General features: G+C 37.8%; 1 protein-coding gene across 1 annotated transcript; it reads right to left on the reverse strand.

Moving 5' to 3' along the window:
- Positions 1-2,935: 2,935 nt before the first annotated feature.
- Positions 2,936-38,101, reverse strand: LOC139309494 (protein SSUH2 homolog). The gene is made up of 9 exons (XM_070933580.1): positions 37,972-38,101; positions 37,573-37,633; positions 28,884-29,008; positions 27,725-27,787; positions 26,506-26,603; positions 20,819-20,911; positions 17,151-17,256; positions 15,741-15,848; positions 2,936-3,082 (listed from the first exon to the last, which is right to left on the reverse strand). Exons 1-9 carry the CDS (start codon positions 38,089-38,091, stop codon positions 2,936-2,938), a joined length of 921 nt encoding a protein of 306 aa, XP_070789681.1. The 5' UTR covers positions 38,092-38,101.
- Between the last annotated feature and the right edge of the window lie 16,360 nt (positions 38,102-54,461).

The raw sequence follows: 54,461 nt of genomic DNA on the forward strand, positions 1-54,461 counted from the left end.
CAGTTTTTATCCTATATTAGCTGCCCAGGGACATATATAAATGGGTGACTGAAGGTTTAAATGATAAATAAATTATAAATGATAAACAACCAACTAGGCCCGTGATGGCGAACCTGTGGCACGCATGCCAGAAGTGGCACACAGAGCTACTCTTCTGGTTTCTAGCACATGCATGTGCACCGGCCACCTGGTTTTTGGGTTGCAAGTGCACCAGCGTACATGAAGACCAGCTGGCCGGTGCATATGTGCAGGCTGGAAACCCGAAAACCACCTGTGCATGTGTGCAGTGCATGTGTGTGCCGGCCAGCTGGTCTTCGGGTTTCCGGCACTCCGGTGTGCGTGTGAACACAACCGTTCCAGTTTGGGCGCTTGGTGCCAAAAAGGTTTGCCATCACTGAACTAGGTTAAAATGAAGTTGGGTAATTAATAGTTTACATGCTATGAATGCCAGCCATTGTTTATTATATTGTATGAGCCAAAGCTTCAGTATAATTATTTGTTTAGACACACAATCATACAGTGTCCCAGTATAAGAATTATATTTTGTTATCCTAGGTTAGCATTTGTATGAAGCTATCTCAACAGACACAGCAAAAAAAAAATACCAAAATCAAATGTACAGTAGTTAAACCAAAAAATAATTATGATTACAGTTCTGTCTGCTAACTTTAGGGCAAAGTTTATTCAGTGGAATTTACTTTTGAGTAAACTATGCAAAACATTGCACTATTTATATTTGCAAGCCAGTATTCAGTACTTATATCTGCAATGTGCTTTCTGCTGTTGTCTGAATTTTGGATTGGTTTTCCTGCCTGCTGTGGATTACATCATAGCATCCAGTATATATTCATATAAAAGTGTGAGAAAGAATGATATGAACGCTTATATGCACAGTCGCTTGACATGTAAATGCAAGTTGAATATGCAGGCACAGACACAAAAAGACATTCATCCCAAATGGGATTTGCAAAATGTCTTACAAATATGTACTTGTCCATGAATAATAAAGACTGATTTTTATGTCATTGCTTCCCTCTAGTGGAAAATCATTAAAGTGGTTCATAGACTTTTCCTGAAATGATTGTTAATACCATGAATCCTGCAATAACAGGGACTACAGTATATGGAAAATCATCAATGGCTCACTTAGAAGCTGTAAAGGAAGCTAGTGGGACTTATAACAAAGCATCAGTCTGCCTTTTTATCCATTCCAGTCCTCTTCCTGTTTTTTGAAGCTCCACTGAGGCCTCCAGTCTCTTAATTATTTTAGTTTAATGAGATCCCTCAAGCCTGTGGATATTCCCTCTTGGTCTCATGCACTGGATCAGCATTCTCAAATTGAGTTTCTTATTAGTTTACATAAAAAGCAGTGAACTCCAAGCATTCATTTATTCATCTCCTTTCTGTCATTGGCCTGAAATCATGAGTAAGCAAGGCAGGGTATTGCAGATTCATTCTAAATATGACCTTGCAATTCTGCAATATTTTTTTTGTCTTTTAATGACTCCGTAATCCCTTGAATCGGGGTGGAGTTGGGGCAACTAATGGACCTGAGTGTTTACTGGCCGGATGCCCTTCCTGTCACCAATGCAGAGTTCGCAGCTGATATTTACTTAGTGTGCCCAGAGAGAGAAATATCTGCCGCTACCTAGGATTGAACTCAGAGCCTCCTGATTGTGAGGTGAGAGCTCCACTCTAGGCCACTTCTGCACCACTCCACCTAGCAATTCTGCAATGATATGTGAAAATAATTACGCTGTGAATATGGGATGCTGATGTAGTTGGGATTGGGACTCACACCAGAATTTTTCTTTTTCTATTTTTCTTTTCTTTTTTTCTTTTTCTTTTTTTGAGGGAGGAGATATTATGTTTCATAATTAGTCATGTTTTTCCAAAAAAACATCATAGACAAACATATTTATGAATGAGTTTAGGACTTAAATATAAAAGTCTGATTGATCTCTGGAAATTACAGTCGCTGTAAAATATACTATGAAGTCCTCATCCACCTGTCTACTCTGCCTGTCAGTCTGAAATTTATATACAGATAAATCTTAGGATGCTTGCTTTCTGCCTAATCCTGATGAAACAGTTCACAGCAAAAGAAAACATGGTTTTATTATACTGTTGTGTTTTCCCTACAAAAATATATTATATACTCAGTACAACATATTCTACTAACACAAGTGTTTTATCTTAAGCTTGTAATTTAGTACATTACTATGCCTTAGAATAGGGGTGTCAAACTCGCGGCCCATGGGCTGGATGCATCACACGCTGACCATTCCCACCCTCAGTTTAGTGAAGGGGGAAAGAGTTGTGATACATCACGTGACGACAACATGTCAGTGCAAATTTGACACTCCTGACCTAGAACAACTAGTTTCACGCTACATATTTTTTCTCTATATACAATACCCATGCAACTGTTTCTTAATAACTAAAGGGAAGGAACTGAATTTCATTGTCTCTCACTTAACAAAATCACATGCAAAACAATCCAAATTTTAAAGAAAATGGCCTAAGCCATATATAATAACTTGCTTGTCTAGAGGTTTCTAGAATTATTCCTGTTTCCATCATCTCATACATCTGCTTAAGTCTGTACTCCTATAGATGTAACAGTGATTATTCTACAACACTGTAGATTTAGAGAATAGATACATAGTACATGCTTCAAGGTGTTATTTTTCCAGAAAATATATATTAGACACATATATTTAAAGATGCATATTTAGATATATGTTGTTTAGACAAAAGTAGAAATAGGATTTAGGACATTTTATTACCATGCCTTCAGCTTTCTTATCTGGAGGAGTAGGATAACAAAGCTTATCACAGTAGTAAGCAGAAAATCCATGTCATCCCACTCTAGATAATTTAGACATAAAAACAGCTTGTTTTATATAAAGAATACTTGCACAGAATTTCACTGTCAGATTATAGTGCAGCCACAACAGTATCTTTCTGGATAGTCCAGGGCATAGACTTTGTTCTCTGTTCCGTAGATATAATAAATATATGACTTTGCAGCATATCGATAATGGACTTCAGTCACAGGAACTAGCTCTATGGTCTGTCGCTGAGAAAATAAAATAAAATATCATTGTCATCAGATATAATAATGTTCTCACGCTGAGGTCTGCACTCTATCTACTGGAAATTTTATCTCTTGTTTTATTAAAATATATGCATTCTTTGGGCATGCACAATTAGCATCTCATGAATATTATTTTAGTTGAGCTTTCTGACAGACTAATGTGGACTCTAGAGTTGTGTGCATGCTTTAAACAATGAAATCTACTGTGTGTCACAATAGAACCCAGAAATAAAATAGATAATGCTAATGTGTTTTGTGTTTTCTCCCTCTTTCTCTGTATTATTTTCCATATATATGTGTGTGTGTGTGTGTGTGTGTGTGTGTGTGTGTGTGTGTGTGTGTGTGTGTGTGTGTATAGTAAGAAATAAGTGGATTGTGTACTGTGAAATTATTACCATTACATTTAATATACTGGGTATAATTTGGGGGGCACTGTATCTTGTATGCATACAATAAATGTATCAAGGTCTTTCTATTAAGGGATTTGGCAAAGTATACCCATGTCTAGTAAATGTGCCATTTGCAAGATAAAAAGAAAACCAAAAGTGGATCATTATAAAAGACTCAACAAAATTTATAAAATGCATATCATATGTTTTAGTTTCCTGGGCTATTGAAGCACAAGTCAAAACTAGAAATATTTAATAACTGTCCCTTTAAACTGATAATATTATTGAATGTGTTCCATACATGAATTTGACACTCCTTCCACACAGTTTAAAATATCACATAAAAATATTGATTGTGTGACTGACATAGAAAATTGGTCGAGTCCCTCAGCAAATAAACAACTATTACAATCAAGATGTCTATCCCCCTCCCCCCCAAAAAAAACATTGCTTTATTGGGCTGGATGCTATATGCAATGGGCAATATTATTTACATTACATACTTAATCTGTACTAATACAAAATATATTTTTATAAATTCAGCATGAGGATTTCCATTTTTCTACCATACGATGTGATCCTTGTTCATGAAACAAACATGCCTTACAAAAGGCAGATACTTTGCAATGTACTTGTGTCTTTACTACATAATTGTCTTATTCACAGGGATAAAATAAGCAAGAAGGATAGATGTAAATAAATAGTTGAACAATTTACTACCATTGTTTAAGTGCCTAACCATTATGACTGCCTGATTCTTCTAGTGCCACCCTTAAATGCCAGAAGTTCTGGAAGAGGGAAAAATGTAGCTCTCTCCCAAGCTACTGACATCTTTATCATTCCATAATTCAGACAAATTCAACCATAGCTTTCACACAGCTTCAACCCTAACCCCCACCCCCCCACCGCCCCTACCCTAATGGCCTTCTGCAAAGTGGTGAAGACCTGGCTCTTCCAGCAGGCCTGGGGCCGTTGATCTCGTTATAATGATCTTGCGAGACCCAGCCACGAATTGGAGTGCATGTGTTTTAACGTTTTTAAAGTTTTTAATGTTTTAATGTTTTTCTTTTTAAGATTTTTTATGGGATTGTTTACATTGTTTTATTCTTTGTTGTAAGCCGCCCAGAGTCCCTTGGGAGTTGGGCGGCATAGAAATGCGACTAAATAAATAAATAAATAAATAAATAAATAAATAAATAAATAAATAAATAAATAAACCTACCACATAGGTATTCACATCCCAGTCTCAGAACCTATGAGAGATTTATTTATTTTATTTATGCATTGATTAAATTTTTATACTGCCCATCTACCCTACAAGGTGACCCAGGTTGAATTACAAGCTATAAAATAAGTAATATATATACATACATACATACATACATACATACATACATACTTAAAACATTAAAACTGCACAGATTAATGTATGATTAAAACCAGTACTAAAATTGAAACTAAGAGAACCAAGAGATGGACGAGACTGGATGAGGTCTTCTTACCCACAAGCCAGCTTTTAACACCCTTCCGAAAGGCCAAAAGGGAGGGGACAATTCTCACATCTGGCAGTAGGATGTTTCACAGGGATGGGCCCACAGCAGAAAAAGATCTTCTCCTTGGCCTCCATCTGCTTCAATTCCTTAGCAGATGAGATCCACAGCAGGCCTCTTTCACTTGTGTGAGTGGGGTGAATGTGTCCCATTAGGAAAAGACAGCTCCTCAGATACCCTGGATCCATGCCATGTAGGGCTTTATAGTTAACAATGAACACCTTGAATTGTACCCAGAAGCAAACTGTAACCCATGCAACTCGCACAGTAACAGTGATGTGTGCAGTCTTACGTCCTCCCAGAACTATGCATTCTAGTTGCAGCTTCCGAATACTCTTCAGGTATCACACTCCCCAAGAGTGTGATCAATTCCACCCCTTTCTCTGGTCAGAGGTTGGTGCAAGATAGATTTCAGACAGGATGACATCACTGTCCTTACCCAACTGAGTCTCAGTTATATATGGGACATGGATGGATGAACTCTTATTATTCATAGATCTAGAGTTGACCTGCAACATTTTGAAGCAAGGAATTCTGACAATCGGATGACCTACATTCCAGAAAGGAGTTACCTTCTCAGAAGTAGAGATAAGTCGATTTCTGTTCACATGAAACAATTTACCTATTAGTCCCCAGTTCACTTTCCTTGCTGAGTACTACTAGGATAGAGTTGCTATGCTACCTTGGTTGCATGTTAATGTATCTCCCCTCCAATGACCATAATGCTACTGACTTAGAATGCAAGTGTGTTCAGGTTCATCTCTTCAACCAGGACAGCCTCTCTTATAGGAGCAGGAGCAACAAGCCAGGAAAAAACAAGTCTTGGCTCTCCCAAGTAGTTTAATATTGTGTCCTGCTCATTTTCTGCTATTCCTCCAGTTCCAATATCTCTGTCCATCTTCCATGGTCTTCTAGTCGATCTCTGATTTGGAGAGGGCAGTAATATGCCCTTAGTTCCATGACCTATCCACTTTTCCATCTGTCTACAAGCAGCACTAATATCCCTCCAATACTCATTCTAAACTGTCCTATATTAGAAGCAGAACTATTTGCACCCTGACTTCACATTCAGAAAAAAAAAAGGCAAGTGATGTTTACAAGAGAGAATGTCAAGGGTTGAGCGAGATGGGGAAATAAAGAGTACATATTCCCTTTGGTTCAATTTTCTGCTTAGAAAACACTTTTTTTGGGTTTTTTTTTTCACCTTTATATACATTCCCAAAGTCAGAAAAATACATTTCTTAAAAGGAAGAAATGTATTTCTTCTCACTTGAAAAGGCTGATGTCAGAGACACTTTTAAAGCTGCTTGCTTTTATTTATCCTTTCCTTGATGTGAGCAAACCCTTTCCATTAAGTGAAAAACAAGCTCAGCAAAAACAAAAGCAAAGTGAAGGAATAAAAATGATTCAGTATGCCATAATTCCAGAAATATTTTGCTAGTACCATCAGTGCTAGCTGGTGTCATCCATAGTAGACTCCTTCTGCCCCGAGTCCTAACAACTTTAAAGAAAACACAAAAAGCATTTCCAAGCTGTGGGACTCCTTTGAAGCAGGGGTCTTCAAACTTGGCAACTTTAGGACTTGTGGACTTCAATTCCCAGTTTTCCTCACACTGGCTGGGGAATTCTGGGAGTTGAAGTCTATAAGTTGTCAAGTTTGGAGACCTCTGCTTTAAGAATAAACCAGATCCTTTGGCTGTGTATCCTGAAGAAAGATTACAGAGTTTTACAGAGGTTTCTTCCCAAATAAGGGTGACAAGAGTGGAATTTTTGAAATTCAGATTTTCCCTCAAATACATCTTATTTGCATTGGCACCAACGGAAGTGTTCAAAAAAAGGCAAGATGGTAGTGGTGGAAGCCCTACTCTTTGATACATGGGTCAATTTCATTCACATGTACAAATGGCTTCAGTTGTGTTACCACAACCACCGTCTGGCTTTATTGGCACTTCAACCTGAAGATGCCAGAGTTATAGAAGCAGAACAGAGAACACGTATCCATATCCTAACTGCAGCTTCAAGATTGCCCTAAATCAGTGATGGCTAACCTTTTTGCCATCACATGCCAAAAGCAGGGGGGAGCATGGGAGGTCGCATGCCCACACCCATAATTCTATGCCCCCCACCCCTCGTGCATGCGACCCCTCTGCACTCCTCCTGCTTTTGGCACGCGATGGCATGGTGGACTTTCTAGGTGCCTGGGGAGGGCAAAAACAGCCTTCCTCAACACCCCCCCAAGGCCCTCCGGAGGCCGGAAACAGCCCGTTTGCTGACTTCCAGTGAGCCCAGAAGGCCCGTTTTTTGCTCTCTCCAGGCTCCAGAGCCTTTCTAGGAGCCTGGAGAGAGCAAAAAAATGGGCCTTCCCCACCCCCACCCCTCTGAGGCCCTCCAGAGGCAGGAAACAACCTGTTTCCCTACTTCTAGTGGGCCCAGAAGGCCCAAAAATCAGCTGGCCAGTGCATGCATGTTCTCCAAAGCTGAGCTCGCATGCCCACCAATATGGTTCTGTGTGCCACCTGTGGCACATGTGCCATAGGTTCGCCATCACGGCCCTAAATAGTGAAAGTGCAACTGTGGAATTTTGGCATAACCAATCCATGTCTTTGCCAGTAGTATGGGATTTCTATATCCTCCTTTTTCTGGTATATCACCAGAGCAGAAGTAACAATAGCAATAATATATTTTGCCTGCATTAAGAAAGAAAAGTTATTTTCCTTTTATATATATATTTCCATTTCCAGAATGAATTGCTTCATATCAGCTAAAATTTAAGATGCTTAGAATGAAAATATGGAGTCATAAGAAAGCAGTAGGAATTTCAGTACCACCAATATTTGTCACATTGTCATATGCTATGATCTTTCAGCCCACAAATCCTTAAAGGTAAAGTAGAACGTAACAGCATAAAAAAAAACCCTACAGGCTACTGGAATGAGAAATCTATATAATCTATGGTTTTGTAGTCTGGTTGTTGGATCAGAGCTTTCTAAGGAAAACTGAGTAATCTTGTGGTCTATAGAAAGGTCTTTCCATTGGACTGCCAATCATATTTTTTTCACATGGATTTTTTTTTTTTTAATTTGATTTATATGCCGCCCTTCTCCGAAGACTCAGGGCGGCTTACAGTGCGTTAAGCAATAGCCTTCATACTTTTGTATATTTATACAAAGTCAGCTTATTGCCCCCACAAACTGGGTCCTCATTTAACCTACCTTAGAAAGGATGGAAGGCTGAGTCAACCTTGAGCCTTGGAGAGATTCGAACCAGCAGTAAATTGCAGGCAGCTGTGTTAATAACAGGGTGCTTTAAACCACTGTAGTACCAAGGCTCTTGCAATTGGTACTTGGATTTGCAATTGGATCATAAAATGAGAAAGAAATTTGGCATATTTTACATGGAATAATGGAGAGGGAAAAGCCACTCAATATTTTTCTAATTTTTAGGATATTATTATTATTATTTACTTTATTCATTAAACATGAAACTCAGTCAACTGAACATTCAAAAATGCATTATTATTATTATTATTATTATTATTATTATTATTATTATTATTATTATTACATATAAAGAAAAATATACGCATACAGTAAAAATATACTTTTTGCTCTTTATATAGTTATCTTAGGAAACATTCCTAATGTTAAAGACACAATAAATATCAATGCCAAAAATGATCCATATGATAAGTAAAGGTAAAAGTAAAAGAGTCCCTATAGTGGAGTTTTTACTCCACTATAGTTACAGTATAGTCAACTCTAGAGGATGCTGCTCATTTCTATTTTTAGGCCATTGAACTAGTGCTGTCTGAAGGTGTTTTTTTTTTTTTTTTTTGCATTCATGTGGTCAGCATGACATCATATACCTCAGTGCAGAGCATGCGGCAAAACATGATACATTGTTACCAGGGCCGGATTTTCCTATAGGCTAACTAGGCTTCAGCCTAGGGCCTCAAGATCAAGAGGGGCCTACATTCAAATTGTTAGCAAAATTAAAATTACACTTTCACTATAGGTGAAAGGGCCTCATAAGTGGAATAGCCTAGGGCCGTGATGGCGAACCTATGGAGCCATATTAGTGGGCACGCCAGCTCAGCTCTAGGGCGCATGCGCGCGCCGGCCAGCTGATTTTCGGGCCTTCTGGGCCCACCAGAAGTAGGGAAACAGGCTGTTTCCTGCCTCTGGAGGGCCTGGGGAGGGGTGGGGAAGGCCCGTTTTTTTTTTCTTACCTGGCTCCAGATCCTCTCTGTGTATCTGGGAATGGCAAAAACAGCCTTTCCCACTTCCTTGGAGGCCCTATGGAGGCTCAAAGGGGCCATTTCCCCACTCCCGGTGGGACAGGAAGTGACGTTTTTTCCTGTCCCCAGCCTCCAGAGACTCCTAGAGAGGCTCCTACAGACTCCTAGAGACTCCTAGAGAGGTTCTGGAGGCTGGGGACAGCAAAAAATGTCACTTCCTGTCCCACGGGAGTTGGGAAATGGGCTTTTTCAGCCTCCGTAGGGCCTCCAAGGGAGTGGGAAAGGCTGTTTTCGCCGTTCCCAGATACACAGAGGGGATCTGGAACCAGGTAAGAAAGAAAAACGGGCCTACCAGGCCATCATGTGCCAGGAGCGGGGGGGGGCGGGGGGGGGTTGCGCGCGCACGTGCCCACGCGCATGTGTGTGCAACCACCTCCCCCCCCGCTCCTGGCACATGATGGCCTGGTTGGCCCGTTTTTCTTTCTTTCCCTCTCCTGGCACGCGATGGCAAAAAGGTTAGCCATCACTGGCCTAGGGCCTCTTTTCATCTAAATCTGGCCCTGATTGTTACCTTCCCACCAAAGTGGTACCTATTTATCTATTCACATTTGCATGCTTTCAAACTGGTAGATTGGCTGGAGCTGGAGAGAATAAGGGGAACTCACCCCATTGTGCAGTGCTCAAGTCTTGAACCTGGGCTGTTGGCTTTCCAGCTGGCAAGTCCAGTGTCTTAGCCACTGAGCCATCACACCGCCCCTCATATGCTAAGTATAGGTACCTATATGTAATTCATCCAATCATTGACTGTAATCTGGATCATACAGCATAATGTGTCAACTCCTCATTTTCAGAGCACAAAGATTTTTCAAAACTATATAATGAACTCACAGCCTAATCCATTTCTTAAAAGTAGGAGAGTGACTTTCTTTCCAGTCATATAGGATTATCCTCTTTGCTTTTCCTCAAAGTCTCTCTAATCTTTAGTACCTCCATCAATCCTCCTCTTGAAAAAGGGACAATAAATAGAAAAAGCTCCCTACTTATCACATCTTTTAACAACTATATTCACATGGAGGCTTTGGTAGTTTCTAAACATTTAGCAATAATTGATTATTGCAGCAAATATCTTGATGCTCACTCATGTCTCCTCCTGAGTAAGTATGAAGACTGGCCTGTGTGAAAGATAGAATCAAGAAAAGTGGAACTGCATAAATTGTGGCTAGGGATTACAGCAGTGTGGGTTGCCCCCGGTTTGGACTGGTTCGCAAGAACCAGTAGTAAAACCAGCGGGAGGCTCTGCCCACTGACCCGGACGTCATCATAAGTGATCTGCGCATGCACAGAAGCTTTTGCGCATGCGCAGAATAGCACACGGGTGCGATGCAAACCGGTAGTAAAGGTAAGTAGAGCCCACCCCTGGATTACAGGAGCAATGTGTAAATATACTAGGCCTTGTTTGAACTAGTAAATGACTTCTATTTGTGTTTTAATATATAAGGATCTTCTTTTCATGTCTAAACTGCTACAGCACAAATAAAAATAAAATCTTCAGGTCCAGATTTATTTCTGGTTATTGTTGTTGACACATCCATGCAATTTTTTTTTAGAAATTGTTCAGAAATGGTTTGCCTCTATAATACATTCTAAGCAAGTTCATGGTCAGCAAGGGAAAAGAAAGGTAAGTCAGAGAAATTGGTCCTGGTTGTGCAGTGTTTAAATTGCAGTATTGCAGGCAAACTCTGCCCACTGAGTTTGGGATGGGATTCAAAGTTGACTCCGCTTTCCATCCTTCCACAGTTGATAAAATGAGGACCCAGATTGTTGGGGTTAATATGCAAATAATGCTTACATTGTAAACTGCCCATAGAGCAGGGGTGAAATCCAGCAGGTTCTGTCAGGTTCTGGAGAACCGGTAGTGGAAATTTTGCGTAGTTCGGAGAACCAGCAAATACCACCTCTGGCTGGCCCCAGAGTGGGGTGGGAATGGAGATTTTGCAGTATCCTTCCCCTGCCACGCCCACAAGCCACATGCCACATGCACCAAGCCACACCACACCCATGGTAGTAAAAAAAAATTGGATTTCACCACTGCCATAGAGTGCTATAAAGCACTATGAGGTAGTATAAAACCCTAAATGTTATTGCTAATTGAAAAGCATGGGATTAGGAAAAGAATTCCGTTAGTTATATTTTTCCATAAAAATATATATCTATCCTTGCAACCCATCCTCACTTCTAGCATGTCATATGCTGTTCCCTTTTTATAGTATCTTTTTTTAGGATATCTTCCCAACTATAACTGCCCCAGTCTCCCTCTCCCTCTTACTATTCACTCTTCCTTCATATATTCGTTTTGCAATTTGATCTTCATTCATTTTGTCTCATGGCCAAATACTTCAACATCGTTCTTTCCTAGCAGTCACTCTCTTGGATATTCAGTGGTCATACATATATAATGCACATTTTTCAACCTCCCAGTTCTCTCTTCTAGGATTTTAAACCTGCTTAGCTACTGAGTCAGAATAAGATCAACCAAATGTCATCTTCTGCTGAGACTTGAAGAATATAATGAAGAAATTATAGGAAATTTGGTTTTAGTATAATGGGAAAATATGTGGACTAAAGGACTGAAATTCAAAGATATATAAAGGTGTTTTGAATGTTTGTTGCAATGCAAGTATAAGAAGGGTATTTTTTTATAACTTGTGGTGGACATATGATAAGGCAAAGAAATATTGGGAACAGATTCATGGTTTAAATCAGGAGATTTAAAAATGGATTTACAATGGAAACCAGAAAGTTTTCTTCTAGGACTATTAGATAAAAAATGGGGGGGGGAGTGGAACTTCATGCTATACATGTTGATAGCTGTAAGAATTCTACATCAGTGGTGGTTGCTCACGGTTCGCACCGGTTCGCAAGAACCGGTAGTAAAAATTTGTAGTAGTTCAGAGAACCGGTAATAACATTGGCTGGCCACACCCCAGAACCGGTCTCCGGCCCGGTCTCCGCTCACTTACCCCGCCCACCTCATCAGAGGGTTTTTTTTTTTTTTACTTTTAAAAGCATTTTTTCTACAACCTCTTCGGCCGAAAAAATGCTTTTAAAAGTTAAAAAAAAGCCTCTGATGATTGCGCGGCTCAGCTGGGATCATCAAAGGCTTCTAAAAGCATTTTTTTCTGCAACCTCTTAAGGTTGTAGAAAAAATGCTTTTAAAAGTTTTTTTTTTAAAAAAATTGGCCACGCCCACCCAGTCACATTACCCCCCACCAAGCCATGTCCATAAAATAAGCCATGCCCACAGAACCAGTAGTAAAAAAATTTAGAACCCACCCCTGTTCTACATGCCCAGACATGAAAAAAAGCGATAATTCCCATAATGAAGGAATGGATTGAAAAGATGGCAAAGCTGGCTGCATTAATTAGGGACAAGAATGTAAATAGTTTTGGGGTTACAGGTAGTCCTCAATTTACAATTACAATTAATCCCCAAATTTCCATTGCTAAGCATGACAGTTGTTAAGTGAGTTTTGCCCCATTTTACACCCAATCTTACCTTTGTTGTTAAGTGAACCACTGCAGTCGTTAAATTAGTAACTGTTAAATTAATCTGTCTTCTCCATTGAGTTTGCTTGTCAGAAGGTCACAAAAGATGATCACATGACCCTGGGACACTGCAGCCATGATAAACACATGCCAGTTCCTAAGCATCTGAATTTTGATTACATGACCATGGAGATGCTGCAAAGGTCGTATAAGTGTGAAAAACGATCAAAAGTCTTTTTTTTTTACTTCAGAAAGTCACTAAATGAATGGTTGCAAGTCAAGGACTACCTGTACTTGAAAGCTGCTTCTGGGCTTCTGCATAAAAGCGGGGGGGGGGGGACTTTGGCTTTGGGTTTTGCCAATTAAATGGATGTCTGCAATAGAAATGGCTAATAGTTACTATTCAGTATAACTAAAAAGTTGATACCGTAAGTTTATTACGTATCTTACTGCACCGGAAAATAGTTGGAAGTTACTGCTTTTTTGCTTCTTTTTTAAATGTTTTTTTCCGTTTCCCTTCCTTTTATCTCCTCTATCCTCTTTCCTTCCCCTTTTCCATTGTTTTTATTTCTATTTGTATTTTACGTTAAGAAAACAAACTTTTAATAAAATATATTTAAAAAAGAGATAATATGATAGAGAAATTAAAAACAGCAGGAAAGGTAATTAGGATAATGCAGAGTTCACAAGGGGACACAATACCACTCACACTCATTCAGTCCAACTGCCTCTGTTGTTGTGGGTATAAAATGAAGAGACCTGTGTGCGCACTACATTAGGCTCAGAGGAAGAGATATAAAGGCAATAGTAACATAATAATTACCAAAAAAGAAATCTGCAAATGCTACCACAAAATAAAATGCAACTATGTACCCTCTCTGTGCCAGAAAAATTAAATTTCTTGAACTGTAATATGTGACTAATTCTTTAACCAATTAGATTTCTAAAACAACTCCATCTAATTTAATATGTATTCACCACATTTCTGATTTTATTCCAAATTAATTCTGAATCTTCTGGTAGGTTGATGAGTCATCTCTTCATGTAGCAGAAGATATAATATTCATGTTCAGATTCCTGGATTCCTCTTCTCCACATTTCTGAGTTCTCAATGTACATCTTAGTGTAATGTACATCAACTATGATATAACGGATTATACACTAACATAATATGGATGATGACCACCTTCTATCCAGTTGTGTGAAAGAGAGACATTTTAAAACAAAGTGTATATTTTTAAACAACTGTTCAATTAAAATTTTGGCAAGAAGGGTTTTTTAAGAGCAACAATGAGGATGAATCCCTTATGAGGGAGAAAGAGCTCTCTGATCGTGTAGTCACTCTGCCATCTGGTGCATAAACGAAACACTGCAACATGTACAATTCTTTTGATCTGGTTTCTCCTGCTAAATTTCCAACTCCATCTGATTTTGCATCCATCTAATCTAATCTAATCTAATCTATGATGAAAACATGGCCTATTCCAAAGGATTTATGGAAGATTAATGCCCATCTTCCAACATTATCTTTATTTTAAGGATCGCTCTGGCCTTCAAAATGGCTATGCCTCCTTATCGTACCTTTTGCAAAGTCTGAGGATGCCTTTTCATGGGAAAAGGTTTGATGTGTTGCATAAACAACCCAATTGTGGCTTATTCAGTAAATCATTGTTAAAGTCATCAGTTTCAGTGAGATGTGTGTGCCAAAATGAGGACCCGGATTGTGGGGGCAATAAGCTGACTTTGTATAAATATACAAAAGTATGAAGGCTATTGCTTAACGCATTGTAAGCCACCCTGAGTCTCCGGAGCAGGACGGCATATAAATCAAATAAAAAAAAAAAATTCAGCAAGTTTCCAGCATCAATCATTGTGTGAAGGGTTTTAAGTGAGTAGATTTTAAGTACCTTCCATTTTAGCTATTACTGCATTTGATGATTGCAATAATGATTCCAAAGTATATTTCATTTGAGCCATTCTTGCAACTTATTTAGTTTATTGGTATTATTTTTACTATGCTTTTGACACAAATAAACCACCTAGATTTCTTCCAGATTAAAATGGGGGAAAAATATTTATAATCTTCCACAGAAACCAGACTGGGGAAATATTTCTCTTGGAAAAGTACGCAGATAGAAAAAGGTTATGTTCCCCATCTGCCAACACCACTTCTTAAATTAGCCACTTATAAGTAAAACAAACAAACATTAAGCTCTCCCAATTTGCATGGCCTTCAGCTCCTGCAATAGCCAGGAATTATGCATTTCTTCCTTACAAACACACAGCAGATACAATGAAATACCGTTTTTCCCCAAAAATACAACCTACCCCAAAAGTAAGTCCTAGCTTGATTTTTATATGTGCACCCAATATAAGCCCTACCCCCCCCAAAAAAAACATAATTAAGACCCCATCCATTCCAGGGTACACAGGTAAAAATTAAGCCAGGGTGGGGATGGGGGGGTGGAGCTGCCCTACTACTTACCTTTGGACAGTTGCATCCAGGCCTCACACCCCGATACCTGCCTTGCTGGCCCATTTCTTCTTCAGCCAGCAAGGCTTTCCTGAAGGTCTCTGCAGAGCTCTGTTATCAGCTGCAGAGGCCTTCAGGAAGATTTGTCGGCCACAGAAAAAGAAGTTCCTGAAGACCTCTGACAGCAAAAAGGAGGCCAGGAGTGATGCATGCAAGTGAGGTGAATCAGTGGATAACATCTCCCCAAAATAAGACCTGGTGCCTTTTTGGTGGCAAAAAAAAAATATAAGACAGCATCTTATTTTTGAGGAAACACGGTATCACAAACAGTTATTTTTGCTTGCTTGTTGTTTCTAACATAGTGTTGTGATTTCCAAATTTCTCATATGTAATAAGTTTGAAGTTTGGATAGAATTCACATTTTAAAAGGCCTACTTTGATATACCTGCCGTAGGATGCGAGATGTGCTGGTGAGCGGGCCATGATGTTCTGCAATAGCTCTTTGCGAAGCCAGTGAGATCTCCGCATTAGGGAAATCAACAAGAGGATATACCTGAAACATTAAAAAAACAACCTTCAACAACTGCTATATATGTTCTATTCCTCTGAGTTATTGCTGTTTTTTTTTTTAAGTTTTCCTTCTCTCCTTTCTGATCATGTCCACCCATCCATTATTTATTAGTACACCAGACCCATGAATCGAAGTAATGGCATTACTTCAGGCATTGTGCATAACACGTTGTCGAGCCTGATGAAATCAGAACAAACACACTATTATTACAATTTCTTTCTCCTATCTCTGTTACCAGGAAGATTGCTCAATCCCTAAAGCTATAAGAAGCAGAATATTAGGAGCTGCAGAGCTTAAGCGAGTCTCCCTACTCCAACTGCTTAAAATGAGAATTATCTCAAGATAAGTAATATGCATATAATGAATGTGAAACTGCAGCACATGACGTATTTACTTTGTAATTCTGGACCGTAATAAGAAAAATTCAGAGTCATCATCTGTTCTTCTTGAGGCACCAATGTAGAAATTGTAAATGCATCGTGTTTCTGGTGCTTATGCCTTAATATATAATATCATCGAAATGTGTTTGAATATTAGTAGCTTGGGTTGACAGCTAGGCTGTTGGTTTGAGCTCCGAGCTTGGCAATTTGGTTGCAAATGTTTCGTCACCATTCAAGAAGACATTGTCAGTGTGTTTGAATTCAAAACACATGATGTCTCCTCGAATGGTGATGAAACATTTACAATCAACTTGCCAAACTCAGAGCTCAAACCAACAGCCTAAATATAATATCATCATTACATTTTTTTAAGATTTAGCTTTATTGACAAAGAGAACAGGCATATCAATTTAACAAAATTAAAAAAAAATATATTGTGCAAATGTTTTTGAGATGCCAAGCTACAAGAGTGGCATGATTACCATCTGCAGACCAAGAACAAATATATTAAATACTAATCAAAGGTTTATAAAGATAGTTGAATCTTTTAACCAAAAGCAGGAGCAAGTAGCTCAAGTAGGCCATTTTCTCTGAAGTGTTCCCTTTCCAGTGGATTGGACTATAGATCCAGAAACTAGAGGTTTGGAAATATCATTCTAGTAATTAATTAGCCGATATATGAACCCAATTTAAGTATATAGTTGAAATCTCAATGAAAACCCAATATATCAATTCTAGATAAAGTTATGTGAGGTAATAAATGAATTATAACATTAAATCAAGTTGTTGTTTCTAGTTCCTTTTTCTTTTTTACTGATGATGATGATGACTAGAAAAACAATAAGGATCTGGGAGCATCACTTGAAGACACCAGGAACTTTGCCTTAATTATTATTGTACTTACCAGAGTATTTTCATCTTTAAGTACATTTTCCCCCGTAGCTTTACTGAGCAGATCTCTTGGAAAGCTTAGTTGATGTTCAGAAATGAATTCATATATATTGTTTTTCCTGGAAGATAAAAAAGGATTCGAGAAGGAGAAGGAGGGGGGGTAGAGGGAGAGGGATTTAATATGGGGTTTCCCAAACTGTAAGGTGTACCAGAGGAGGATGAAGAACTTTGTAGTCACATTGTCACAATAAATCCACCTTTCCCAAATGTTAATTGTATTGTTTTCATTGTTCATTTGAGTTTGTGTTGGATTTTTAGGGGAGGTGTACCTTAAAACAGGGGTGGGATTCTACCAGTTTGAACCGGTTCGGGAGAACTGGTAGCTCCGACGGTCAGCTGGGAGCGAACCGGTTTGCTCCGATGATCAGCTGGGCTCGCCCACCCACCCCTGCATTTTACTTACCTATATCTTCCTAGCTGATTAGCGCGGCAGAGCAGATTGCCGTGCCTCAGCTGTTTTAATTCCCTAGCACTAATGTGGAAGGTGATTTTTTTTGTTCAATTGCGCATGCGTGCAAAGCACACAATCACTGTACCTGTTCTTAAACCGGTAGGAACCCACCACTGCCTTAAGAAGACAGTAAAGGAAAGTGTGATGATGAAAATTTAGGAATCCTTGATGCAAAATCATACATACATAGAGGTAAATCACAACACTGAAGTTGGTTTAAAAAGATGAATGTATTAATACAGGGGTGTCAAACTCGCGGCCCGCAGGTCAAATGCGTCATGCGCTTGCCACACCTACCCCCATTTTAGTGAAGGGGAAAAAGTCACGATACATCATGGCAAAGTGACACCACGAGTTTGACACTCCTGTATTAATTGTTTGCGGTGCGTTAAATGGGTAACTGGACAGGGAGGAAAGTAATCAGTTTGTGAAAGACAAGTTAAGAGGAGAGTAGCACAGCAATGAAAAGAGAGATCAGCTAAGATAAAGCTAGTTCATAATGAAAGCCCACAGTCAAAACAAGATTCAGAGGAACTAGAAAAGATGAGCATGGATTTAAAAATGAAAGAAAGAGTCATTCAAAGGCCAAGTTCTTCGTTCTTTGACTTTTTGTGTAAATGTCCTCGGTGCAAGTAATCTTGTTTTCTGATCAATAAGGTTCTTTTTCCTATTAGAAATAAGATGGAAGGGGTGTTTGGAAAATATGCAGAATTTACAAATGAATATAGGGTGAGCACGGAAGGAGGGAGGGAGAGACTGAGATAGAGAGATAGTAAAAGGCTGACTTCAAATAGCAATAGCACATAGACTTATATACCGCTTCACAGTGCTTTACAACCCTCTCTAAAAGCAGTTTACAGACTCATCATATTGCCCCCAAAAGTCTGGATCCTCATTTCACCTTGAGATGGTGAGACTCGAGCTGCCGAACTGCTGATAGGCGGCAGTCACCAGAAGTGGCCTGCAGTACTGCATTCTAACCACTGTGCCACCACGGCTCTTAACATTATTCAAAACAAATAATCTCTTTTTGACATTCTCATTTAATTTTAAAAATACAAACCGATCCTACCCGGATGCTTCCGAATACAAAATATCTTGGTTATTATCCTGCTAAAGAACTGACAAGGAAGTATAACAAGTATGTCATTTTGAATAAAGGCAACCGTTGTCTTGTCAGAAATCATGTCATTTATTACAATTAAGTATTTGTCTCATGCCGTTTTAGTCAAGTGATAAAGAGTTTGTTTCTCAATAAGTCTCAAAGCAAAGGGTATCCTACAGCACAAGTATCAAACTTGATTGCCTCACATGATGTCATGTGATATATTATGATGCGTTTTGCCTTTGCGAAGCTGGGGTGGGCGTGGCCTGCACGTGATGCATCTGGCCGGTGGGCTGCCAGTTTAATACCCCTGCCCTACAACTAAACTTCACCTATGAGCCCTGGTGCAGTGGTTAAGTGCAGTATTGCAGACAAACTCTGCCCACAGTCAGATTTTTTTTTTGATTTTTGGCCAAGATCTTTGGGCTAACTTACAATGTGTCCATATTTTGGAAGAATATGTTCATTAGTAAAACTGATATATTCTCACTGTAACTTAATCCATGCTTAATGAGTGTGTCTGCAGAAGCATGCAAATGCTTACATAGCTTCAGCACAATTAAATCAGATAATAATATCGCATAAATTATGTAATAAAAAGAGCAGCATAGAGAACTGTGGCGTTTATATTAGAAAACTGGAATACTTGTTATGGGCTGCATATGGTATCTGTATTTGTGGGTTGCATTTATTTCTAGCAATTAGAGACCAGGATTTTATCTATGGTTTTATAATATTACCATCACCATCTGTATTTTGGTTTTCAGACAAGAGGATTTGAGTAAAGGAGGTTAGAAAAACAGTAAATTTAGGTATTACTGGGCAAGTCTGTGATCTGTTTGGTCATCCTGTGAGAAAAAAGTAGTGCAGTCTGATTTGACCAGAATGAATGGTAAATGTTAGTCTGACAATATTTTTTTACTCCAATGCTGGACAGACCTGTGATCAAGACCAATTCTAAGAACATTCTATATCATAAATAAAGAAATAATTAAGATCTGAGTTTGGAACTTTAAGATATCTATCATCATTCTCAAAATCTATCTACTACTAAAACTCTCATTATCTTTATTTGTTCATGTTTGTGTCATCAATTTAGCCCAAACGGTGGCATTTACCACAACAACCTTTGAATCAAGATATCTAAGATCCACTCACAGGCAAACAAATTGCAGCAATGTCAATATTTACTTCCTAAACAAAAAAGCAGAATGATCACAGGCAAACAAAAAAGAAGTGGGAATGGAAGAAACTTTTGATTTCCCGCAAGCTTCCTCTTTGATTTTGCTTGTGAAAAATTGGCAGGGAACATCAGAAATCACAATTACATGATTGTGTGGCTCTTGTAACAGTGACAACTTTGCAAATAAAACTGATGTGAACATTGTGGAAATTTCAGTTCCATGAGAGTGAGAAGTCCCAGAATTTTCATGCATTCTTTAAGTGAGAAGATCTTAGGTACCTTGATTCAAAGATTGTTGTGGCATAATCCCATCATTTGGGCTAAATTGACAATACAAACATGAACAAATAAACATAATGAGAGTTTTGATAGATTTTGAGGATGATGATAGTGATCTTAAGGTACCAAACTCAGATCTTAAATTAATATGCCATTGTAAGTGTGTGTGGCTTTTGTGATATATTATTTACTAAATAGAAATAATTATATATAAATCTCTCCCTCCAACCTCAGAGAGAGAGGGGTATCTGAATAGTCCTATGGCTACCAAAGTACAGACTGTATTCTAAGTTACATTTTTAAAAAAGCCTCTGAAATCAATATTTGCCTTATCCCATTCTTTTATGAGCTACCAGGACAGCCAATGAAATATCAGGCTGAGCACTGGGAAAGAGGGCTAATACCAAGTACAACTGAACAGTGAAAAAGAGGATTTAAAGTAATAAGGACAAAAATGAAGACAGATAGGAAAAGGATGAGAAATTAAAAGTTGTTGAACATTCATCACATAGGTTGGGCTCTTTGAAGAGGCTTTAGTAATGGCAGCAATCGATTTTTCATGCTAATATCAACCATAATAACAACAAGAAGAAGATCACATACCATGTTATTATCAACTGGATGAAATGTAGCAACTTTTTCACCCCTTGGCAGGTGGAACAGGTTTTGTTGCCTCTTCCAGAACAAGTGTCGCACCTTTTAGATGTAAAAATGAAACCTGTTTATTTTTTTGGTTTATTTTAAATGCTAAATATAAAACTAAACATAAAAATACCTATTTTTTTTTAAAAAAAATCTCTATATACATACATACATACTCATATGCTTAAAAATGTGACTTCTATTGTTAGCAAATTCAAGTGAAAGTAAAATTCCATTTGATTGAAATATTTAAGAGATATCTAGGAAAACCAGAGGGAAAAAAACCCTAAAGATGCAGGAGATTTGACATGAAATGGAGTACTGTATTTCAAATCAACCAGACTATGGCGAGAGAAGATCCTTAATTGGAACAATTAGTATCGATACTAATAAGGAAAATTTGTGTATTATTTATTTTGTAGCATCTTTCACGTTTAATTCCCAATGTTTGCTAATTGTGTTAGTAGAGTAAGCATTTAATTCAGCCCAGGAAGGCAAACGGGTGGGAAAAGTCATTTTCCCTTTTGATATTTAAAGAGACAACCTATAAGAGGAGAGGAGGAGGAGGAAGAGGAGGAGGAGGAGGAGGAGGAGGAGGAGGAGGAGAAGGAGAAGGAGAAGGAGAAGGAGAAGGAGAAGGAGAAGGAGAAGGAGAAGGAGAAGAAATATATGAACCATCCTTCTCTCAATTAGCTTCACCTCCAAATGTATCATCCTTTGCGGATCATTTGTTCTACATAACCTAATGTATCATGTTGCCCAAACTGTTCTGAGTATATTTGTAAAATCTGACACTATCATGGTTTCTAAAAATTTATTAACTCTGGAATTTTGAGAAATGGTGAAGGAGAGGAAAAATTAAATGTAGCGTGACTGATATGAGTCCACTGTGTGACATTACCATTCTGACTACTAAGATAAAAGTATAGAAACTAAAGAGATAAAATCTGGCTTGCTTCTTAATTAACTCTGGCTCAACAGCTAATTTACTAAACTCTGTGATTTATTCCACTAATACTGAGATCATTTGAAAACAAAGATGGCAGCACAGGAAATTAGAATGAACATCTGCACATCGTGGCTATTTCCAGATTCAACAGTGAAAGATTAGGTGATCCTTTCAAGAGATGTATTATCCTGTCTGTAACAGTTGCAGATGGCATATGTTTATGGTTGGTAAATTTATATAGCATTAGTGTGATATAGATCAGCAACGATTACCTACTGATTTATTAAACCATTTTAAGAAACTGTTAGTCCCCAAAGATCCCCATTTTCAAAATATTGCCTTGATTATTTGTTCTTTGTTATTTTAAGCTTAATGGAATCTTATAAAATTCTTTGGAAGAACAGAGAGGTATTTTGCATTCCCTAAAGATCATGGCAAATGTATTTTAGCAGCTGGAAAAGCTAAAATGTAACAATTTGTGAGCTGCATATAAGCTGCAGTAAATAGATATTAGCTGAAGACAAATATTGGTAGAAAAATGGGAAACCTAAAATCAGTAGATTTGCACTGGAAAAAATAATAATTCAAATCCTTGTATTTTATAGAGGCAGCAGAGCACTGTTATTAGGGATGGGAGTCAGCTGGTAAAAAAGAAGAAAAAAGTAATAGCATTTTGCAGAGAACTGATGTATCTATGTCTTTTCTTAGCTATTTTCTTCTCATTTGTTTCAATAAGAAGAATAATTGTCTTCTCTACCTGTATGTACATGGCAATTCAACTAGGCTCAACAGAGTAATTTACCCTCTTCCTCCTCTGTTTTATTTGCCAATATAAATGTAGGGAGTAGTGGTTAAAGACACTAGACTAGAAACCAGGAGATTATGAGTTCTAATCTCTCCTTAGACATGAAGGCTAGTGAATGACTTTGGGCTAGTCAGTCTCACTCAGCCCATGAAATTGGGCTTTGGTGACAAACTGGTTGGTTAATCCAGTCACAACCATTGGATCAAAACTGAGTTGACCTGAAAAAAAGCAGACCCTTCAGTTGCAAGAAACCACTAGGAAGAAAAAAAAATGTCAGGAAAATGGGTCTCCTGGATTTCCTATTTTGTTTGGATGTACTGTTGTACATTTCAGGGAAAATGACACTCAAGAAAGCTTCTAGCACTAATATGACTAATACTACCACTAATGCCACTAATATCTTCAACCTTGCACAAACACATGAATGGACTACAAACATTTGTAGCCCATTCAGTATTTCCAGATTTTCCTCAGAGGCTGAGATAATATACTTCCTTCATGGCTGACTTCACTTTTGGTGTCAGCTGAAGAGACAAGAGTTTACTTTTTCTGGCCTCTTTTCTCTGATCTCCTATGAAATATATGAGGTTGAACCTTTCTGGCTAAAGCCTAGATAGTATATGAGCAATAGTAATGCTCCTCTCAGTGCACTTTTAGAAGAAAACCTAATCTCATATTAACTACTTAATGACACTGTACAAGCGTTCAGCCATTTTGATTCAGCTTGTTGTTTTGGAGTATGTTTTCTAAAAATGTAGGTTAAGAACAACTTTCTTCCTACATAGGAAGTAGGAAGAAAGTTTTATGAACATTTCAAAACTTTCAGAATAATTTATTTCTAATCCCAGTGAAAAGCCATCTACTTTATCCATAGTCTACCTCCACAGTCTGGCCTGTAGGGAAACACCTCCATCATTGCTTTAGTGGATTTAAATCTGTCATATTACTCTTCCTCCCAGCTATTTTATGGCTATTGCACTGAGGTAATGAAAAACCCTTGAAAAGCAGTTACAAAGAAAAGGGGGTAGGGAACCATGATGTTTATGTTTATATCTTCTATTCCAGGAAAGGGACAATGGACAATGAAGCAATATTACCTTATGTTAAAGTATAACTTCAGATATAAAGATATGCATTTCTCTACTGCCAGAAATAATCTCTGATTTTTTTAAAATTCAGATAATAATTGTGTTCATTTCTTATATGGGAATGAAAGCTGCGTACATCACAAGGAACATAAAAGTATGTGGAATGCAGTAAAGCGAGTCTGGTAATATAAGAAGAGATGATTGGATCAAGAATGAATGGGTGATTGAACCCTGAGAGCAGTATGGAAGAAGTGTATTTTTGAGGTTATAAAGCAGTCCTGAACTGCAGCCAATCGTTTCAGAAAGATCCAGTGTTTCTTAAGCCAAACTCAGATATTCCAGTCTACAATAGATTGCTTTTGGTTGGAATTGAGGCTGAACTGTGCTCACTTTAGACCAGGGGTGTCAAACTCAATTTCATTGAGGGCCGCATCAGGGTTGTGCTTGACCTTGAGGAGGTAGAGTGGGCATGGCCAGGGTGGGAATGGCCAGCTTGATGCCACTTGTGTCAGAGGCACTTGTGGTGGCCCGAGCATGCTGCCAACAAAAATGGGATATTGAGCTCTGTTTTCACCTGCGACAGCCTCCTGCAACCCTCTGCCAGCAAAAACCAAGCTTGGGAGGGACTCCATTTTCACTGGCAGAGGCACCCCAGGCCAGTCCTTTTCTGTTTCCAGGGTGGCCCTATGGGCCAGATCTATGCACCCTGCAAGCTGAATCTGGCTCCCAGGCCTTGAGTTTGACACCCCTACTTTAGAAAATGGGCAGCAGTGTGTTGCTTCTTGCCAGTAATGGGATGTGGGAATGGCCCTGGGAGATAGAGGAAGGCTCTCAGTCTAGACAAGGATCGGATAAGAGGCAGCTCAGTCTTCAGATGAGGGAAAGCATGGGGGAAGAATTTCAGAAGCCCCCCTCCCTAGTTTTCTGGTGATTAAAAGGAAAGGACAGGAGAAACATTTTCAGTCTTGCAGGATTCTGTTAATGTGATGAAGTAGGATTACTTCATTTGGAGGTGCTTCTTGTCTGGAATAGGGCCCAAGGCTGTCATCAATCAAGTACATCTCCCTTCCACTCTTTATAGTCTCTGGAAAACTAGGGAGGGTCCCTTCTGAAACACTTCCCATGCTTTTGCCCCATCTTATCAGATGATTGCCTAAATTGGGGGTCTTCATCCTGTCTCCCAGAATCATTCCCATGTATCATTAGATTGTCCTTCCCACCTGTCCAGAAAGGCAAATTTCATTGGCTAACTCCTGTGGCCATTGATCCATCAGTTCAGGACACACCATCTTAGGGACTGTTCCTTCCTCATTTGGCCCACTCCCCTGAGAAAGCAAGAGGAATATGCTTCACTTAGCTTCTCTACTGGAAGATATAAGGTTTGAATGGTGCTTGAGCTTCTTGGGTGAATGATAGTTAATTGACATAACAGGCTATGACTGGATCAACCACAAGATTCTTTTTTAATATCTATATCTATATCTATATCTATATCTATATCTATATCTATATCTATATCTATATCTATATCTATATCTATATCTATATCTATATCTATATATATGCATATTCTTTCTAGCCAGGTTTTACCTACGTAAACTAAGTTGTTCTACAGCCCTGGTTCTGTGAAATCTCATTCACAAGTTTCTGGGCCTTTTTTCTGCTGACAAACTGCAACTCTGTGTTGCTCTCTGGGAGACTCAGATAGCTATTTCTGCCTTTTAAGGCGTCATCAGTGAGCCACACCCACTTCTCAGATATCCTCCCTGTAAAGGTACAATGTGTCTTTTTCTTTTTCGTAGGCTTTTATGTGCATATTCTTTCTAGCCAGGTTTTACCTATGTAAACTAAGTTGTTCTACAGCCCTGGTTCTGTGAAATCTCATTCACAAGTTTCTGGGTCTTTTTTCTGCTGACAAACTGCAACTCTATATAAATCTTAGCTGTCCATTAGGAACCAAGGATTAAATGACTGCAGAGTTCCATGATGACTTGCTAGAGGGGCGGGGAAGGTGACATGTGAGACACTGCAACCAGAGAAGGGACTGTTGTTAAAACAAAATAGAGTGCTGGTGACCATCCACTCTGAAAGATTTAATATGACTTGAGTTGGAAAACAGCAGTTTTGAATCATAGCTGGGATGTGTTTACAATAGGCTCATAATGGAAGGACAGTACAACATCTGTCCCTGCTCAGAAAGCAGTGAGTGGCCTCTGCTGACAGAAGCTGAAGATCTGTCCATAGAGAAGGTAAATGAAAATTGAATTGCAAAACAAATATACAAATGAAATGCAGACATTTCAAGAAACATTGGCAAGAAAATAACCAAGCTCAGAAAGTTCCAAGGACTTCTCATTTTAACCCTGAGCTACAAGTATTCCCCTTTATCAGTAAATATACAAATGGATCAAGAGGAAAAGGTTAACAAAGGAAGTTGAGGCCGGATGAGTTGATCAGATCCTCAAGAAGACAAGAGTGAGAATTTTAAAGAACAAATAGCTGTATAGGGACGCTTTGGAAGCAATGATAGTTAAGAGGGATAGAAAAGTGTAAAGGAATATAATGAATAATAGTCTAAACTAGATTTTCCCTGCTTTTCCTTCCTTCTCCTTTTCTTTTTCTCTCTTCCTTCAGTTGATTTTACTTAGCATTTCTTTCTATATTTATTCATTTTGTATGATATTGCTAACATGGAAAGGCAATATAGTATGATGGAGTCATGTATATGAACATATGTATAAAATGAGAGCAGTCGCCATTGTTATTATCATTATCTTCATCATTATCACTTTCTCAAAGTCCTTACCTTTTGCGACCTGTACCTGAGCACATTTGACACCGTTTCTGATATTTTAAATGTTTGGCTTTGGCTTTCCTGGCTCCATTACATGTGACACACCTCATCTATGGGGACACAAAATAGGTAAAACAACATCAGGATGAAAAAATAATAATAATCCCAGAATAACAATATTCCGGTTAAGGCAATAATAGTTACGGCATATTTTTATTTGATTTGGGCTGAAATTCTTTTAGCTCAGACTCTAATTCTCTTCAGGCAGAAAATATTCAGAATGATACTTCTAGCTTTGAACTAAGTCTATTTTTTTATTTATGAAGTGTTTGTCCGGAATCACTGAAGAGCTTAATGCTGGGAAAGATTGAGGGCAAAAGAAGAATGGAACAACAAAGAACGAGATGGCTGAGTTTAAACGGACTACAGAGGATGGTAGAGGACAGGAAGACCTGAAGGAACATTGTCCATGGGGTTGCGATGGGTCAGACACAACTTCGCAACTAACAACAACAACAGTGTTTTTCTATGTGAAACATTGTATACAGAAATGAAATTAAATTGAGTTCACAGAAAACAGAATGTTTACCTGGAATTTTAGGCTTCATTATTAGCATTTTTAAAATGTGATTTAAAAAAACAAAACAAAACATGGCAATCTGGGCCTCTTTTCTAACTTTAGGAAAACTTGTTTTTCTTCTAAGCCAAGACAATTTCTTTTGGTATGTGAAAACTTGCTTTTTCAGCAATTAAACAATAGAAAACATATTCTGAAGGTCCTTAAATGCACTTGCAAGATTAAAAGATACAAACCCAGCTGCTAAAGACAGTAATGTAATCCATACTTTTGCCACTTATGGAATGCTATCCGCAATCAATGTTTCATATTGTTCAGTTCTCACATGTAATCAATTTGTCTGATTGCTTGCTTTCTGACATATCACACATACTGAATGGGTGTCTCATTTGTTTCTATATTCTATAGAAAGATCTGACCTACCTTAATAAATGCTTTTCATTTTGCCTTGACATACAAATGAGATTTGTGGCATTTGGAAGCACACACAAAAAAAATCACTTTGACAATTCAGAGATTAAGTTTTAATCAGTTCCATACCAAACTCAGGGGTAATAGCAACACATGCAACTTTCCCGTTAAACAGTAAGCATGTGTAATAACATTTTTTAGCATCAAAGAATATAAAATAATAAATACACTATCAATACTCACCCTGCCTCCACCATGGCATCCACTGCATTTGTATCGGCCCCGGCCATGGCATTTGTGACATTCCTGAAATAGAAATGAGCCACCTATATACAGTCCAGGGGTGGGTTCTACTTACCTTTACTACCGGTTCACAATGGAACCGCGCGTGCATGCGCAAAAGCTTCACATGCACAGATCACCCATGATGATGTTGTGGTGGGTGGGCAGAGTCTCCCACTGGTTTTATTACCGGTTCTATAGAACCGGACCGAACCGGGAGCAACCCACCACTGATACAGTCACTTAAAATACAGTGACTTAAAATAGACTACTGCATATGGTGATACCTGAATTAGGCAAGGATGACTGTCAACAAAGGCAGTTATTCTTACCTAATTCAAGTGTTAGCATGCATCTGTTCTATTAATTATGGCAAAGAAAAAAAAGACTTTTGTGCTACATAAGACTAGCAGCTGTAGGAGTTTCTGATAATATAGCAAAAAGAAATATAGGCTGAAGAGCCATATTTTATTGCTTCTTTAAAATTAGAGAAGTGCAATGGAAATTGTATTTTGCTCCTTAATAGCAGATTCTATTCATGTTTTGAAATCAGTGTTAAATGGAGAAGAAGGCCAGTCATCATCAGCCCCACTTCAGGTCTTCATTGAGGTAGAGCAACACAACTCCACCAGTTCCTTCATTTCATCAAAGGGGAACAACACACCTCCACAAGATGATATACATCACTCTCCATATCATCATGGCATTGTATTTTATTATTTTATTTATTTTATTATTTATTAGATTTGTTTGCCACCCATTTTGCTTCAAGGTGTCTCAAATTCAATATTATGATGGTAGACATAGACAGATGTTTAGAGTGGATTTGGCCTTTTCATCCACCTGTCAAGTCCTTCACAATTTTGAAATATGATAATCTAGTCCGTACCTTCTCTATATTTTTAAAGAACATTATATGAAACCCTCAACTGATCAAATCCATGAAAGATCTGGAAATAAAATCCCATGAGGAATGGTTAAAGAATCAGAAATTGATCTTTTAATCTACAGAGAAGACTAACAAACAGAAATACAGTGGTCTTCAAATATAGGATGAGCTGTTACATAGAACAGGCTAATTGTTTATTGTTTTGTTTGTTGTTTGTTTTGATAAAATTACCTTGAGTAAAGAAGAATGAGGAACACGAAACTTTTTTGTGTCTTCTTGAAACATCTGTGGAACTTGGACTTTAATGTCCCAAGGTCGAGGAGATACACCATTTTGTGGACCATCCACTAAAGCATCTGATAAAAGAAAACAAATAGATGCCACAATTCAACATAAGATTTAGCACTTTTAAATCCATTGCGATCAATGAAACTAACATTTTAAAAGTGCATCCTTGAATTATATTTATTCTCATCAGACATTCCTATCAATTTTGACATCTGTTGTGGCTGATCCATAGCACTGAATTTATTTTACTACATTATTACATCATTTTGTATTATATTACATTATGAGCCATGGTGGCGCAGTGGTTAGAATGCAGTACTGCAGGCTACTTCTGCTGACTGCCCGCTGCCAGCAGTTTGGCAGTACAATTCCCACTGGCTCAAGGTTGACTCAGCCTTCCATCCTTCCGAGGTCGGTAAAATGAGATTGTTGGGGACAATAAACTGACTCTGTAAACTGCTTAGAGAGGGATGTAAAGCACTGTGAAGTGGTATATAAGTCTAAGTGCTATTGCTATTGATATTTTATTGTCCTGAGAGTATAGATTTGGGACCTGCAACAAAATCTTGGAATCTATTCAGCAGGCTTGCATCCTTTTAGCCTGGATGTGGGACTATGAGGCAACCATCTTGCTGTAGCGGCTAAGGCATCAGGCTACAAATTGGGAGACTGTGAGTTATAGTCCTGCTTTGGGCACAAAACCAGCTGGTAACCTGGGCCAGTCACTTTCTCTCAGCCCTAGAAAGGAGGCACTTCTGAAGTCTTGCAAGAAAATTACAAGGATTTGTTCAGTCAGTCACCAGCAGTCAACACTAACATGAAAACACCCAAAAAAATAATAATGGGACCATTAAGATCAAAGACTGACTGTATATTTATTGTTGGTGATGAACAGAAAAGCTTGCTTGGAACTTTTTCTGTCTTTGAGCACAACACATGTTGACTAGAGAGGAAAGGGAAGAAAGTTCATTTGTTGCTCTGTCTCAGGCAGCAAAATGATTTGTGCCAGCTGTCATTTATATTGCTTTTCTCCTTCTCCCACTTCCAAGTTACTTGCCAGGCTCTTGCCAACAGCCACAGAAGAGATGAAGAAAGAGAGAAATAAAGGCAGAAACAAAAGTTGGATAAATCCCCTCATTTCTGTGCTGTATTGCTGATATACATCTGAGAGACAGACAGAACAAGATTTCATAGCATAGGACCAGAGATTGATTAGAGATGGAAAACCTGTCTCTGCTGAATATATTTTATAAAGAATTCCTCACAAGTTCCAGTTGGAGTCAAAGATGACAAGTTAAGGCTTATTGTGTGACATCAACTACAACCGTTAAAAATATTTCACAAATGGTGTATTCCCACTTTGTTTAGAATCAAGGGAACCAGTCCAATATTATACCATTCTTTATATCAAATATTGATAGGCTTTCATGAAAGTCTTTTTTTAAAAAAATGGGAAGAAAATTTATAATCTGAATTTGATGAATCAGCTTGAAAGTCTTCATGGCATAAAATTCTCCTCCATATTTTGGTGAGTCATCTGGAATTGGCTATAGAAATAATTCATAGATGGCATTGTACTGTACAAAATTACATTTTATTGATCAGGACTTTTTTTTGGTGTATAGCATTACAGGCAAACTGTTATATATTGTGGTCTCCTATCCCTTTTAGATATTCATTTGGATTAAAGGTTTTAAGGAAATTAGGAAAAAAATATATAACAAATTTGAGTAATTACTGTTCCTACAGGTATGATTTCTATGTTTTCCCAAATTTATAAATTGGTGATACAGAAGAAACAGAATCAATATTTTTTCTGTTAGCTCCTGAGTCTATGACTGGAAAATACTGCAATATTTTCTTTGGATCAATGGCATTTTACAGTGGGAAATTGTACTTGACTGCAAAAATGGGGAAAACACAGTAATAAAGAGTCTTGAAGAACTCTTTTTATTTATTTATAGCCCACCTTTATTATTTTTTATAAATCACTGAAAGTAACAAATGTATCCAACACACCTTCCTCCTCCTATTTTCCCCACAACAACAACAACAACCCTGTGAGGTGTGTTGGGCTGAAAGAGAATGACAGGCCCACAATCACCCAGTAATTTTTAATGGATAAAGAAGGACTTGAACTCTCAGACTGGTTTTAGCCTGGTGCCTTAGCCTCTGGAACAAACTGGCTCTTTCCTTAAGAATAGTTTTATTTAGTTTTTCCACTCCGTTTTTACCTATTTTATTAGACTTTCTAAAACATTGTAACTACATAATCTAATTTTTTAATATAATTTTTCACGGATAGAACTACTGAACGGAGAACTTTAATGTCTTTGATTCCTTCATACAATTACATCCATAAATGCACAACTATAGAAATTTGATTAATAAATAAATACTGTAAACTATGTTTTAATGATAAGCATTGTATGTGTGTATTTATTTTCAGTTGATGTTTTCTCCTCATTTTAATGATTTTTAAAATTATTTCTGATGTGTTTCTAGTTCACTTTTTAGAAAAAGCAACTGGTTAATTGACTCATTTGGGAGAGAAAAGTTAAGAGGAGCAAAGAATGAAATTTTGCCTGCAGATGGTAATTGAAAATTGGAAGAAAATGGCCTTGATTAGAATCATTTTCTGCTTCTTCCTCTTTCTATTGGGGGAGCAAAACAAGCCCTATTGACTGGCAGGTCTTACAATTGCTGCCTTTTAGGGATTGTTCCCTTCTGCTTGGCCTCATTCTTTTTCTTGGCTTTCCTGGATGTTTGGACACATGGATGATCCTTTGTTTTTTCTGTTGTTCTCTAGAAATTGAAATATCTGAAAAGGTTACATCTTGGCAACTGGATCAAAGTTTGTTAATCTGAGACATTTCATTACTCATCCAAGTAACTTCATCAGTCAATTTTTTAAAAAAAAAATAGGCAGAAAGTCAGAGAGTTGTTGGAATGTACTGTTGGAATAAATGTCCTTCTGGATTCAGTTCCAAGTGGGAAGAAAGACACTGGAAACATGGAGACTGCTTGGAAAGACAGTTTTAATGGTGGACAGGACCACATGGTTTGAAGTCCTGGGCAAAAAAGAGCATATGGGTGAGTGAGAGAGAAAGAGATTTATACCCTCTCTTGGGCCCCGCCTTGGAGCTTCCTGTTCCTGTGTAAGAAATGTATTCTGATTGGTTGTCTGACTCCTATGGGGCCATGTGGTGAGATGAGTAGAGGGCTAATCCTATTATGTCCTGAGGGTGAAGGTCTTTTGTGTTGTAGATAAGCTGGCCCAGCCTTTGTCTTGTAGATAGGTTGACACCAAAACATCTGCTGGGGGGGGCAGGGAGCTGAGGCTCTGAGTTTATGTCTTTAGAAACATGTTTCTCCTTTAGGGAAAATATAATATTCTGCCTTTTTAATATTTTCTAGGATATTTCATTTTCCTAGGAGAGGGGTGGATGCTAACTTCCTACAGTACTAACTCTTGCCTAACCAACTACAGGAGTTTCTCTCCCAAATGTATTGCAATATGTAAATATGTAAATCATCCAGGCCAAAAAGTCCAACTAAAAAGATTGAAACTTGATAACAAGGAAAAGCTGACACCTTAGCTTCATAACAGCAAAGTAGCATTCATGAAACCTTATTTGTAGCTTCATTCCAAAATGTCTAGGATGCTACTTAAAGGTTTAGTGGGGGGGGGGAAGTAAGTAAAGCTTTACAGAATTTGGGGTGGGGGGGTGGGAAAGCAAGGACAATATGCATCATTTGCCAGAGCAGAAACTCACTGGATGATGTAAGAGCTGAATGGATTAACAATCTTCTAAAGAGGTTGGGAACAGAGCATGGAATTTAATAAACCATTATTGGATCAATTGCAGGATAATAATTTTAAAAAGCACCTGCTTCCCAGGTAATACATAATAATACAGCAATAACTAAAGTGAACGTTCTGCATTTTTTAATCTCCCTGAATATAAGAAAATCTGGTCTGCAAAGAAACTATTCTATTCCACAATGGTGAGCACAAGATATCTGAACTCTGTTAGAAAGGCTGATAGGATAATTTTATTGAAACATTCCTTTAAAATCATAAAAAGTAAGCATAGTATAATTTCACCTTTCATATTCTTCATAATTTATCAAAGTTAATTTTATGTAAAACCTGTAAAATGAATGGATTATAGACATGCCTTCTTATAGGGGGGTTACTACTGTATTATATTTGAAGGATTTTTTTCACTGGAATCAAGATTCATGTATTATATACAAAGTGACTTTTTTTTTGGAGGGGGGAATATCATTAACTGAGGTTACTCTTTCTAAGACTTCTCAAATTTTTTTATTATTTCAGATACTGCAAGAATTTCTCATCCTGAAGGAAAGTTGATTTTTTTTCCCTATTACAATGGCTGTCCCACTTATGAAAACATATCACAAAGCCATCAGGGGAGTTAAAAACTCTTTGTAATGCATAGGAGAATTTTGTTTGTTTGTTTGTTTGTTTGTTTGTTTGATTGATTGATTGATTGATTGATTGATTGATTGATTGATTTCCTGCCCATCTCGCCTTGAGGTAACTCAAATGTTTAGATCATTATCCTCTTCTTGGCAGAGGAAAACGTATTTTCATCATAGGTTATGCTAATTTCTTTAGCAGAAGGCTTTTACTCTTCTGGAAAAGCTAGCCCACTTGACTTTTACAAAATTATTAGTTCAAGCAAGTCTGTATTTAAGACTTCCAGAGTTCTTTTGTATTATGCCAAGGGCAAGTTGATGGGAAGGCTCTGTTTTTCCTCCCCTAAAGTAGCTAAGAATTTTTTTCCTGTTGATTCAAGGTGCAAAGTGTCCAAGAACACTGAAGGAACACAAAAGTGCTACAACTTAATATATAACTTTGCCTTTGCTAGGGATCTTCAAATAGAGGGAGGATGGTCATTGGTCAAAAAAGCTCTAGTGGACCCTGCACTTGTAGGGAACTAGAGTAAATTATCTCTAGGATTGCTTCCAGGTCTATGTTTCTATAATATACCGAAACAAATTGTTCATACTATGTTAAATATTAATTGTTAATAGTTTGTAAACAATTTATTCTTCTTTTTAATATTTAGATGCATTTTTTAATTTGGCTGGCTGTTCTGCCACCTAAACATTTCCCTGCCTTCTGACTGAAGTTGTATATATGTGAACAAGATACATACATGCATTCATTTATATCATCTTTCCCCTGAGAACTCAAGGCAGAGGGCATAATGTCTTGGCTTATTTTATTTGCACCAACCACAACTATATGAGAAAGTGAGTTAAGAGAAAGTGACCAACCCAAAGTCACACAGTGGCCAAAGAAGAACTTGAAATTCAAGTGTCCTTGAACTCAAAACAAGCCATGTTAACTACTAAAACTGGCAATAGCTGCTTTCTTAAGGCTGTAGAGCTGCTGTAACTTTGGCTCTGTCTATTGCTCTTCTGGATTAAATTAAAAATAAAAAGAAGTGATTGCTACTATAGGCACAGGGGAAATGCGATGGAGCATTAATCCTGATTGATTAAAATTCTGAGATAAAAATAGGAGCCTGAGTGGCGTAGGAGGCTAAAGCCTCCTAAGGCAGCATTTAACATCCAGCTGCCTGCAATTACTGCGAGTTCAATTCTCACCAGGCTCAAGGTCGACTCAGCCTTCCATCCTTTCTAAGGTGGGTAAATGGAGGACTCAGTTTGTGGGGGCAATAAGCTGACTTTGTATAAATATACAAAAGTATGAAGGCAATTGCTTAACGCATTGTAAGCCGCCCTGAGTCTCCAGAGAAGGGCGGCATATAAATCAAATTTAAAAAAAAAATGTTCCCTCACATCTCTACAAAAGGTTATTGTTCAAGGAAGACATGCCTACTCCTACTTTTCTGGCCAGGTGAAAAGAGTTAGTTGTGACTAATGTCTAATCTAACCACCACTTCATTTGCCAATACACAGTGCAGAATTGAGAGACAGCTTCTCTAGCTGTAATTAATGAGCCCTGCCAGTTTCAAAAGTGTTCAAATATTCAATTGATCTTCATATCAGGGATCTTCTTTCTCAACCTTCCTTTAAAAAAAATCATATGATGAGGTCAATATGCACCTATATCTCATTTCCTATTCTAAACATGCATTTCACCAAACTCAATTCTCAGAATAACTCTTGCACAAGTAAAGAATAGTTCTTGCATACCCATTAGGTTTATTGTATGCTAGATTCTGGATTGCCTCTATAACCAAATGCCTTGTACTAGTCAATAAAACAAAGATAACTTTTCCTATATTCTTTTTCTCTCACTTCATTTTCCACCTTATAGTAGCTATCTAAAGATATATCCTTTTACCATTTTTAAAACCTGCCTGTTCATTTTCATTTTTCTCTCCACATAAGGTTTAACCTTCCTTATAAGATCTTAAGCTACACTTTACTTGTGTGAGGAATAAAGGAAATGGTTTAATAATTATAACATTTTCTTCTATTTCCTTTATCTGCTATGAGTATACATTCCAAATCTTTTTAATCACTAGAGAACATATTTTGTTGACAAATCACTGTTGGAAGCAGTTGTTAACCATATCTTCTCTTGCAGCTTTAAACAATTAAACAGGTATTTCACTTGTTCATGGTGTTTTATTATTTGACAGCTGATCTATTGCCTGTCATATCACTCCATCTAGTGGAGTCATTTCCTGAATATATTTTCTCTCTACTGTCTTATATATACTTCTATGTAAAGATTCATAATAGTTTTCTCTTTGAAATTCTTTAGTAACTCTTTAGTAGTCTTAGATTAAATGTGAATTTTCCTTTGATTTCCTCTGTTTGTTGACAATTGTAACTAAGGTATTATTCCTTGTCTTTTGTTATGTAAATATACATTCCGTTCTCATACATTGTTATTGTTGCCCAAAGCTTTTATCCCTTGTCTTGCTTTGACTATCATGATCATTTGTTCTGAATCTTGGAATTTAGATCTCTTTGAAATAAAAGGGACAATTTTTTCCAAGACTGTTTTCAATAAATCTATTATCTGATTCTCTTTTGCATAAATTAATCTAGTCCTTATACAAATAGTCTTTGATTCGTGATCACAACTGGGACCAGAATTTCAGTTACTAAGCAATGTAGTCAACAGGTGAATCATTAAGGAACAGGACTAAATTTTATAACCATTATTATAGGGATTGTTAATTGAATCACATGATTGGCTCCCCAGCTGCCTTTCCAATTGACTTTGCTTGTTGGAAGCCATCTGGGAAGTTTGCAAATTGCAATAATGTGACTGAAAGATACTGCAGCCATCATAAATGCAAGCTGATCGCCAAGCGCCCAAATTGTGCACAGCATTTCTATTTTCACAATTAAATATTTTCCTTGTTCTATAATCCAATTTTTCTATAGCCTTGTAAAACAAGGACCTTCTCTACACTCTTAATGTTACCTGAGGGTGCTACCAATGAAATGTCTGAAAGAAAACCATCCAGCTCAGAGAGCACCAAGGACCCCACAAGGACCTTCTCTTTCAGGACTGCACAATTAGTGAGCAGGGTTCCCTGTAGCTTTGCTCTAACCATGTCATCCCCGCCAGATTTATTCATGAAAGTCTGATGTTCCCCAGGAACTAGAAGATAACATGTCTCCTGGGAGGTTCTCATCATCTGGCCCCCAAATTCATCTAAATATTGCAGCTAAACAGTTTCTGAGAATCTCCTTACATTTAGAGCCAAACAGTTTTTTTCCTCAATAAATTTCTTCTAGATTTGTTTGTTTGTTTGTTTATGAGATTAGCCATCTTACTCACAGACTGATTCCTCTCATGCCTTCAGAATCTCACCTGTCCTTATTTCCATTGTGAATTACCCTTCCACTTTTCATCTTATCAGGTAGGATGATCCTATCAAAAGTTTATGTTCTCACTGTTGTATCTCTTTGAACCATTAAAACTATTGGGAAAGGTCCATTAAAGGAATAATTATTTTTTAAGAATATCTCTCATGGGTTGAAATATGCAGGAATGTAGGGGAGAAGAGAGAGAGATTTGTAGAAACAGCTTTTTTACCTCAGAGGTTGCTTAGGATCCTTCTTAGGATATTTCACGCATCTGGACAATCAAAATATCTTCTATACAACATTATAACATTTTGTGGCAATGATTTACATCTATTATGTACACAGAGTAAATAATTTTGATTAAAATATTCGCTTTTTTTTTTCAATTCTACTGAATGTTTACCATTTGTTTGGTATTTATTAATGGGAAATTTAGAGATTTCTTTTTCTTTTTCCAATACGTTCTCCTAATTCCACGCTACTGAGAATTATGTCCTTGTAATCATTGAATATTGTCTCTCATGGGTGCTCAGGACAAATTGTTTCTTAAAATAAAACTAGGATTTTTTTTGGGGGGGGGGTTGTCTCAAATACCATATTTGATAAATTTGATGTAAAATTCCACACATGTATGTATTTGGAAACTGTGAGTCCTAAAGCTGATTTGTATGTTTAGATACAAACGATAGTTTATAAGTGATGTGCACAGGTTGCATTTCATTACTGGACCCTTTTCTGCCAAAAACTCTTCAAAAAGATTCAATTGGAATTAAATGTATCTGTTTAAACATTTACTTACTGGTATAAGGCTCAAATGTCCATTCACATACTCTTGTTTCGCTAAAGGTTTTCAGTCGATACTGGGGAGAAAGACATCTTGTCATCAAATGTTAATTCTAGAATCCTTAGTCTGAGAAAAAGATTTTTTTTTTCCATTTTGGATCTTTTGAGACCTCATTTTAACTCACTCATGGATCACGCTATCTGTCATCATCAAGGTGGTTATGGAACAAAATGTTACTGAGGTCATTAAAGCATTTTGTTTACCCCTATGGGGCTTCAGGAGTTAGTCCAACTTCTGAACAAACATCACCTTTTTCTAGTTTCTGTCAGTTGCAGAAGTCTCACCTGTGCAAGGCTATTGATTTCCCCCACCTAGCTTTGTTCACTTCCTGGAAACCTATCCCAAAACACTTACTCTGTAGAAGGTCTGTGGCTTCAGTTCCTGAATGAGGAGCTCGCCGGCAGCTCTGTTGCCATAGCAACATTTGGAATTGACAAAACTGAGCAATGCACTCCTGGCCATGTCATCTGTCATTCTAGGGAACCTGGGAATTAACGAGACAGTAAGCACACTTTCAATTCTAAAGCATATATGCACCCAGTCTGTGGCATCTCCAGTAAAAAAGACTAAATTGAAGCTGGTGACTTAAGCCTTGCAGCTCCACTGGCAGAGAACAAGGATCATCTATGAAGAACCACATTGGTCCATAGTGGTTTTGGCCATGTTTCATTAATAAATAACATGCTTTTTTTTTTTTTTTTTACTTTAGGATTAACGTGATTTTGGCATGCTGGTTCAACATTGGCTGCCCTAATGAAGACTCCATTGTGAAAGCATTGCATCCCAGAATTTCTAATCCTGAGCATATCCATTTAATTTCAGTACAAGTAATCCTCAACATATGACCACAATTGAACCCAAAATTTATGTTGCTAGGTGAGAGATTTGTTAAGTCTGTTTTGCCCCATTTCCTCACTTTTCTTGCCACATTTATTAAGTGAATCCTTTACAATTGTTAAATGAATAACATGGTGGCTAAGTGAATCTGGTTTCTACCATTTGACTTTGCTTGTCAGAAGGTTGCAAAAGATGATCACCCAACCCTGGGACACTGCAACTGTCATAAATGTGAGTCAATTGCCAAGCAGCCGCATTTTGATCACATGACCATGGGGATGCTGCAACAGTGATAAGTGTGAAAAAAATGGTCGTAAGTCACTTTTTTCAGTGCTGTTGTAACTTCGAACGGTCATTAAACAAACTGTTGTAAGTTGAGAATTACCTGCACATAAAATATAGATGGAAAGGACAAATGATTTTCTTTATTTTCTAGATTCTGGTGCCTGGATGGCATCAGGAAGAAACTTATGTTGAAATGAACTGCTATCTGCTATGAGCCGTGATGGCGCAGTGGTTAGAATGCAGTACTGCAGGCTACTTCTGCTGATTGCCAGCTGCCAGCAGTTGCAGTTCAATTCTCACCAGCTCAAGGTTAACTCAGCTTTCCGTCCTTCCAAGTTCGATAAAATGAGGACCCAGATTGTTGGGGACAATGTGCTGACTCTATAATCCTCTTAGAGAAGGCTATAAAGCAGTGTGAAGCGGTATATAAATCTAAGTGCTATTGCTATCAGCACTTGTCAGACTCCTATGAGGCCAAGACTTTAAACGTGGTCCAGTCTTCTATCGTCTTGCTTGGAAATGACAGCTCATTGAATGTGCAAGTTTAATTTAGCTTTTGCTAAATTGAGCAAGGATATAACTCAGCCAACTACTAGAACCATAGCAAGGACATTTTCAAAAAGAAAAAGCAATAAAAAATGACTTACCTGCACTCCAGCAACACAGGGTTGCTCCTCTCTTCACTAAGTTTTTGCATCATCTCTGGAGGTGGAAATAACTTTTTCCTGCCTAGGTGGAAAGGTTCACGGAAGAATGAATAATGATGAATAGATACATTCAGTGATGGGAACAAGATGAATACTAGAGAAAAACACTCATAGCACTGATGGCATATTCAATCAGATCCCCTTTCTATGCTCGTGTGGTATCTCTACAGATGATTTACTGTATGATGTTTGAGGTGTTCTCACCAGCTGCTGCTGTGAATGTGTCTATACATTCTCTGAATCATATTTATTATCTCTTCATTCGTTCGTTCATTTGTTCCATTTGCACACATCTCATATGTATGGTCGAATCACACAATTAAAATAGCAACAGAAAATGGTAAGCAAAATACAAATAAAAAAGCAAAGTATATGTAGAACCATTGAAACCAAATTAAACTCATAAAACATAATCAGCAGGAGAGTATTTGGAGTTTGAATCTGGATCTTCAGCATAACTTTGTTATATATTCTGTTATATGGTATTTGCCAACTAGGTGCCTGAGGAAGATTTATATGGTAGATAACTCTATGCTATTAATCTTTAGAGTCACATGAGAACAGCTGTATTTTTCAGTAGTATACTTTTTTCCTTTTTTTACTAATAGCAAATCAGAAATTGATGCATACTAAAAAGAATGTTAGTATTTTTTATGAGAATTAATTATGTCTATGGAGAGTCTCAGTCATCTAGACCATGCTTGTCCCAGAAAGTGCTTTTTTTTCAAGAGGCAACTGGACTTTCTGTTTTTTCTTTGAAGACGTTTCACTTCTCATCCAAGAAGCTTCTTCAGCTGTGACTGGATGATGGGGAATGGAAGGATTTATACTCCTTGCAGACAGATGGTCATTTGCATTCTTTTAGCAGGTTGTTAAGGCCACCTGGAGATTTATCTATGTCATCAGGGTCACCTGAGTGGTGCAAATTGGTCTGGAGCCTTTTTTGAACTGTTGAAAGGACTGTGTTGTAGATTGGAGATAGATGATGTCATATTCCTTCTCTTCTGTTGAGAGAGGGCTGTTCATCTACCTCCACCCAGTTCTTGCAACCGTTCTTCATACGTTTTAGCCTCCAGTCCCCCTAATCATCTTTATTGCTCTTATACAACTGAAGCAATCATTAAAGCTCAATGGGTTATGTATACATACCATGATCACGAAAAGTCCATGTATCGAAACCAATTGGCGTAAAAAGATCCATAGGGGGCACTGAAGGACTTTCAGGTTCTGATTCCAGTTCCAGGGTAGCTATTTTAAATGTAAACAGTGAACATATATTTAGTCCAGCCATTTTATTTTTGTGCATAACATATAAACTATGGGGCCAAGCTACTTATGGAACGATCTTCATCCCATTAAAATATCTCTGTCCCTTTTGGTCAGGCAGGGAAGATATATTGCAGACCCCATCAATTAAAGGATTCTGACCTTTATAGGATTTATATACCACCAGTATATAAATATATATATATATATATATATATATATATATATATATATATTTAGAATAGTTTGTAATATATGTATATATACATATACATATATATATATACACATACACACACACACACACACACACATACACATACATATACATATACATATACAAACACACATACATACATACACGGATCAGGGGCAAAATGTACTTACCTTTCCTACCAGCTTGCTAATGTGTGTGCGCGCCGTTGTCTGTGTGCGCGCCATAGTCTGCACATGAGCAAAGCACAGAGGGTCAAAACTGGGAGGTGACAACATCCCAGTTTGGGGGCGGCGGAGCCTCCCACTGCCGGCACTACCGGCTCTCCGAACCACCTGCCGCCAGCACTACCGGTTTCCATGAACCGAATAGAGTCGGCTGCATTTCACCCCTGATACGGATGAATGGATGATAGATGGATGGATGGATGGATAAAGATAGATAGATAGATAGATAGATAGATAGATAGATAGATAGATGATAGATAGATAGATAGATAGATAGATAGATAGATAGATAGATAGATAGATAGATGATGGATGGATAGATAAATCATAAAATTTATTATGCCTTGACTTCCGATTGCCCAGACTTATGATAGAAATTCTGGGCCCAATAGTAGTTGTAGTTGTATATTGAGGATTACGCGTACCGGAACTAAAAATTATATATTTCTACAATATAGGTGGGAATAGCTGTGGGAATTGGAAATTTAGCCACTAAATTCGTAAGACCTACCAATATAATGACTTGCATTTACATTCCACTGAATTCATTCAAGTATAAAATATGGGTAATATGCTACATGTTGTACAACTAGTGTAAGAATATTAATGAGTGTTATTATATATATCTGTAAAATAAAATAAATGAGTTGCAAATCATTACACCATGAGGAATGATGGTATTTTATTAGTTACCGTATTTTCTGGCGTATAAGACGACTGGGCGTATAAGACGACCCCCAACTTTTCCTGTTAAAATATAGGTTTGGGCTATACTCGCCATATAAGACTACCCCTCTTCCAATGCACACCAAATAAAAATTAAAAAACATCAACTGGCTCACCTACAATGTAAAAGCAGCTGTGCTAGTCCCAAAATGGCCCCTGCAACAAGCAGGAACCTCACACAGCCACAAAAAGCCCCCCAAAAAACTTTCACACTCTACACACACACAACACAACTGGCTCACCCACAATGTAAAAGCAGCTGTGCTAGACCCAAAATGGCCCCTGCAACAAGCAGGAACCTCACACAGCCACAAAAAGCCCCCCCAAAAAACTTTCAACTCTAAACACACACAACACAACACAACTGGCTCACCCACAATGTAAAAGCAGCTGTGCTAGACCCAAAATGGCCCCTGCAACAAGCAGGAACCTCACACAGCCACAAAAAGTCCAAAAAACCAACTTTCACACTTTACACACACAAAATTCCACATACAGCTTTGTGAGATTTTGTGTGTTTGTGTAGTTAGAGTGAAACACTACAGAAACACACTAAATCTCAGAAAGCTGCACAAATATTATTTTATTTTATTTTATTTTTATTTTTATATGAAAGCTAAATTTAAAACTTCCTAAACTTTAAATGGCTAGGTCTAAAAAAGAACAACTAAAAAAACCCCAATTGACTATTTTTTTTAAAGCTCCCAAAGGGGAAAAAAACTTACCCAATAGAACAGGGGTCTCCAACCTTGGCAACTTTAAGACTTGTAGACTTCAACTCCCAGAATTCCTCAGCCAGTTTTGCTTTGCTGGCTGAGGAATTCTGGGAGTTGAAGTCCACAACTCCCTGCTTGCTTGATTGCAGGCAGGGAGTTGCTTGCTGATGGAATAGATTCAGGCAAGCGAAGCAAGGTAAGCGTTGCGACTAGCAGCTGAGGTAAGCAAGCTGGAGGGGGAAAACTTTTTTCCTTTTACATGGTTTCTGGCGATCCCAGCTGAGTTGCAGGGAACTCAGCTGGGATCGTCAGAGCTTGGATCGTCAGAGTAAAAGGGAAAAAACTTTTTTTCTTTTACATGATTTCTGGCGATCCCAGCTGAGTTGCAGGGAACTCAACTGGGATCGTCAGAGCTGGGATCGTCAGAGCTGGGATTGCCAGAGCCATTTAAGGCTCGTCAGAGCCTTTCGGGCTGGTCTGCCTGGTTACAGGAGAACGACACCTGGCGTATAAGACGACCCCCGACTTTTGAGAACATTTTCATGGGTTAAAAAGTAGTCTTATACGCCGGAAAATACGGTATATAAGCAATGTGCAGGCATAGCAGGTAACAATGTGCATCATTAATTATGGGAAAATTAAAATGTACCATGTGAGGTTTATGTTTAATTAAGTATATTTATTAGATAGATAGATAGATAGATAGATAGATAGATAGATAGATAGATAGATAGATAGATAGATAGATAGTAGATAGACAGACAGACAGACAGACAGACAGACAGACAGACGCAGAGAGAAGGAGGGAGGGAGGGAGAGAGAGAGAGAGAGAGAGAGAGAGGGAGAGAGAGAGAGAGAGAGAGAGAGAGAGAGAGAGAGAGAGAGTAAGTTTACAGTATAAGATACAATGTCAGAAATGGTCTACTAAAAGTCAGAAAATATTGTCCTGATGGCATCATGCATTCATTTTGCCTTTGAAACGTCTTCATATTCCAAGATAAATGTAAAATTATTGAATTCATGTATGGAAAGAAAAACATGTCAGCCAGCATTTAGTCAAATAGATTTTTTAGCAATCTAAAATACAATTCTACAAACAAATGAGAGTTACAAGAAATGAAGCTTTTGATTCTTTTTCTTCAACAAATGTGAATGCTTTTTTAAAAAAAAAATAAACAATTTTTAGTAAACTTCTATTGTGTGTGAAAAATGTTTTTTCTTCTCAAGTACTATGCTGGAGTATTTTGTATTCTTTTAAAAATCCATACAAGATACAATATATATCCATGGATGTTGCAGGAAATGCCTCCTGCTAACAAAGTACTGTACATTTCTAAAAGTAAAGCAGTGATTTGATGCCATCATTCATCACTTGATTGAACAGAATTTTCTGCTAAAAGCTTTCACATATTCTTCACAAAGCAAAAAATAATCTTTCTATTTTCTTCTCATGAAAAAGAATGGAAGAAATACACAAACTGCAGAAGACGTCTCATGAAGGTTGGTTCCATTAAATTGAATATAAATATGCAGTAACTTTTATTGTGAATTCTCTTCACTCTCTATAGTAAAATACATAAATAGAGTAAAGTATTGAGGTTCATATAGGTTCATCTCTTTCCTTAAAAAATCATGATGGACTTTTCTGGGGGGGAAAAGAGTCAGAACTGGGTCCAAAATTCTGACCCAGATGGATGGTTGGTCAAGAACTTTGACTGAATAAACCTGAAGGTTTAAAAAAATATAAGAAATGATGAACTTGTAGTTTTATTGCAAAACTATTTTTTTAACCTGTTGTAACTTCAAATAGCTTCTAAACAAGACAGTCTATAGGTGGAGACTACCTATAGATTTTACTTAATTTCCACCTCTATAAAATTTCATAATTCACACCAAGTACTTTATTTTTCAGGATAAAAGATGCACCTTTTTCCCCAAAAAAAGAGGGTGAAAATCTGGGTTATACTCTGAATGTAGCCCCACCCAGCTTCTCAAACGGAGGTTTCAGAGGCTGAAAAAGGCATCAGAAATGAAGCCTCAGAAAAAAAGCCCCCAAACAGAACTTCAGAAAAGAAGCCTCCAAACAGAGCTTCAGAGGCTTTTTTTTCTGAAACTCTCTTTCGGAGGCTTTCAGAGGCAGGAAAAAAAGCAAAAAAAAAAAAGCAAGGCACAGAGTTCACAACCAAGGAACCTGTTGCTAAAATTCACCTCTGGGAACAGCTGATTGGAGGTATTCCAGGAAGCCAATCCACCTGCCAATCAGCTTTTCCTCCGCAAAAACTAAGGTGCGTTTTATACTCCAAAAAATATGGTATATCTTCCGTATGACTCATCATCAGGACACAGACAATATATAACTGGTCTCCTTTCATTTGAAACTCATTAGATGTTGATGGTGTGATGTTGTTCTGAGTGAATTGATTGCAAATTATTATCTAAACTGCAAAGATACACGAGTTCAGCTTCTAGCAGAGGGTATGTACTCTATAGAATAACATCTGGCTGCCTACATAACAGATGAAATAAATGAAAGCAGTGGTGAAACATTTGCCTTGCAGAAGTAAAAATTGCTTCTGTGATGTGAATATTATAGAACAAGGCAAATTTATGGATCCTTAAAGTGTACCCGCCTTTTCTCCCTCCAGCTAGCCTATTCAATAAATGACCAAACCCAGCAGTCTTGAAGGAAAAGACTGCAACGTTTTTTTATTAACAGATGGGCATATTTTTATTTCTCCCCTGAGCCATTTTTCCCGCCCCCTTCAACAACAAGCAGATTTTTAAAATAGCAAGAGTGTAATAGTAGCTTGGGGATTTGGCAGGAAGAAAAAAATCCCAGCATGCTGACATAGCTTATGTGTATGTTGCTGGAACTGCAGACAATGTGCTTGAAATACTGGATGTTTACAGGAAAGGTAGCCTGTTATCATTTTGTCCCTACCTCCCCTCCCAAAAGTGCCCCATGAGTGGGGAGATGAGAACTTAGAAGCAGAAATCTCAGAGGCAAAAATATTTGGGGTAAATTGCAGCGGATTGGCAAATAGCTCCAATTCTGCTCCAGTTGCTTAACAACTGCACTTCCAAGATCTTGGTTAACTTAGATAGAGCTTTCATTCCTTGCCTGAAGCTTATTCCAGTGTTAGATTCAAGGGGTGTTGCAGTTAATTGATCTGTCTTCTAAGTAATGGTTTTATATTTTTATAAATATATTTTTATATTCAAATGAAAAACAAAATGCAAGTTAGCTCTCTTGTTCTAGAGCAGGGGTGTCAAACTCACGGCCCAGGGGGCAGATCCAGCCTGAGGACTGACCTGAGGTTTCTCTGCCAGAGAAAACGGAGCTCAGGAACCCATATTCACTGGCAGAGCGCTCGGCCCACCACAGGCACTCCCAACACAAGTGACATTCAGCTGGCCACCCCCACCATGGTCACGCCCACCATGGCCCTCCAAGATCAAACACAACCCTGATGCGGCCTGCATTGAAACCGAGTTTGACACTCCTGTTCTAGAGGAATGTTTGTCAACCTCAGCAACTTTAAAATGTATGGATTTCCCCAGCCAGCATTTCCTGTATGGCTTTGTCTTGTTCAATTCAATGTCAGGTATAAGTAGTCCTCAACTTATAACCATTTATTTAATAATGGTTCAAAGTTACAATAATCTTGGAAAACATGTTTATGACCTGTACTCAAACAACTGTGCGACTATTGTGTCAAGACAAGATCACAATTTGGGCACTTGGCAACTCACACATTTACTACTGGTTAAGGTGTCCTGCAGTCATGTGATCACAATTCATGACCTTTTGTGATGATTCTGGCAAAAAAAACACCTAACCATCGGGGTAGCTGGATTTGCGCAACGCTTGATTTACTTAATAACTATATTATTCACTTAAAGATTACAGTGATTCGCTTTATGATTATGGTAAAAATGATCATAAAATTGACGATGCCTTGACTTCTGACTGCCCGAAATTATGATGGAAATTCTAGCCCCAAGTGTAGTTGTAAATTGAGGATTACCTGTACCAGAACTAAAAATTATATATATCTACAATATAGGTGGGAATAGCTGTGGGAATTGGAAATTTAGCCACTAAATTTGTAAGACCTACCAATATAATGACTTGCATTTACATTCCACTGAATTCATTAAAGTATAAAATATGGGTAATATTACCCATATTTTGGGTAATATTTTATTACCCATAAAATATGGGTAATATGTTGTACAGTTAGTGTAATAATATTAATGAGTGTTATTATGTATATATATATATATATATATCTGTAATATAAAATAAATGAATTGCAAATCATTACACCATGAGGAATGATGGGATTTTATTAGTTATATAAGCAATGTGCAGGCATATCTGGCAACAATGTGCATCATAAATTATGGGAAAATTAAAATGTTCCATGTGAGGTTTATGTTTAATTAAATATATTTAATCAAGTATTAATTAAAATAAGAGTTATTTAATAAATTGAGGTTTTCATTTTGAGGCCCTCAAGTTGCTGAGCATAATATGCCCATAGATACCACTCTTGGTACTTATTTATGCTTCATCGGGCTTTTTATGTAATTTATTTAAGGTATTTTAAGAAAATAACCAGTATACTAGCCTGCTGTACAATGTTAGCTTACAGCAGGGGTATCAAACTCGATTTCATTGAGGGCCACATCAGGGTTGTGTTTGACCTTGGGGGGCCAGGTGGTCATGTCCAAATGGGCATGGCCATGGTGGGTGTGGCCAGCTGAACATCACTTGTGTCAGGAGTATCTGTGGTGACCTGGCGGGGCTGGGATCCACTTTTGCTAGTAGTTTGTTTTGCTAGCACTCTACCAGCAAAAACGGAGCTCGTGGGACCCCACACAGCCTCCCCGGGCTCCATTTCCGGTTGTGACAACCTCCTGCAGCCCTCTGCCAGTGAAAATGGCCACTGTGCACAGCCCTCCCAAACTCCATTTTCACTGGCAGAGGCACCACGGTCTGGTCCTTTGCAGTTTCCAGGGTGGCCCTGCAGGCCAGGTATAAGCACCACGCGGGCCGAATTCAGCCCGCAGGCCTTGAGTTTGACACTCCTGGCTTACAGCATCACCTTTATTTCCAAGAATACTGTTGAAACACATTATTCTTTTTTTCCTGAATGTTGGGACAGGTGTGTTTTTGAATGGGAGATGTCACTTCTGCTTTGACCTTAGATTTATCCACAAAGTATTTTTGCTTGGTCTGAACAGTTTCCCTCTGGAAAATAACCATCTACAACTAGCCACACTTTCCACAGCAGTCCTTTTTATAAATGGAGATGTCCTACAAGAGACTTTTTGTGGAAATATTCAGAACTTTCACTGCTCTGAAAAAAGTCTGGAGACCCATTCTTTTCTTCAGTGCCTAGGTTATTTTGACAGAATACAGAGTTGGAAGGGACCTTGGAGATCTTCTAGTCCAGGGGTGTCAAATTTGATTTCATTAAGGACCACATCAGGGTTGTGTTTGACCCGGGGGAGGCGGGGAGGGCATGGCCAGGGTGGGAGTGGCCAGCTTGATGTCACTTGTGCAATCAAATGACACTTTTGCTAGTAGTTTGTTTTGCTAGCACTCTGCCAGTGAAAACGGAGCTCGCACACAGCCCTCACAAGCTCCGTTTTCGCTGACAGAGGAACTACAGGCTGGTCCTTTGCCATTTCCAGAGAGGCCCTGCAGGCCAGATCTAAGCACCCCATGGACCGGATCCAGCCCACGGCAGGGATAAAATCCAGCAGGTTCTGACAGGTTCTGGAGAACCGGTAGCAGAAATTTTGAGTAGTTCGGAGAACTGGCAAATACCACCTCTGACGGGCCCCAGAGTGAGGTGGGAATGGAGATTTTGCAATACCCTTCCCCTGCCACACCCACCAAGCCATGCCCACAGAACCGGTAGGGAAAAATTTTGAATTTCACCCCTGGCCAACGGGCCTTGAATTTGATGCCCCTGTTCTAGTCCAATCCCCTGATCAAGCAGGAAACCTTATACCATTTCAAACAAATGGTTGTCCAATCTCTTCTTAAAAACTTTCAGTGTTGGAGCACCCACAACTTCTGAAGGCAAGTCGTTCCACTGGTGAATTGTTCTAACTGTCAGGAAATTTCTCCTTAGTTCTAGGTTGACATTTTGACATATCACTCCTATTCACAAAGAACAGCTAATTTTTCCCAATGGTTAATTTACTATACAGATGAATATCTAAATGAATTAATTCCATAATTATGGTGACTGCAAAAAACTTTATTGTTTCTATTCATTTCCCCCCAAATGACCAGAAGTGGTCTCTTGATTTCAAATGAGAGTAGTCAAAGCTGCAACTTTATACATTATAGAAATAAACATGAGGACACATGAATATTCTCTGGCTAGATTTCAACATAGTATTGTATTTTCCCAGCTGGATTGCTATAGCAACAGGTCTACTCTGGAAAGCATATTCTCCAAGCAGAACTATTTATAACTTTGTTCTTTATTAGAGAAATTATTTTTGGAATGACTTGAGTCACATACACAGACTTTTCCCTTTAATTAACCTTATCTATGGCATGTACAAAAATCAAACTGAAGTTTTAAATCAGTCTGAAGAGATTGTATAATTACTATTTTTGAGCCACATTGAATTAGTGTGTAAGTTAATTGCTGAATAAAATCAATGGTTTAAACAAAATCTTGAATTCATCCTTTTCTGCTCAAATATCAGCCGCCACTGAAACTGGAAATATGAGAAATTTGCACATCTATAGCATCTTTATATTGAATCATGGCTACTCATATAAGCAGCAGTGGTGTGTATATGTGTGTATGTAAAGAGATGCTATATACAAATAGCTCTTCTCACATTTTTTTTCTTTTTACAACCCTGTAATCCCTTGCTTCATGGGGTTGGGGAGACTGAGTGATGCTGAGCATTTACTGTCCGGATGCCATTCCTGATGCCTACATGGAGTTCACAGCAGATATTTTCTCTTTGTGTCCTGATAGAGAAACGTTTGTTGCTGCCTAGGATTGAACTCTCAATCTTCTGAGTAGGAGGTCAGCATCTTCACCTCATACTGCTTCTCACATACTTGCATCATAATGAATGTTGTGACGTTTTGTGGTCTCTTTTGTATAGCTTTTTTGTATAGCTATTTAAAAACTCATATTTATTCTCCTCTGCTGTTCACAGGTCAAGTTGTGGCCCCCTCCCTCTCACCCTGTTAATCCAACCCATTTTTAATCCACCTCAATAAAAACCAAGTTTAATATGAAAAAATAAAATAAAAGAAAAACTAAAAGAAACATCTATTAAACAAGGGGAACTGGACCTTGGTAAAGGTTGTCTATTGGAGTTGAAGAACACCTGGAAATTATACACACACACACATACATACACACACACACACACACACACACACACTGTACATTGGGAAGTTACTTGATTTGTAAATCAAGGTAATTTACATATGAAAACTTCAGGGAAAAGTGCATTGTCGAAATGGAGCAGAAAAACGTTTCTTGAGGTCACTTTAAAAGTGAGTGGGCAATTAAATTGGGTGATATTGTCTGTTTCTGCCTTCCAAAAACATTTGTCTGTCCATTGTGGATCAACTGGACAGTGTTGATAAGTTATAAGCCATTGATTCTTGAAACCAGTAGAATATGGTTTTACTAGCTGTATTATTGCAACTTCCAAATAAACTTCCAATGCAAAATAGCCATTTGAACTAAAAGCAGTGGGATCAACTGTAGGTTTCAAGCTTTTGAGCCCAGATCTCACTGCTTTGTACTTGGGCAAATTTCAACTTTATCAGGTTGCCTTTTGGAAAATGAGCACTTGCATAGTCATATCTATTTGATGGATGGGGAATCCTCTCATAGAAGCCATTTTATGGGAATGCACAAAATACCTTCTCAAAGTGGTCCCTTAAAGTTTGAAGATCTCAGACTTAGATTGCATAAATAAAGAATAAACAACAGTATTCAACAATTCAATAGAGTTGGATAGGATCAATTATATTTCCATTTTTTTCAGTCTTTATGAAGAGGCGACTTTACCATTGTAAGAGTCAAGGAGTATAAACCAAAATGAAAGCAATGAGTGTCTCCAATAATTATGATTTACTGGAACATACTTATTTGCTGTGGATAGAGATGTTTAAGTAGCCTAAGCTACACCACTTGATTTCTCTAGTCAATTGTAAATTGAACAGACTGAAGCATTTATACTACTTTTGATGCCAGAAAAATTGCTTTCTTTCCAAACAAAATCTCAGTTACTATATATAAAGATAAGGGCTTCAACCTAATTCTCACTATGGTTAAAGTTGAATATGTCAGTCTCCGGTGGGATAGAAATTAATATCAATTTGACATCTTAATTTTGTTTTTAAAAAATGAAGTGTTCATTTACTGGCAACAAGATTTTATATGCAAATATCTGGAAGCAAAAATGTCTGAGCCAGATAAATGTATTTATCATCTGTGCTTAAAATTAAGTTGTCTATCTTTGAATGTGCTTACAAATAAACTTGACTGGGTTTTTTTTACAAAAACATGCTTATAAATTCAATGCCTTCAAATAGCTTAGGGCTGCATAACCAGCTTTTTATAACTCAGCCGTTACGTGTACATTTTCCTTATGGGTTAGATAATAAATGATCACTAAGCTTTCTGATCACTAAGAGTAGCAGAAAATGCAAACTAAGAATGGTCTCAAATTACAAGTAAAAGCCAAAAGAATTTTGCACTGGTCTTTCAGTGCACTGGTCTTTCAGCAAATATTATGATCCGTCCTCCGGTTTCTGAGAGCCAAGCTTTGGTATGAGCCAACTTTCCACCACAAAGGGAATCACAAAGTACATATTGTAGCTCAGGGCTCAATAAGCACCCTAAAATACAAATTGTAAGTCATTGGTTAAAACAGTATAGAAAATTCTGTTTTCTGAGATACTCCTTTCTTATTTACTTACTATCTTTGTGCTCTTGATCCATTCTCATGATGCAGAGAGTACAAGGAATACAGGCAAGGCAAAGTCCCACTGCAATTGTTTGGATTTGTATTGTTTACTAAAAGTTTTGTGTTAGCAGCAGTTCAAAATCCCAGGCCAGCTCTTGCAACCACTCCCAGCGAATAAAACAATTTGGAAGCTGGTGATTAATCATCGGTCACTACGGAAATGAAGTCTCAGCTCTGCAATGCTAGTACGAGTTGCACTGATCACTACTTGGAAAGACATCCTGTCATCCTCTACATATGACGTTGACTTTAATCTCTGTGTTTTACTTCTATTCAATTTACAGAAAACTTTTAGTGGGAAAAAAATCACTGTTGCATAAGCAAAATGTACTATGCTCCCCAAACTTGCATTTCATTCTAGGTAGACTTATCTGTTTGATGCACTCTAGTTCTTGGGCTTAATTCCTAATTCCTATTCATTTAGGTATTATGGGAATGAAACTGCGATATATCAAGAGAGCACTCACCAGGGAAGAAAAAACTGCCTTTACAAACCACAAACGGACACACAAATAATCTAACATATGATGATAGCACAAGAGTTCATACAAACAGGAAAATCAATTTTCATTCTGCACTTAAACTAATAGCAATATTCGGAATATGGGTAAGTTTCACAGTCTCTAAAACCCATTTCTAAGAATTTTTTAAAGCTTCTCTAGATCATTCCTGCAAGGTTTCTCCTGTTGGGGTCTCTTTAGTAGGTGACATGACAACTCCCCAACTTACTGCACAGATCCCTTTGGTAGCATTTCTCACTGATATTACTAGAAATGATCTTTGCTTTTGCTATGTTTGTCCCTGCAGATGCAGGCAAGCTTGGTTGGGCTGCTCTTCTCCTTCCTCTCCAGCTATCACTTTGTTCTTCAGCTGCTCAGTCTTGTTCAGTAGAGATTTTTCAGTTCCAATTTGTTCCTCAATTCACTGACAAACTTTCACCTTTCAAAAGAAAGCAACAATCTCATTTGTATCAGCTGCCAATAAGGGTGGGGGGGGACTTATCTCTCTATTGAACTTCTGACTGTTCCTTTTATTTTGCCATCATCAGAAGATGGGTTTGTTTGAAAGGAGAAGTTCAAGGTCTTTCTAAATATTATCTTCTCCACACCACACTGAAACATGTAGTGCCCTGGGCAATGTCTTGACTTTGACTTCTTTTTTACTTTTGTTGATGACTCTGTAGTGAAATCCCTGTGTCTCCTTCTACATCACACATGTCCATCTATCCCATGTTTTGCCTTCTGCTCTTTCTGTGATATTCAGATCATTGATCTATCGATTTCCTTTGAAATACTGACTTCTTTTTCCTCTTCTTGTATTTTTATTTGCTTTCCAAATTCTTCACTTACCAACAACAATTGATTCCCTTCAAGTCTTGATAAATTTGACTTTTAAGTCTCCAGCATTGGCTCCTGGCATCATTCAGTACATATTTGCTCATCTAGGTCTAAAAATAAGCAAAAGTATTGACTTCATATAAATTCATCTTTTCTACCCAATAGGGGACAGCAGGAGCAAAGGACAGCAGATGATAAAAGATGTATAATAACATTATCATGCAAATGTCACTATCTATTTGCATCAGACACAGGCAAGAATATAATTGTAAGATTTGTGATAATGTCATTAATGTGTATCATTTTAACAACATAACAGTTTGCTGATCTACAAGATTAAATAGCAGGATTGTATCATTTTGATTTATGTAGTCTTAAGAAAGCTTCAGTGCCTATTCTCTACCTTTGATACTCATACATAAATACTTTGCTAAGGTCAACTTTCCCTGAGTCTGCTCACTCTTCTTTTTACATCTACTCCTACTTCTTTCCTTTACTTTTTATCCTAACTACTCCACAGTCCTTATCTGAACTATCAATTTATATCCTTTGATTTCTTCCTTGCCATTTCTCTCCATCATGAGATTTCCAGCAAATTCATATCTCTCTTTCTGTCTGATTCTTCTTTATTGTGTTCAAACACACAATACTACCCCAGCCTCAAGAAATATCTTCATCTCATTTAGTTATTTGTAAAATTTATTGATCGCCCATCTAATCACAGGGTTACTATCTTTGACCCATTTTCCCTCTCCAGGTAGTTTCAATTTTCTTTTGCTTTCCATTTTTGATGCTTCTAATTTACTCATACCATCTCAACTTTTTATTCTCAAGGTTCAATTATGATCCTATCTAATGGCATTTCCACATCCCTGAATTCTTCTTAATCTGCCACCACAACTCACTACTGAGTGAAAAATCTCATTACATCTAAGAAACTGTCTACTAATCATTATTTTTATGCCCTAAGTTTCTGTATTTATGTTTTGAATGAGTCCTTCTGCTTATCTGACTGAACATTCAAAACTTTTTCTTCAGTTCAACTTTTTAAGTAGTAGATTTATTTATCATGGCTTCACTCTTGACTTTCTGTACTTTTTTTTTACTTTCTGTCCTTTTATTACTCCCTCTTCTATATAAATATTTTGGTCTAGCCTTCTAAACTCCATTTCCATACCTCTAACTGCTTTCTTAGTGTTTCTGTACCATGCTTCTTCATCTTCAATATATTTATTTATTTATTTATTGTATTTAGAAACCACCCATCTCCCTTATAGAATGACTATAGTAATAAAGAAACCTTGAATCTTTTCTCCTCCAGAGCTCTCTTCTTATCATACCCTCTTATTATCTATTGACAACATCACTATCAACTCATGAATTTAAGTTTTTCTCTTCCTTAATCCACACATTCAATTTGTAGGCAATTTGTAATACTGTTCCCTTAACATCATGGAAAAAGTATGAGAATTACTTAAGGGTATGAAAATCCA

The sequence above is a fragment of the Pituophis catenifer genome, unplaced genomic scaffold, assembly GCF_029215685.1.
Source record: "Pituophis catenifer annectens isolate HBS135680 unplaced genomic scaffold, rPitCat1.0.hap2 SCAF_2, whole genome shotgun sequence".
NCBI classification, from domain to species: domain Eukaryota; kingdom Metazoa; phylum Chordata; class Lepidosauria; order Squamata; family Colubridae; genus Pituophis; species Pituophis catenifer.

Coding starts and splice junctions, on each gene's coding strand:
- LOC139309494 (XM_070933580.1), bottom strand. CDS start 38,091: ATGACAGATGACATGGCCAGGAGTGCATTGCTCAGTTTTGTCAATTCC. Junction 29,009..37,572: donor GACATTTGAGCCTTATACCA/GTAAGTAAATGT, acceptor TTCTTTTATCAG/ATGCTTTAGTGGATGGTCCA. Junction 27,788..28,883: donor CTCATTCTTCTTTACTCAAG/GTAATTTTATCA, acceptor TTTCTATTTCAG/GAATGTCACAAATGCCATGG.